The sequence below is a fragment of the Henckelia pumila genome, chromosome 1 (genome assembly GCF_033568475.1).
Source record: "Henckelia pumila isolate YLH828 chromosome 1, ASM3356847v2, whole genome shotgun sequence".
In the NCBI taxonomy this organism is placed as follows: domain Eukaryota; kingdom Viridiplantae; phylum Streptophyta; class Magnoliopsida; order Lamiales; family Gesneriaceae; genus Henckelia; species Henckelia pumila.
The window spans coordinates 133,533,719-133,605,807 of record NC_133120.1 but is presented as its reverse complement, the minus strand read 5'-3'; the positions used below and the strand labels follow the sequence as shown (position 1 = coordinate 133,605,807).

Here is a 72,089-nt window from a genome sequence, read left to right as displayed (position 1 = left end):
GGAAAAGTAATTCATAAAGGCTGCTGATTAAGATCAGGTGTGCCAAGTTTTCTCAGATTAAGATTCATGTTTTCAGCGTTCGTCCTCTTCTAGTCTCCTACAAGCTTCTCTCCTTCGCCTATGTAATGTTCTTTCTATCTCCGAATCATATGGAAATTCTTCGTCTGAAGATTCACCTGAAAGAATGAACAACTGGAGAAGTACTAGAAACAAAGAAAAGAAAAGAAAATGAGATTAAATAAAATAACTAGAACACAATAAATTAAACACCATCCCCAGCAACGGCGCCAAAATTTGGTAACTCTTAGTCGTGTCGCGCCCAAATTAACTCAACTCAACTCATATAAATAAAATATGTATTAGTGAGAGTAGGGATCATTCCCACGAGGAAATTGAAATTTATTTGTGTTCTAAACAAAACTAAAAATAAATAAAAGGGTTTTTTGGATTTTAAAATTAACTTCTAAAAATTTAAAACAATTAAAATGAAATTTTATTAACTAGCATGCAGAAATTAAAATTATGGAGGAACAATTAATTAATAAATCTTGATACCGGTCGACTACAACCTTGAAATTATTCATTTGATCATCGACTCTCTAAAAATAATTAATTCTCATCGAATATTCATCATTGGAAACTTAATTCCTATTTCACCTTAATTTTAGTTAACTAGACACAAGCGTTCCAAATTATCCCTTACCAATGAATTAACCCAATACAAGAGATTATGTTTTAAATTCAAGGCAACATGCAAACTAGTAAAACTGATGAACCTAGACAACACATATACAAGCGGATGTATTTAATCTAGTCAATTGTTGTTCTTACAAAATAATAAATTCACAAGCGTAAAATTATTAATTTTAGTTGCTTCACAAATTAGAGAAATCAAAAAATTACGGATTCGATATCTAATTCAGCTATAGATTGTATGGTAGAATCACAGGGTGATCAAGCCAATAATCTCACATACAAGCATAAATTAATCCCAAACAAATATTGATACGCAATTGGAATTAAACAATGAAAAACTGAGTCTCACAAATTAAATAAATTCAAGGGTTTGTCTTCCTTAACCAAGAACTAAAACTTGGCCACAAATATTCATGGAATTCTTAAGAAAAATAAAAAGAAAATAAAAATTCTAAGAAAATTTAGAATAAAATCTATCCGTCAAAGAATTCTTCCCGTCCAAACCCTTCAAGTCTGATAACAAGTAAATAAAATTCGGAAATAAAAGCCTTACAAAGACTAGAATCCTTCAAAAACAAATTTCCTAATTTAACAGACTTTTTTCGGAATTGCGTCGCGATCGATCGGTAAAAATATACCGATCGATCGAACAAACTTCTGCCTCAATTCTTCCGTTTTTGCTCCTCTTTCTCGCTCGATCGGTAAAAACCAATGGATCGAGCGGACAAAACTCTGCCTCACATTCAATACTCCTCTAGCTCAATCGGTAGAAATTGGCAGATCGAGCGAGAAAACTTCTGATTCAATTTTCCAGCCAAAATGCTACATCCTACACAATAAACCCGGGAGCATGTTATGAAGACAAGATGCATTAAATATGAATAGAATAATTAATTAAAACATATAAATGCATGCAAAACAACACCAAAATGATATTAAAATATGCAACAAAAACATAGCCATCACGCGACCTTATGTCGGTGTTTGTTCTGGGAGCATTTTTGTGTTCTAGATAGTCTTACAGGGAAGCTGCCTCAGTCTTGATGTTTTTACACAGTCGCGGAAGGGGGTATAACCACCAGGAGTATTTTCAGTGATATCTGAATTCTTATGATCAGATTTAGTTGGTGCTGGGTTTAGTACCAATGGCGTCTATTGTATTTATCATCTGACTTCAACAGAGATACAAATTGGGTTTTTTCTGTTGACATGATTGTCTAGGGAAAAATGAGTATTCCTCGACAAGTGAAAGTTCGATCTAGTGTTCAATACAGGTTGTATTAGGATTATACTAGGTAAGTTCTGATGAATATAATTTTCCTGGTATTGGGTTAGTGCCAGTGGTTATTTCCAGTTATCGTCTGACTTCGTGAGAGATAAAAAAAAAAAAAAAAAAAAAAAGGTAAATCTTTGGTGTAAGATTTCTGAGATTCCAGCATTCTTGGGAAAAGAAATTTTTTGATTGAACCGAGATTCCTTGAATTGATCAAAGGGAACTCTAACTTCATAGTCTGTTAATCCATAGCGTTAGATTCCAGTAGGAATCAGGACCAAAAATGGTAGGCATAACTTGATCGATATTTTGAGGTTAAGTATAAGCCGCATTAAATTGCCATCAGTAGATAATATAGTTATGCTGGTAAACAAGGACTTGTAGTTCTGTCTTAGTGGAACGCGAACCCTAGTGGCGATGGTAAGAGTTCTGGGAGCCGGTTGTGCTTTAGGACTTAGAAAGGGAAGATTACCCTTCAGAGACCATTAACGCAAATCATTAGAGTGTTTACAATCAGGAGATTTTAAGTTGCTCGTAAAGGTTGGCAGAATGTGAATATCTTTATCATGAATAGATGACTAGATAATTTATCATTGGGATCTAAGTACGATTAGATAAGAGATCTAAGTTCCTTTCTGTTTGGAGTAAGATTTTGTGAGTTGCAGTGGAGTCAGTTGTTTTGACAGTGATTCAGATCAATACACTGATGAGTGAACTGAGTCTTTTCAAGACTAGTTATGTGAGATCTATTGGTTCACTCAAGAAATGATTAACCCTGCAGTTTCAAGAGGTTCTTGCAGTCTCTTCGTGTGATTCGGAGCTACGGTATTTTAAGAACAAGTGTAATTGTTTTCAATGGGCTCTAGCAAGATGGAAACAATGATCGGAGATGGGAGAGGACAGTAGCTGAGACTCGTAGTTTTTCGGATCTAGTGGGATTAATGTCACTGACCTCCCGGATGTCTTTTGATATGCTAGACCATTGACATGACTGTTTTTAAAGAGTCGGTTCGGGAGTAACTGTTGCGTAATTTTCACTCGCAAGCGCACAGTTGTTAAGTTTTAGTAAAAAGTGAGTAGAGTATCATTCCCACGAGGAGTATATTTGAAAATTATATCAATAATTGTAATTAAAATAGTACAAACTTTATTTAGAAAATTAAATGTAAAATTTTGCTTTCAAACTTAAAATAAATTAATAGAAAATAGCAAGTCAACCACACAATTTAGAGGATTATCAATGAGAAAAAAATGTCTAGAGGATTTGATTTCACTTGGTTTCAACAACAAATACTTCTAATTAATTAATGCTCATGAAATCCTTTCATTTAATAGCCAAGAACATTTAATTGTTTTTATTTACCTCTCCCGAGCTACAAATAAAATGTATCAATTTAGATTCGATTCCAATATTCAATCAATTCTAGAAAACACAATTAAATTAAGGGAATTCAATCACATAAAAACAAAAAGTTGTAGAAGTCATCTACACCAAGCTACATCATTCTCTAGACTAGAAAAGTTTAGTTCATGATCAAAATAATGCAAAAACCAATCATGTTTTTTAATCTAAACATAACTCAGAATTTAAAAAGAAGCGAGTGTGCTTCTTTCAAATCATGCTCTAGTCATGGGTGTCTTTCAGTGGTCTTCTATCTTTAGAATAGAAGAAGTTGTGGTAGTAGAAGTTCCATAATTCGAGAAGCATAGCGGAACCACTTTGATCAGAGTCTACTTCCGAAAAGGAAAAACAATACCACTTTCGAATAATCACTTCCCCCTTCGACAAGAATGTGAGAAAAAATTGAGTGAATGAATGAGAAACAAATCCGAAGTAGCTTCCGCGCCCTTCGTCTTTGATCGCTTTCGAGTTCTTTTTCACGTTGCTGTGCAGATTTTTCCCCCTTGAATCTCTTCTTCCTAGTGCATGTGTTTTTCTCTCTGAGTATGCATGTGCGGCTCTCTCTACCCTTCATGTGCTCTTGAAATCCCTAATATATTCACTTGAAGCCCGAGAAACAAAATCCCAAAAATATAGTGTTTTAATTTTCCAAAACTCAGACATTTCCAAAACTTGAACAAGCGCTTCTGCTCTTCTATTATAGCGCTATAGCGCTCCAACTCATTCCAACTTAGCGCCACTTCTCTCATAATATAGCACCACTGTGCATGAACTTCGCATTCCAACAACTCATCAAGGGCTGCAGCTCTAAAATATAGCGTTGCTGCTCTACTTTCAATTCCTCAAATTCTTCCAAGCGCTATTGCTTAGCTTTCAGCGCTATTTCTCTATAACTTTTCTTCTTCTGTTCTTTTCCTTCTGTTATTTTTCCTTTCTTTATTCTCTTTTCTCCTCTTTTTCAATAACTTATGAATATTCCTACAATCACACAAACAACAATAAAAACACATAATTCTTCTCAATACATCACAACATTCTCATTAAATCAAATGAAATATAAGTGTATAAAATACACTTGTCAAATTCTTCCAAACTTAGTATTTGCTAGTTCCGAGCAAAAATAAATCAACACAATGACAAAACCATAAACTCACCATCCATACAAATCAACCACCAACAATACAAAATCATGAAATACTATGGAGCAACTGGCCTTAGAGGTGATTTGAAAAATATTTAAATCCAATCTCATCCAACCCATCCAACACTAAAAATTTAATCATGTAACTTAACCGCATAAACTCACAATTCTTGCAACTCACGTTTCAAAACACTTTCATCCAAATTCAATTCATGCATGAATAGAACATGAGGTCTTTTCTGGTAACAAGAGGTTCAAAAGTATGTTAGAACTCAATCAAAAACACTCCACAAATGGCTCAATGAAAATAAATGTGTGTGCATGTTTTGATTAAAATTTCATACTCACTGAAAGTGTTTCTCGATCATCTATAGGCTTAATTCTCGCACCCTTTCTCCACTAGTATATTGGGCAACTGTGACCTGGTCAATAGGACTTAATAAGCTTATAATGTCAGTCCTGGCTCATGGCTACAAACGAAGGATAACAATTCAAAGAAGGGAGTAAGTTAAGATAAATCTTTATTTCCATCCTCTTTGTCAATTCCTCAATCCAATTCCCGCTTCGTCTACTCAGTGATCTACAAAACTCTTTTCTTGTTTTTATTTTCACTTTATTTACTTTTCTTTTCTTTTCTGCCTTTTTATTTTAACTTTTTCTCATATTTTCACTTTTTTTTCTTTTTTTCTCATCATTCTACCCTTCAATTTTCAAATGAGGAGCATTTATAAAATTTTCACACTTCAATACTTGCTCCCTTTAGGGTAGGAAATAGTGTTTAAGTTATTCATTTGGCAGTTAATGTAGGAAATTGAAAAGATGCCGAATAGGGTTCAACCCATACGCTTTCACGTATGTCATTCGTTTTCAATAAGGCTCAAACAAGGTAACTAGGGATAAAATATATCAATAGGTAGCTTGAAAGGCTCAAATGATACAAATAAAAATTGCCTAAATCATTCCAAAATCATAGTGTACCCGTATCTCCCCTCGAAGGGTGTCCAAACAAGTTCTAGACAAATTTCAATTCACAATCAACTCGTATGAATTTAATCAGTACAAGAACAATCTAACAAATTTGAGAGAATGTATCAACTTCAAAAATTTTCTTCATCGTGCAAGCTCAAAGGACAACTAGAGATAGAGTTAAATCAAAGAAAATCGGCCTAAAATATCAAACAATGCTTCAATCATATTCATGTTCGCATGTCTCTAAGTCAGTATCAAGTGAAAATCACATAGTATATAAGAAATTATTTATTCATTTAGCTTCACCAGTCCAAAATTGGTTAGATAGGCAGATAATCATGAACATCATGCAAAAAAAAAAATTCATGAAATTTTTTCATCATTGGCCACTCTTCCATTTCTTTTTTGACTTTTGTACAACTCAAAACAACCAGCTTAACACACAACTTAATAACTCAAGAATAAAATAAACAAAAAACATGCAGACAACTAACAACACACTTTAACAAAATTTTCACAAAATGACTCCCCCAAAATTAGATACAATCATTGTCTCTAATGATTGAAAACAATAAAAAGTATGAGGGACACGTACCTAAGGCACCGAACATCAGGACTCGGCACCATCACCATCATTATCAGAGTCTTCATTTTCTACATATAAGGAGCTCACATCAGCATCCGCATCATCATGTGACCATGATGTGGGAAGTGGATATGGCACACTCATAGTAGGATAGTTTTGAGCGAGAGCTGCATTAAAATCATGCACATACGCCATGTGCTCATGCATCATCTTCCAATGCTTCATCAGTCGCCTTTTCCAAGCATCAAACTTTTCAGGATGGCTGCTTCCTCAAGAAGCACGTGAATGAGGTGAGGGAGGGATGTGGATCATGGGAGGAGCGGGTTCAGCAGGCTGCGACGGTTCTGAGGGCTGTTCATTAGCACTTTTATGACTCTTCTGCTTGTCTCGTCGCAGTGTAGCAACAAGGGCTATAGGACCTCGTGTAGCAAGAAGTTGCTTCTCATTCGCATTCCAAACAACACCGGCTAAATGGAAAAGATCCGTAATTAGGATGAGTGGGGCATACTGATGTTCGATGATCCCCTGACAGAACCAATGATAGAATCTTGAATCACCCGACCAACATCGACGGACTTCCCCGTCACAATGCAGTACACAAGGCTGGCCCTAGCCTTTGTCATATCAGATGTATGCCCAGATGGTAACATCCTGACAGCCACAAACTCATGCCAATTGTTCGGTTCCCTTCGAAGAAATCTAGATAAAAATGTCACAGGAGATCCTTTCACATTCAGCTTCCACTCCCCGCCATCATAACATAAAGTCTGAAGCATTAAATCAGCGGGAAAGGGGCCACTCTTTAATGTCTGATATTCGTCATCTTCAATGTTTGGCATTTCAAAAAGAACATTAATTGTGCGTCTCTCGAAGGCCACCAATTGTCCTCGAACCCGGACTTGAAAGTTCTCATCTTTATCCATTAAATTTGCGTAAAACTCACGAACTAAAGACATGACCACATCTTGCGGTGGCTTGACAAATTCCTCCCACCCTTGTCGACGAGCTTCAACTAAAGTGAATGCATCAGACACACTCATATCCATACCCATTTCTTTTTTCATTCCTTTCTCTAACAATTTGGTGTAATACTCCGCTGTCGTGGCATTCCAAAAACGTCTTCTATCATACGGCACAGACGATGAAGAAATTTCCCCTTAGCCTTTAGTCTTTGGAGGCATTTTTAATCAACAATTAACTCCAATCAATCACCTCAAGAAATTTATCACAATCCCAAAATAACAGAACCCACACAATGCAAGAAATATTAAGCCCAGACAATTCACCAAACACTTGGTATGCGCTATTTCAACTTTTGTCTAAGTTCACCATTCATCAACAATCTCAACACCACCAAGCAAAGAAACCGATTACCTCATTCCAAAATTTGAACACGCCTCAGATTTTTGAAGAAAAATTACAGCTTCTGGCGTCACAATGAAAAAGACCCCTCAAGAACCCTAAATCCCCTGTTGCATGTTGATGAAGGTAAAGATATATCAAATATTCTCGTGCCTGATGAGGATGAATTTGTGAACATCTCACAAATTTGCTATTGGCAATTAAAAAATTTAGAGAATAGCAAGCCTCCTTTGTCGACATAGAAGTGAACGAGAGAGTAAGAGAGTTGTTTTGAAGAGCCCTTGTATTAATTCCCAATATAGCGCTATTGCTCTAGAATATAGCGCAGTTGATCTAGATATAGCTCTATTGCGCTAAAGCTTCGCTCAAGTGACGTGTAGCTGCTCATAGGATGAGTGCGGCTATGCTTGTTCATCGAATTAGCTCTTGGATTGGAATCAAAGTATTGCGGGGCCACTAGTTGAGGGGCGCGGGTGTGCAAGATTAGGAGCACGGGTGCGCATCTCTCACGTATTTCCGAACGAGATATGTGCTCACAATAGCGTGGGTGCACAGAATGAGAAGCGCGGGGAAACGTGAATAAAGGCGCGGGAGCGCTGTAGGTTCGCGTTTGGCTTGGAAAATTCCATGACGAATGGCGCGGGGGCGCTGGACTAAGGGCGTGGGTGCGCTTGTCTCATGCATTTGAGCTCTCCAAAGCCTGAAAAATTCAAAAATTTTGTAAAATTATACCTCAAAAATTCACAAGAGTGCACCTGGAAATAATTAATTGACAAAAATTAAATAAAAAATAAAAGCAACAAAAAATAAATAAAATAAAAAAAACAAAAAACAAAACTTTGGGTTGCCTCCCAAAAAACGCTTGGTTTAGAGTCGTCAGCCTGACTGTCACCGGTCCTAGATAGTTGTCGCTTTGCTGAGAGTCTTTCCTTTCTCTTTCACCCTCCAAATATACTCCACAAACCGCTTTTGGAATTTCTCCTTCTTTTTCTTTTTTATTGCCACCGATGGATCTTCCTTCCTTTGTCATTCTACTGTATTAGTAGTTATGCCACAACATTTCATCTTCTTTGTTTATTCAATCATGAACACTTTCTCTGTGGATGCCCCTTCTCCATCAATGGATTTCAAGCCTCATTGAACACATTGAAAATCACCTTCTCATCGTCTACACCCATTGCCAACTCATCTTTCTTGACATCTATCTTGGCGTCAGCAGTAGCCAAGAATGGTCTACCCAAAATCAATGGCATATTTCCATCCTCCAGATCTAGCACAACAAAATCTGCAGGAAAAATAAATTTATCTATTTTTACCAGAACATCCTCAATGATTCCAAGCGGATATGTGATAGATCTATCAGCTAGCTACAACATGATTGTTGTTGGCTTCACCTCACCAAGTCCTAAGCTCTTGAAAACATACAAAGACATTAAGTTAATACTAGCTCCTAGATCACATAATGATTTATTAAAATAAGAAGAACCAATAGTGCAAGGAATAGTAAAACTCCCTGGATCCTTTAGTATTTTTGGTATCTTCTTTTGAAGCAACACACTGCACTCCTCAGTCAGGTTCACCGTATCAAATTCCTCCAACTTCCGCTTCTTAGACATCACCTCCTTCAAGAATTTAGCATAATTCGGCATTTTTAGCAGAGCATCGGCGAACGGAATATTGATGTGAAGTTTGTTGAAGATCTCCAATAACTTATTAAACTGCTCATCCAAAGACTTTTTCTTGAACCTCTGCGGATATGAAAGTTTTGGCTTAAACATTGGCTTTTCCTTCACTACGCTCTTTTTTACCTCAACAATTTCTCATCAATTACACAATTTTCAACACCCTTTGGATTCTCATCACGCTCAACTTTTCTTCCTTCAATCCCTATTTCTTTTCCACTCCGCAACTCTATTACCTCCAGCAGTAGAGTCCACTGACATCCGTGTAGGCACATTCAACCCATTATAGAACAGCTCAATTTACTCCCAATCTGCAAAATTGTGATTAGGACACCGCCTCAGCAACTCTTTGTATCTCTCCCATGCTTCATATAACTGCTCAAAATCATTCTGCCTGAAAGTTCTAATCTCAATCTTCAACTGGGTAGACTTTGTTGGTGGAAAATATTTCGCCATAAATTTCACTGACATGTCTTCCCAAGTAGTAATGCTTCCCAGCGGCAGTGATTGCAACCAACTCCTTACCTGATCCCTGATAGAAAACGAAAGTAAACGCAGTATAATAATATCCTCAGAAACTCCATTCATCTTTACCGTATTTGTAATCTCCAAAAATGTCCTCAGATGCAGATGAGGATCAGCAGTAGCACTCCCATTAAACTGGTTCTCCTGAACCATTGTAGGGACCCAACCCGGATCCACTAACTAATAAGAGTTATAGTAAAAGCGCACGCAATAAAAGCTTAAAGCGTAAAGTGCGGATAATTTAAAATACAACAAATCCAATCGGCAGAATACAACCGACGTTATCACAATTGTATAAATACTGTTATACAACCAAATAGAAGGTTCAGGGTAAATAAATCCCTACCCTCTACAACCTCGCACTCCCCAAGCTCAATCCTGCTGAGAGCCTCCTGGACCGTCCAGCCTCAAACCTGCCCCGCCACAAGGTATACAATACCCAACCACAGGGGCGTGAGCTAGAACGCTCAATACGAAGCAATGATATAAATACAAATATGCGCATACAGATGATTTAAAACTCAAGTGAAAACACTTGCTCATGGCGCCGGGAATATACAACACCGGCTAGATAGCTACTTCGCGGGGTACTCGTATACTCCATATCAGGGCTGAGCCAACCCCATCCTGACCCGAATCCAAAACAGGATACAAGTCCCATATGGAAACTGTCATATCTGACTCGAGTCCAAAATGAGATCATCGTTTCCTATGGAGACTGTCAATGACTCACATCTCTCCGGATGCAGTCACACGTAAAATCATGTATGTGCTAAGGCGGTAAAACATGCTAAAACATGATAAAACATATAGCACATACTCATGCAACATATAAGCAAATATATCATGCCGGCTATCTCGGTCAGTACTTACGTACCTCTAATACTGCTGGTCAAACCTAGCTCTGCTGGTCTAGACTCCAAGCCTACTAGTCCAATCTACTAGCTACTACAATGCAAATATCCATGCATCAACAATTAAGCTCTAAAAGCCTTAATTAAGCTATTGCATACTCCTAAATATTTTTAGGAAGCCAAATTATACCTTCGTCCGTCGTCAGTCCGCTGGTGTAGAATCGCCTCAAAACTTAGGCACACCTCCGCTACGACACCGGGATCGCTAGGCAACTTCCGGATTCCCAATAGGATCCTTGAACTCCGTAGATCTAAGTAAGAAGGTTCGAAAACCAGAGGAAATGAGGGGAAATCGGTGCACAGAATGAGGGCTCGGACCCCTTATTTATAGACGGCGATCGGAACGTTCGATCCCTCATTGGAACGTCCGATCGTGACATCGGAACATCCGATGTCACCTCACGTGCGTAAGCAGTGATGTCATCTTGCTGACGTCGGTGATGACGCCAGCCCTAGCCAGAACGGAACGTCCGATCCTCCAACGGAACGTCCGATTCCGATCGGAGCTTCCGATCTGTGCTTCGGAGCTTCCGATCCACTTCGGATAATTTTAGGCAAAATTTAGAAATTAATTACCTTGATTAATTGCGGGTCACTACATTCTCCCCCACTTAAGAAATTTCGTCCTCGAAATTACATTTTAAGGAAAACATAGAACGCAAAATCAATGCTCTTATTACAACTGAATAATATACATTCGATACAACAGAGTACAAAATCTTAAAACAACTCGGGGTGCTCGGCTAACATCCGACTCTCCAACTCCCAAGTAGCTTCCTCTGTACCTCTGCATTGCCACTGTACCATCACCAACGGTATGCGCTTGTTACGAAGCACCTTGTCCTTCCTGTCGAGAATCCTGAGAGGTTTCTCCACATATGACAAATCGTGGTCTAGTTGCACCTCAGTCGGACGCAAGATGTGGGACTGATCCGCCACGTACTGTCTTAACAAAGACACGTGAAACACATCATGAATCTTCGAAAGATTCGGTGGCAAGGCTAGACAATAAGCCACGTCTCCAACTTTCTCGAGAATCTCGAAAGGACCAATAAATCTTGGTGACAACTTACCCTTGCGACCAAACCTCATCACCTTCCGGAAAGGTGACACACGCAAGAAAACATACTCTCCTACCTCAAAATGAAGTGGCCTGTGGTGAGTGTTCGCATTGCTAGCCTGTCGATCCTGGGCTGCCTTAACCCTGCGTCGGATCAATTCTACTGCATCAGTCATCTTTTGAATCATCTGAGGACCCTCCACCTGCCGCTCACCAACCTCGTCCCAAAACAAAGGTGTACAACAACGGCATCCATAAAGAGCCTCAAATGGTGCCATGCCAATGCTGCGATGAAAACTATTGTTGTAGGTGAACTCCACCAAGGGTAAATGATCATGCCACGCTGGACCAAAATCCATTACCACCGCGCGAAGCATATCCTCTAGAGTGCGAATAGTACGCTCCGACTGTCCGTCCGTCTCTGGATGATAAGCCGTACTCAAGCTCAAAGTAGTACCAAGGGCTCGCTGGAAACTACCCCAAAATCTTGAGGTGAATCTCGGATCTCTATCGCTGACAATGCTCAACGGAATCCCATGCAATCGAAAAATCTCCCGCACATACAATTGTGCCATCCTATCAAAAGTGTAATCGCGGTTATAGGGAAGAAAATGCGCTGACTTCGACAACCGATCCACGACAACCCAAATAGCATCACAATTCCTGGAAGACATAGGCAAGTGGGTGACAAAGTCCATTGTCACATGCTCCCACTTCCATTCAGGAATCTCTAAGCTGTGAAGTAACCCTCCGGGTCATCTAAACTCTGCCTTGACTTGTTGACACACAAGGCATCGGGATACGAACTGATAAACGCTGCGCTTCATCCCTTTCCACCAAAATCGAGTGCGAAGATCCTTATACATCTTCATGCTGCCTGGATGTACAGAAAATCGACTGCGGTGAGCTTGCGATAAGATCTCATCCCTCAAAGTAGAATCCTCGGGTACCACAACTCGACCAGAAAGACACAACAGACCGTCTCCTTGCAAATGAAAACCAGAAGTATTATCACCTTCAGCCAGCCGGGCCAACTTCTGAGTCTTCAGATCAGAATTCTGAGCTTCCCGGATTCGTCTGTATAGCGCTGGCTCTGCAAGCACAGAAGAGACACGAATCCCTTGTTGTTCTTTCTTATGACGGAATGTAAATCCCAAAGAACAACACTCCTCCACTGCCTTCGAAACCGAACTGGTACGAATGGAACTCACATAAACTTTGCGACTAAGCGCATCAGCAACGGGATTTGAAGAACCTGGATGGTACTTGATCTCACAGTCGTAATCCTTCAACAGATCCATCCAACGACGCTGCCGCATGTTCAACTCAGCCTGAGTGAACAGATACTTCAAACTCTTATGATCGGTGAAGATCTCAAATTGTTCTCCGTACAAATAGTGACGCCATATCTTAAGATCAAAGACAATAGCTGCAAGCTCTAAATCATGTACGGGATAATTCTCCTCGTGAGTCTTCAGCTGTCTGGAAGCATAGGCAATCACGTGGCCATTCTGAGTCAACACACACTCCAAACCCTGGAGAGAAGCATCAGTGAAGACTACAAAACCACCTGATCCAGACGGTAAAGCAAGAACTAGAGCTGTCGTCAGACGACGTCTCAACTCACAAAAACTATCTTCACAAGCATCAGACCAAACGAAAGAAACGTCTTTCTTCGTCAACTGAGTCAATGGCTTAGCTATCTGAGAGAAATTCTCCACAAAACGACGATAGTATCCTGCTAAACCAAGGAAACTACGAATCTCAGAAGCTGTAGTCGGACGTGACCAATTCAAAATAGCCTCTGTCTTGCTAGGATCCACAGATACGCCATCTTGAGAGATGACATGACCAAGGAACACAACTCGGTCAATCCAGAAGTCACACTTACTCAGCTTCGCGTACAACTGTCTCTCCCTCAAGACCTGAAGTACAGTATAGAGATGGTAGGCATGCTCATCCATGCTGCGAGAATACACCAAAATGTCATCGATGAACACCACTACGAACTTATCCAGAAAGTCGCGGAAAACTCTATTCATCAGATCCATAAAAACAGCTGGAGCATTCGTCAAACCAAACGGCATCACTAGAAACTCATAGTGTTCATACCGCGTACAAAATGCTGTCTTAGGAACGTCCTCTTGTCGAACTCGCAACTGATGATACCCAGACCAAAGATCAATCTTCGAATAGACAGAAGTACCCTGCAACTGATCAAAGAGATCATCTATCCGCGGAAGAGGATACTTATTCTTCACTGTCACTTGATTCAACTGACGGTAGTCAATACACAATCACATCGAACCATCCTTCTTCTTGACAAACAGTACTGGGGCTCCCCATGGCGAAACACTAGGTCGAATATAACCCTTATCAAGAAGATCTTGCAATTGCTTCTGCAGCTCTTTCATTTCTGACGGTGCCAATCGGTAAGGAGTTCTGGAAATCGGTGCAGTCCCTGGCACTAACTCAATGCCAAACTCAATCTCCCTTACTGGTGGCAAGCCTGGAATCTCCTCCGGAAATACATCTGTAAAGTCACGAACCACTGGTATCTCTTGGATATCTGGCTCTCCTAAGGATGCGTCAATGGCGTAGATAAGGTAGCCTTCCCCGCCAGACTCTAACGCACACCGGGCTTTCAAAGCTGAAACCACTGGCATCGGGGTTCGCGCTCCCTCACCATAGAAATACCATGACTCGTCATCCTCTGGACGAAACTGAACAAACCTCTGATAGCAATCCACTATCGCTCGGTAGGTAGTCAATAGATCTATCCCAATGATGCAATCGAAATCCTCCATCGCTAGAATCATTAGGTTAGCACTAAGTTGATGTCCCTCAAAATCCAAAACACAACCCACAACTAGACGCTTGGCTAAAACCTCACTACCCATAGGAGTAGAAACCACTAGTAACACGTCTAGAGGAATATATGGCAACTTATACTTCTTAGCAAAACGTGCTGAGACAAAAGAATGCGATGCACCGGTATCAATTAAAACATATGCAGGAAAACCACATAAACTACAGATACCTGCAATCATCCGATCGCTGTCAGCCTCTGCCTGCTCCTGGTTAAGCGCAAAGACCTGACCCTGGGTACGTGGCCTCAAAGAAGAATGACCCCGAGAAGGAGTCTGAGTAGGCTGTCTCTGAGACTGCTGCGGATGCTGGCACTGCTGCAAAAACTGCTGTTGGAAAGGTGGCTGCTGGTACTGAGGTGGCTGAACAGATGCCTGAGAACCTCCAGAACCACTCGCTGCCCCAATCAGCATAGGACAATCTCTCTTCATGTGACACTCCTGGCCACACTGGAAACATGCAGTGGCTGACCGTCCACACTGTCCTGGCGGATGTCTGCGTCGGCACTGAGTACACCGGTTCGGTCTCTGTCCACCAAAACGATGCACCCCACCAGATCCAGAGAAAGAAGAAGAAGTACCTCCTGGCTTCTTGAAGGGCTGTCCTCTTGGACCCAAAGGACTAGAGCTCGCTGGCCTGGAAGAAGAAGAATAAAGTCCCCTGTTCCTCCGAATACTGTCCTCGGCCTGGCAACAACGGTCCACCAAATCCTCGTAAGTCCCACCGCCGCCCACAGCAACCATACGATGAATGTCAGGATTCAAAACCTGAAGAAAATGATCAAACTTCGCCATAGAACTATCAGCAATATGAGGACAAAAGGGTAGCAGATCAAAGAACTTCTGCTGGTACTCCTCGATCGTCATCGTCCCCTGTCGCAAACTCAAAAACTCACTAGCTTTTGCCTGACAAAGAGCTGGAGGAAAATAAAATCTCTGATAAGCAGTACGAAACTCAACCCAAGTAGCTGCACCTCTAGCTGCTATGAATGGTGCGGAAGTAGATCTCCACCACTTTCTCGCTCTGCCCTCAAGAATAAAGGCAAGAATCTCCATCCTATCCTCAGCCGTGCAACGGAACTCCTGGAAGCACTGCTCCATCCTCTCCATCCAATCCTCCGCCTCCTCATCTGTCTCACCACACATCAAAGGCTTCGGGCTAACTTCTTTGAATCTACGCATGCTTACTCGCCTGCGCTCCTCGGGCTGTCCCCGACGTCTACAATCATCTGGATCGCCCCAACGACCACCGTCTATGCTACCGTGACTTTCGTCGTAATATGCCATCTGTTACATAAGAACAGATAATTACTTAATCCGCTTTACGATATTCCCAGTGCAATGCGTCGCTCTGATACCAAAAATGTAGGGACCCAACCCGGATCCACTAACTAATCAGAGTTATAGTAAAAGCGCACGAAATAAAATCTTAAAGCGTAAAGTGCGGATAATTTAAAATACAACAAATCCAATCGGCAGAATACAACCGATGTTATCACAATTGTATAAATACTGTTATACAACCAAATCGAAGGTTCAGGGTAAATAAATCCCTACCCTCTACAACCTCGCACTCCCCAAGCTCAATCCTGCTAAGAGCCGCCTGGACCGTCTAGCCTCAAACCTACCCCGCCACAAGGTACACAATACCCAACCACAGGGGCGTGAGCTAGAACGCTCAATACGAAGCAATGATATAAATACAAATATGCGCACATAGATGATTTAAAACTCAAGTGAAAACACTTGCTCATGGCACCGGGAATATACAGCACCGGCTAGAGAGCTACTCCGCGGGGTACTCGTATACTCCATATCAGGGCTGAGCCAACCCCATCCTGACCCGAATCCAAAACAGGATACAAGTCCCATATGGAAACTGTCATACCTGACTCGAGTCCAGAATGAGATCATCGTTCCCTATGGAGACTATCAATGACTCACATCTCTCCGGATGCAGTCAAACGTAAAATCATGTATGTGCTAAGGCGGTAAAACATGCTAAAACATGATAAAACATATAGCACATACTCATGCAACATATAAGCAAATATATCATGTCGGCTATCTCGGTCAGTACTTACGTACCTCTAACACTGCTGATCAAACCTAACTCTGCTGGTCTAGACTCCAAGCCTACTAGTCCAGTCTACTAGCTACTACAATGCAAATATCCATGCATCAACAATTAAGCTCTAAAAGCCTTAACTAAGCTATTGCATACTCCTAAATATTTTTAGGAAGCCAAATTATACTTTCGTCCGTCGTTAGCCCGCTGGTGTAGAATCGCCTCAAAACTTAGGCACACCTCCGCTACGACGCCGGGATCGCTAGGCAACTTCCGGATTCCCAATAGGATGCCTAGAACTTCGTAGATCTAAGTAAGAAGGTTCGAAAACCAGAGTAAAGGAGGGGAAATCGGTGCACAGAATGAGGGCTCGGACCCCTTATTTATATACGGTGGTCGGAACGTCCGATCGCGAACGGAGCGTCCGATCGTGACATCGGAACATCCGATGTCACCTCACGTGCGTAAGCAGTGATGTCATCTTGCTGACGTCGGTGATGACGCCAGCCCTAGCCAGAACGGAACGTCCGATCCCGATCGGAGCTTCCGATCTGTGCTTCGGAGCTTCCGATCCACTTCGGATAATTTTAGGCAAAATTTAGAAATTAATTTCCTTAATTACCTTGATTAATTGCGGGTCACTACAACCATGTTAATCAATGTGGGCTTAAGCTCGAAGTTGTTGGCATTAATAGTTCTCTGAGCAATTCCAGAGTAATGAGCTTGAACAGCCGGAAGTGGTCTCTAATTGGCACCAAAGGAGGTGGATTGTCCTCAGCCATATTCATTAATTCTTCTTTCCTTAACATTCTCAAAGCTCGTGCAGTTCGTTCGATCTCCGAATCAAACAGTAGAGAATCAACGCTTTGAGATCTTTACATAAACTGCACTCAAGAAGAACAAAACGAATTAAAAAAATAAAAATATAATAAAGAGAATTCCAAATTAAACTCTAGACTAATTGGTAACAAGACTAATATAAATTCAATAAAAATACTCCCCGGCAACGGCGCCAAAAACTTGTTGCGTAATTTTCGCTCGCAAGCGCACGGTTGTTAAGTTTTAGCAAAAAGTGAGTAGAGTATCCTTCTCACGAGGAGTATATTTGAAAATTATATCAATATTTGTAATTAAAATTGTCTAAAATTTATTTAGAAAATTAAATGTAAAATTTTGCTTTCAAACTTAAAATAAATTAATAGAAAATAGCAAGTCAACTACACAATTTAGAGGATTATCAATGAGAGAAAAACTTATAGAGGATTTGATTTTACATGGTTTTAACAACAATTACTTCTAATTAATTAATTCTCATGAATTCCTTTCATTTAATAGCCAAGAACACTTAATTATTTTTATTTCCCTCTCCCGAGCAACAAATAAAATGTATCAATTAAGATTTGATTCCAATATCTCTATTAAAAATCTAGTCTCAATTATATGTGATAAACTATGTGCTTCCAAAAGCTCTGTTAAAGTTATACACTCTCCAGAGCTATATAATAATTAACAGTGTATTTTCTAATGATTCTATTCAAAATCCCCTCTCACAAGCATTGATTTCAAATAAATATTACAATTCAATTATTGATCAAGTAATTGAAAGTCAATCAATTCTAGAAAACACAATTAAATTAAGGGAATTCAATCACATAAAATCAAAAAGTCATAGAAGTCATCTACAACAAGCTACATCATTCTCTAGACTAGAAAAGTTTAGTTCATGATCAAAATAATGCAAAACCAATCATGTTTTTCAATCTAAACATAATTCAGAATTTAAAAATAAGAAGGAATGAGAAACAAATCCGAAGTAGCTTTCGCGTCCTTCGTCTTTGATCGCTTCTGAGTTCTTTTCACGTTGTTTTGCAAAATTTTCCCCCTTGAATCTCTTCTTCCTAGTGCGTGTGTTTTTCTCTCCGAGTATGAGTGTGCGGCTCTCTCTACCCTTTATTTGCTCTTGAAATCCCTTATATATTCACTTGAAGCCCGAGAAACAAAAGCCCAAAAATAGAGTGTTCTAATTTTCCAAAACTCATACGTTTCCAAAACATGAACAAGCGCTTCTACTCTTCTATTATAGCGCTCCAACTCATTTCAACTTAGCGCCACTTCTCTCGGAATATAGTGCCATTGTGCATGAACTTCGCATTCCAACAACTCACCAAGGGTGGTCGCTCTAAAATATAGCGCTGCTGATCTACTTTCAATTCCTCAAATTCTTCTAAGAGATATTGCTCTGCTTTCAGCATTATTTTGCTCTGTAACTTCTCTGCTTCTACTCTTTTCCTTATGCTATTTTTCCTTTCTTTCGATCCTCTTTTCTTCTCTTTTTCAATAACTTACGAATATTCCTACAATCACACAAACAACAACCAAAACGCATAATATTTCTACAATCACACAAACAACAACAAAAAAGCATAATTATGCTCGATACATCACAACATTCTCATTAAATCAAATGAAATATAAGTGTATAAAATACACTTATCAGTAACCTAGATTACAATAGAGTTTTTGGAGAGTTTCGCATTATCTGATTTCCATGCTTGTGTTCACCAATATGAGTGAGTCAGGATTCGATAAACTTGCTTCTGCTAGTAATTAAATGAACTGTATTCTCGTTTTTGAATACTGGGACTGTTGTATAAAGTCGTGAGACAGATGTAACTATTCAACTCAGTCCACTAGTACCTGGAGTTGTACTAACCAACACGAGCATCCATCCGTTTTTGATATTGTACTATTCAGAGTGATAAGTCTGAATATTTATGTTCTTTAAGACAGGTAAATTGTGGACAACTAAGTTGTCACAACGCAAGTTAATTGGCGGATACTTTTTCATTTTCAAAATAGTAATATACTTTCGGGAAGATTGACTTCACCTGTAGTATCAGGAGTAACTCAGTTCTGTTTTCTCAGAGATGGTTTATTCAGAGGTTTGACTCTGGTTACGAGTATTGGCACAATTAGTCAATAGAAATGATTGTAAGCAGTTATAAGTCGTTGATTGACCCTTGAGATATCAGAACCAGTGACAGATCAGAAAGGTAATACAGTGGAGTTTTGTATCTTATCTTTTTTCTTGATATCGATAGATAACGTCGATGGCTTAAATGATTATCGTGGAAGCTTTGTGTTTTAAGATTGGATTAGTGACTAGTCACAATAAATGATTACGATTTTTCAAAAATGTTCTATTGCTAATTGAGTTGCAGTAAAACTCAAATCCTCGAGCCAGTATTGTTCCTCCAGTGTAAGACATAAGCATGTAAGTAGCTAGAAGGGCTACTTGTACTTTCTGTAGATAGTGCAAATTGATGGTATTGTTATCCATATTGTTGCAAGAACTATTGGGATGATTTTGATACATCCTAGTTAGACAACACCACCGATGAGTTTGAAGGCTTATAAGTTAGATATCAGAAGAATCTTGAATTAGTGTGATACCAGCTATCGTGATCAACTGCCGGAGTGTTGAGATCTGCTAGGATTTCAGAATATCACTTGGGGTTTCGACAAGAATTTTCACGTGATAGTATTGGGATTCCGTAGTGAGACCAGTCTTGTATATCTTCTCAGATATTAGGTTATTAGACTGTCATTGAATTCTACCACGTGACAAGGAAATTTGATGATTGAGTTTTGTTGACTCGACCAGTAGTGTCTTATAACTTAAACCATGAAGGATTCTAGATTTAGCATCATCTTTGGGATGCAATAGTGTAACGCCAGATAGACCATATTCAGTTGTTCGAGACAGGATTAAAGCAGGTTCTACTTATGTAGGTGAGTTTTGTATTTGTTAAGGAACAAGGAATTTGGAATAAACTTGTTCGCTAGCCTCATTTAAGCAGTTAACGGATGACACTGTGAATCTTTAGCATGGAAGCACTTAATAAAGAAATACTTCAAAGCCAGATACAATGCAATTTTAGATATATTTTGTGATTTGATTAGACTAAGTTCAGTATTGGTGGATGTTGTAGTCCAGTAAGGAATCAGATCGTATATGTTTTCGACAGGGCATATTGGTTGTCAGAGGATAAATTTTCTTTTGGTCTAGATAAATGATTAATCAGAGTTTTGAAAATCTCATTGTGAGTACCTTCTCAGGGTTGACCAAAACCTGATTTCGAGGACAAAATTTCTTAAGATGGGGAGAATATAGTAGCCCGATTTTTTAAATTAGCGATTACTTGTCTACGCATGTTTAGAATGGTTAAAACATGATTAAGAAATTCTCAAATGAGATTTATAAGTAGAAAATTGGATTCAAGACGTTCGTAAATGGTCCAGAAGAGTCCTAGTATTGGAGCAGTTCGGCAGGTCCAAACTTGAGCTATATTTAGTTCGGTGGTGTCGAACCCTTCGGAAGCTAGAATAAATTGTTTTTTTTTTTTTTTTAACGAAACCAATACTTTTAACTGAATGGCATATGCAATTTTTTATGGTGCAGCTTTACAGTCCGATCCCATCTGCCAAGGAGTTGAATCATGTGATTGTCAAGCATATCTTCTCTATCAACAATAACATGTTATCAATGAATGTTGTCTTGGCTACTCAAAAGACATCGGGGAGATCAGATGTAATCTTCAATATAATAGCAAGGATTTGGGTCAAAATGTGTTTAATCTCCTGTGTTGGATACTCAAATTAAGTAAAAATGATCTAATCTTGTAGCGAAAAAAGTTAATCGGTTACTGTTGACATGACTCCATATATGTTATAATGATTCTATTGGTTCTGCTACAGTGCTCGAAGCAACATGAATTTTATTTTATTAGTATTTACACTTACAAATATTGCATATACACTATTCAGTATTCTGAGTAAATGATTAATAAGGATTAATATATGTATTTTTTTGTTCAGAAATTTTAAAAATCTCATCAAGCAAGACCGTAAAGATCCTCTCCTCTAAATTAGGGTAAAAATAATAGTTGGATAAGCAAGCATTAATTGCAGGTCACGAGAAGCCCCAGCTGGCATCATCATATTCTTCTTCCGTACAGGTGGTCTTTTATTCAAATTGGTACACTTAAACGGTGCTAGATTCCAAATGATCCACGACTCACGAGTGTTGTGAATTGCAGTTTATCCCTTCATAGAAATCACTACTTATCGCTTCAAAAAAAAAAAAAAAAAAAATGGAAATCACTAGTTATCCTAAATTTTTTTAAAAAAAATCACTAGTTGCCCAACAAATTTTTTTTAAAGAATAAATTTTCAATATATTTTAAAAACTTGTCAAATAACTATTGAAACGTCACACAATTTATTAAAAAATTAAGACTTTAATATTTTAAAAACTTACTTATATACAGATTGGACCAATATGATGAAAACTAAATGAGAGTCAACTCGCTTTAGATGATGAGGGAGATGTAATCGAGTTGAGCCAACACGAATCGAATTTAATTTTTGAATGTTTAAGTTTGACTTATTTATAATCGAAACGAGCTCGAACTTTATTTAACAAATCTAATATTGACTTACAAACTTATTCGAATTTTTATTGAGACTAAACGAATTTAATAAATATAAATTATAAATTTAAAAACTAAAATTTATATTCAGAGAAAAACACTTTTTCTTTTCTAACAAATAAATTTAATCAATTTTTAAATATTTCTCATTAATAAAAATATAAATCTATAAATTAAATATTAAAAATATTATTTTTTTTCATTTAAGAACTGATACATGAGTTTGTTCACGAGTTAACGAACCGAATATTGTAGAGTTTGAGTTTGGTTCGATTATTTTAACAAGCCTTGTTAAACGAACTCAAACGAGTTTTTCGAATCGAGCTTCAATAAGTAACGAACGACTTGGTTCATTCATATCCCTAATTATGCTTGTATTCGGTTTGACAATACCCGTTCTTGTTCGATCCACCCAGTTAAACATCTCTAGATTTACTGATTTACATGACAAGAATGTTGAAAGTTGAAAATTGTTGACGACAGCCCACCAACCATTTTAATGTGTTCACATGCATTGTCTAAACGTGGTAAAAGAAATCAAAATTGATTTCTTTTCTGAAGGCTTTCACATTGAAGGATGATGCCTATAAATAGGGTCATTCGTTCTTCTGTTTAGATATCCCAAAATCAGAGAGCATAGGAAATAAAAAACAAAAGAAAAAAGTTTCTAGGTATTTTCTTGAGGGTTCTCTTGTGTGAGTTAGAGAAATATTTTCTCGGTAATACTCGGGGTTTGGGGTTGGTGAGAGATATAGTGTTTTGTATACACTTGTAATATTTCTCCGGTAATAAATATTTGCAGCAGCTCCGTGGACGTAGCCTATATTGGGTGAACCACGTAAATCTTGGTGTTCTTATTGATTATTTTTATTCCGCAATTATTATCGTTATGATCGTTTCGGCATAATCCTTAACAACTGGTATCAGAGCTGTTACGGTGTTCGGGAGCCTTGGTGAAAAATTTCTTAAAATTCTGAGTATGCTCTGTGGTTGCAGCTTTGTCTGATCTTCCACATCAGAAAAGATTTTTTGAAATTTTATTAAGGCAGGTGAAGCGATGGCCGGAAATGACGGATCGGGACCGGGAATCAATAAGTTCGACGGTACAGATTTCACGTTCTGGCGCTTACAGATTAAAGATTATCTGTATAGCAAGAAGCTACATCAACCTCTATCCAGGGTGAAGCCAGAAAAGATGGAGGATGATGAGTGGGAGCTTCTTGACCGACAAGTGTTAGGGGTAATACGATTAACCCTAACAAAGAACGTGGCACACAACGTGGCGGAGGCAAAAACCACGGAGGAAATGATGTCCATTTTGTCGGACATGTACGAGAAGCCATCAGCAAATAATAAAGTGTTCCTCATGAAAAAGTTATTCAACTTAAAGATGGAGGAAGGTGCTTCGGTGGCAGCACACATCAATGAATTCAACACGATTGTTTCCCAACTAACATCGGTTGAAATTAAATTTGATGATGAAATTCGAGCACTTATTCTATTGGCGTCTTTGCCAAATGCTTGGGAGCCGATGCGGGCAGCGGTTAGCAATTCTGTTGGAAAGGAAAAGTTACAATTCAATGATGTCAGAGATCGAATCCTTGGTGAAGAAGTTCGCAGGAGGGATTCGGGAGAAGCAACATCATCGAGATCTGCCCTAAATCTTGAAAACAGAAGTAGGGGCAGGAGTTGCGAAAAAGGTTCTAACCGATGGCGTGGCAGATCCAAATCAAGAACTGGAAAAGAAAAAAATACCTTTGAAAAGAAATTGAAGTGTTGGAGCTGTGGTGAAACTGGTCACATGAAAAAGGACTGCAGATCACCCAAGAATAATGCAAATGCTGTTACTGAGGAGTACATGATGCCTTAGTACTATCCATGGAAAGCCCGGTTGATTCTTGGGTTATGGATTCGGGAGCTTCATTTCATACCACCGGTGATCGTGAGGTATTCAGTAATTATATTGCTGGTAATTACGGAAAAGTTTTCCTGGCTGATGGAAAACCGTTGGAAATAGCTGGTATGGGTGATATCAGTTTGAAAATGTCAAACGGATCCATCTGGAAGCTCAACAAAGTGAGGCATGTACCAAAGTTGACCCGAAATCTGATCTCAGTGGGACAGCTCGATGACGAAGGCCATAAAGTGACCTTTGGTGATGGCTCTTGGAAAGTGAGCAAAGGATCCATGATAGTTGCTCGAGGAACGAAAACTGGAACTCTCTACATGACTTCCAGTTGCAGAGATATGTTAGCAGCTGTGGATACTGGAGCTAACTCAAGTCTATGACATTGTAGACTTGAACATATGAGTGAGAAGGGAATGAAGATGCTGATATCAAAAGGAAAGCTACCGGAGTTAAAAACTGTCGAACACAAACTGTGTGAAAGTTGTGTTCTTGGAAAGCAGAAAAGGGTGAGTTTTTCAAAAGACGGTAGAGAACCAAAAGCAGCAAAGTTGGAGCTGGTTCATACTGACGTGTGGGGGCCATCTCCTGTGACATCTCTCGGAGGCTCACGATACTATGTTACATTCATCGACGATTCGAGCAGGAAAGTTTGGGTTTATTTTTTGAAAAATAAATCTGATGTTTACGAAACATTCAAGAGATGAAAAGTCATGGTGGAAAATGAGACCAACTTGAAAGTGAAGTGTTTACGGTCTGATAATGGTGGAGAATATGAAGATTTTGAGTTCAAAAAGTATTGGGCACAGAACGGGATCAAGATGGAGAAAACCATTCCTGGTACACCTCAACAGAATGGTGTAGCTGAAAGAATGAACAGGAACCTGAATGAGCGAGCCAGGAGCATGAGATTGCACGCTGGACTGCCGAAATCATTCTGGGCTGATGCAGTTAACACTGCAGCGTATCTGATCAACAGAAGACCTTCGGTACCACTTGATTGTAGAATACCAGAGGAGGTCTGGAGCGGCAAAGGAGTAAACCTTTCGTTCTTGAAAGTGTTTGGTTGTCTCTCATATGTTCACATCGATTCAGCCAACAGAACGAAACTTGATCCGAAATCAAATAAATGTTTCTTTATTGGTTATGGAGATAATGAGTTTGGTTATCGGTTCTGGGATGACCAAAATCGAAAGATTATTCGGAGCAGAGATGTCATTTTCAATGAGCAAGTTTTGTACAAGGACAAGTCAGACATTGCAGCAGGAGATAAATGTCCCGAAGTCCTGAAGTCAAATGAGGTGTCATTGATAGATATTCCTATGAATGAGTCGGAGGATAGTAACCAGGAAGAAGAAACTGCACAAGAAGTTGATCCACAAACTCCGGTGATTGAACTCAGGAGATCGTCGAGAACCATCAGACCACCTCAGAAATACTCCCCTGCACTTTACTATATTTTGCTGATTGATAAAGGTGAATCGGAGACCTTTGAAGAAGCGATGCAAAATGATGATTCAATCAAGTGGGAGTTAGCCATGAAAGACGAGATGGATTCACTGTCATCCAATCAGACTTGGGAGCTGACAGAACTTCCGGAAGACAAAAAGGCATTACACAACAAGTGGGTGTATCGGATCAAAGAAGAAGTTGACGGTAGCAAGCGGTACAAGGCGAGACTTGTTGTGAAAGATTTTCAACAGCGGGAAGGCGTTGATTACACCGAGATTTTCTCTCCAGTGGTGAAACTGACTACTATCAGAACTGTACTTGGATTAGTGGAGAATGAAAACTTACATCTGGAGCAGTTGGATGTAAAGACGGCATTTCTTCATGGTGACCTAGATGAAGAAATTTATATGAAGTAGCCACAGGGATTTGAAGTACGAAGGAAGGAGAAAATGGTATGCAAACTTCAGAAGAGCTTGTACGGTCTCAAACAAGCTCCAAGACAGTGGTACAAGAAGTTTGACGGATTCATGAATAACAACGGCTTCCTGAGGTGTCAAGCGGATCACTGTTGTTATGTGAAAAAGATTGATGGTTCTTATATCATTCTACTGCTATATTTGGATGACATGTTGATAGCAGGATCTTGTCTGGAAGAGATTAATAAACTCAAGAGAGAGTTATCAAAGGAATTTGCAATGAAGGATTTGGGAGCTGCAAAACAAATTCTTGGTATAAGGATCTTGAGAGATAGGGTGAACGGAGTCTTGAAGTTATCTCAGACAAAGTACGTGAAAAAGGTGCTTAGCAAATTCAACATGGATGAAGGTAAACCGGTTAGTACTCCTTTGGCTAGTCATTTCAAACTAACCAAAGATCAATCACCATTGACGGAGCAGGAGCATGCTTATATGAATAAGGTTCCTTATGCATCTGCTGTCGGAAGCCTCATGTATGCAATGGTGTGCACCAGACCACACATAGCACATGCAGTGGGAGTTGTGAGCAGGTTTATGAGCAATCCAGGAAAACAACACTGGGAAGCAGTCAAGTGGATTCTCAGATATTTGAAAGGTACTATTAGTTCATCTCTGTGCTTCAGAAATTCAGATTCAGGCTTACAAGGTTTTGTAGATGCCGACATGGGTGGTGACCTAGACGGCAGAAAGAGTACTACTGGATATGTGTTCACATTAGGTGGTACGGCAGTAAGCTGGGTGTCCAAGTTGCAAAAGATTGTTGCACTTTCGACTACTGAAGCTGAGTATGTTGCAGTGACAGAAGCTAGCAAGGAGATGATATGGTTGAGATCATTCCTTGAGGAGTTGGGTCAGAAGCTTGAAGATAGCACGTTACACTGTGACAGTCAAAGTGCTATTCATTTGGCAAAGAATCCTGTTTATCATGCAAGGACGAAGCATATACAAGTTCGGTACCATTTCATCAGATCAGTTTTGGAGGATGGAATCTTGATGCTTGAGAAGATTCCTGAAAGCAGAAATCCAGCTGATATGTTCACAAAGGCGGTGACCACTGACAAACTGAAGTTATGTTCGACTTCAGTTAGACTGCAAGTATAAGAAAGGAAGCATGAGCTGCTGTATTGACTGTGTGAAGCCATGATTGGAATCAAGTCTTCAAGTGGGAGATTGTTGAAAGTTGGAAATTGTTGACGACAGCCCACCAACCATTTTAATGTGTTCACATGCATTGTCTAAACGTGGCAAAAGAAATCAAAATTGATTTCTTTTCTGAAGGCTTTCACATTGAAGGATGATGCCTATAAATAGGGTCATTCGTTCTTCTGTTTAGATATCCCAAAATCAGAGAGCATAGGAAATAAAAAACAAAAGAAAAAGGTTTCTAGGTATTTTCTTGAGGGTTCTCTTGTGTGAGTTTGAGAAATATTTTCTCGGTAATACTCGGGGTTTGGGGTTGGTGAGAGATATAATGTTTTGTATACACTTGTAATATTTCTCCGGTAATAAATATTTGCAGCAGCTCCGTGAACGTAGCCTATATTGGGTGAACCACGTAAATCTTGGTGTTCTTATTGATTATTTTTATTCCGCAATTATTATCGTTATGATCGTTCCGGCATAATCCATAACAAAGAAAGCCATAGATAAGGTCACACTCCTTGGAAGTCTGGCAAAAAAGCCCAGATACCCATATGGTAACCCATAAGGAGAAAAGGAATAAGCTAGCTCTCAACATCAAGAAAGTACAACATTCAATCAAAAACTTCAGAAAACAAAAGCCGAAACATCATCATTTTATACCAAATAATCATGGTTGCACCAGCGACATGGCTTAAACTGGGAACAAAGGCTAGTGGTCGAACGATGCTTAACCTGGAAGGAAAAGGGTTCTACCACGCGCTGCGGGTAGTGGTGAGGCAGTCGCCCCACCAAAAAAACATAGAACACTCCCCTAAGTGCATCGAAACACCTCACCTCACTTCAAACCCATGGGAAAGGGGTAGTAAATGTTGACAACCAAGCGCAAGTTGCACAAACAGGCGACAGCTAGCTACACCTGCTGACAAAATCATAACTCTATAATTTCAAATTGCATGCTTATATAAGCAACATGTTTGATAGTAATACCAGTAGTGCTCCTCCTTAACAAAATCTAAGGTCCAGGGCAAGATAAGAAGACTCGACTGATTAAAAAAAAATAGTTAAGATAACTAAATCCCGAATCAAGAAATGAATCTATGATTAAATTGTAACCCACTGATTGATCAACTCTATAACAAATGCTTTGTAAATTACTGCTGTCATGAAATACAACCTGAAGAAAAGAGATCCATGATACACCCAATTAACAAGATCACCGAAACAACTGTTAACCACACGCCCAGCTAAATACTGGTGGAATGAAGGCTTAACAAGAAGATCGAACAGGGAAAGATCAGACACACACGGGAGTGAATTTAAAATACTCGTATCACATACATGTTTAATTCATGACACACGAATCTAGACCAACGTAAAGGGGCACATACACAATTAAAAAGAATCTACAGAGGGTGGTATTCGGCACGCCCTAAAGATATTTCGGAAATATTACTCAGCAATATATCTTTAACTTGGAGTAAAGGAGATCCCAGAAGAAACTAAGTCCAAAAAACACAAGCCTCAGGCCAATAGACCAGAGCTCAATCAATTACTTAACAATAATCACAGCACTTCATGCCAATTGAAAGAAAAAAGTGCGCCAAAATATAATGCTAAAGGACTACTTGTCTTTTTGCATATTCTACTACCGTTCTCTCTTGAGTTAGCTCATCACATAACCTACCTTCCTTCAAACTTATGGGTCCACCTAATCCAGTCACCCCAACAATGAATTACAAGAGAATGATACAAGTTCCGTTAGACTAATTCGAAATCGATTTCAAACATTTCCATTTCTCTATAAAACAGCAATGCATGGGTTTGTGGACATATAGGTGATGGATAAGCAATCGAGCAAATGCAAATCTGAACATATGAACTCGGTAATATCAGCAACAGATTTACTAATTGTCTAATTCATCACTCTCATAGAGTTAAAAATTCAAAGAATTGTCGTATAAACAAAAAATAAAGTAAATGCAAATCCTCAAGATACACACACCGCGACAGATTTACAAATTCATCACTACCGCAACATTAGAAAGTTAAAGAGTTTCATATGCAACAGATGATGCGTGCCAAAAATGGAATAATTACAAAACCACCATGCAAAATTATATGCGTATAATTAAGATACGAACACACACACAAATCCATATGATGTATCCCACATTCTTATGATTTTATTGATTGTTAGAGCAAATTCAAGAATCCAGGAACATATAATCTGATACACTTCTGTGGCAAGAAACAAACAAAGATGACCCAGAATTCATATGTTTTCACACGAAGGCATCCTACACTTTCACTAGCAAAAATAGAAATATTCCCCTCCTAGGTCTTAGCTCAATCATAAAAATAGAAACCATAAAGAACAGATCTTGGTTCTTCAATCACCAAATTTGAATAAGAAAACCATTAAAAAAGCTCAAAAACATATACTATAACTGTACACAAACATATATAGTTCTAAGAATTCAAATAAAATCCATCCATTCCAAAACAAAGAATAAAATACAACAGAAACACCCAATTCAAGATTCACAGAATTCTAATTCACCTCAAATCCCTACGCGACAATTTTTCGGTCCACCAATTAACGTCCCGGAGGTTCCATTGCTCGGAAACCCAACCGACAAATCCCCGCAAAACACTTTCAAAAACCTTCTCCTAGTCCTCCACGCCTTTGCCTCGAACTCAACTGTAGAAACCATTCTCAAATTGAACCCTACATTTCCCTTATTCCTCTCAGAATTGATCCCATTGACCGCCGAAGTAGCCACAAAACTACCGGCAGCCGCGAAATTCGCAGTCAGAGGAGTGTCAGTTTTCGTTCCCTGCGAAAACGGAGAGACGTTGGTCTCTGCAAGCAAATTGGATTGGTAGTAAAAGAAGGCATCGATTTCATTATACGAGAGGGTCATCTTCTTGTTAGGGTTTCTCGCAGTCAGGCGGAACTCGGAAGTGAAGGAAACGAGCGAGTTATTGGAGAAAGTGAGATTGGAGACGGAGGAGGAGTCGACCCGGAACTCGGGGAGCTCGGGGCGGAGGACGAGCCAGACGATGAAGGTGATGGTTCCGAAAATGACGACGAGGGCGATGACGAAGGCGAAGACGCGGCGGAGGAAAGTGGCGCGGCGGGCGGAGTAATCGGCAGGCTGATAGTATGGGTTGTTGGAGTAATAATAAGGGTCGGAAGGCGGAGGTGGGGCGACGTAAGGGTAGGAGGTGCCGGAAGGGGGCGGATTGGCCGCGTAACCGTTGGCGTTGGGGTTTGGGGCCGGATAGCCTGTGACGGGTCTACTGGGGTCAGCCATCTGTTGGTGCAGCCGGCGGAGGAACCGAACGAACTGGTAAAGGAAGCTTGTAGTTGTGGAAGGAGCGGAGTGGGGTTGACGTATTTTTATTTATTTATTTTTTTACTATATAAAGAAACTTAATACACACAATCTCTTAATACACACAATCTCCATTGCACATTGCGAGGGAGAATATTCACGTTATGAACTATGAAGGTGTCGTTTGCTGGCTATGTTTAGTCACCAAACAAAATTCTCTTTTTTAATTAGAGACGGTCATTCATACTTTAAAATGTTTTTAATCATACTCAATTTTTTTTTTATTTGACTAAAATATCATCGCATATTATTTCTTTATATACATAATGATTGATCTTCCAAATTTATACTTTTCGTAAGTATCGTCTTTGCACACGTATATTATTTGTATTTTAAAATATTATATTTTGTGGGATAAAAATTGATTGGAAAAACTTGATTTTTATTTTAAAAATAGAAAATAAATCGACCAAGTTATTAGAAAATTAATTGATAATATATAAAATTAATTGTATTTATTAAGTGTAGATTTGGAGTAATGGTAATTAATAAGGGTAAATATGAAAGTTCACATAAATATACCAAAAGTAGTTATTATAGTACTCTATTGCTTAATTATATAGTAATAGATAAGAAAAATAATTGTTACAATTTTTATATTTATAATCATACTGATAAGTGCATTTTATATGCTCGATCGAGCGAAAAATACGTGATCAGAAATCCTAGGGGCAGAGAGTTGCTCGCTCGAGCGCACTTTGTGTAAGGCCCGGGATTATTTGATTTAATCCAAAAATATTTAATTTTAATTTGAGAATATTTAATTTGGAAATATTTAGAGTTTAGATTTAAATTCTAATATTCTTAAATTATTTAGGATTGAAATTAAATTAAAACACTTGTCCGGAGACTGAATTGCAAATATGCCAAAATACAGAGACTAAACTGTAAATATGTTATATATATCTTAATTCTCACTTGTAATAGATCACTTCAACGTGTAAACCATCAGAAGAGAAGGAAAGAATCTCATAAGCTCAAAAACACCATTTTCAAGATTTTGGAACTTCGATTTCTTGCGATTCGGCCGTCCGAATTTCGAGTTGAATATATATCTGCGATCAGCGTTCCGAGAGCTACGTTCTGGTATATATTTTATTGCGTTTTCTCATATTTGATTTTTATGTTGAAGATGAAATTTTATTATTATTGGTGATATATGTGTATGAGCTAGCATCGATTATATATTCAAAGACGGATCGATAAAAGACTGTTGTTCGGATTTGATATGAATTTATGAAGCAAATTCGAAACCCTTCCATTTCTGAATTTATTGTTTGGGCGTGTATATGTTGAAGAGATAATGAAAATATATTGTTGAGGATTGGTTTATTGATATTGATATTGTTTCGGTTGCCGGATTTTAGTAATTACGTCGTCGATTCAAGAATTGTTAAGAATTATGTATTGTTCCTTGAGTTGAGATTTGTTTGAGATTTAAATTTGATATGAGAGTTTGTGACTAATTCATTTTCAGATTTGTTTTGAATTGATCAACTTGAGATGTCCGCATTCGAAACCGGAATAGAAGTGAAGAAGGTTTGAAGCCACTTTTTTTTGATGTTTGGATTAAGAAGTTGAATAGATTTTGATATGAGGTTTTGTTGTAGATTTTCAGAATTGAAGTGTCTACAATTCACAAAAACGAAAGGTATAAGATGACATCGAGAGTCAGGGATTTGATACTCGAGAATGATGATTCTGGAATTATCCCGTTAAATCACATACTTGTTGCTTATTGTTCTTGATTTAGAATTGTTATTGTCGATCCATTTCAGGTAGTGGATCTTTGATTTTTATATGATATGATAAATGAGTTGATTCTATTGTCAAGGTCTGATACGATCTTATTTTCGAGTCGGATACGACTATGATAGATGGATATCCATGTCAAGATCGGATACGAATCTTGACGACAAAGATTTGATACGAATCAATTCCTGATATTTATATATATACGTTATATTACTCTATTCTTGAGTTGATATGTTTAGAGTTGAGATGATGTTACTTTAACGCATGTATATGTTGATTATACTGAGAATTATATTCTCACCAGAATGTTTCCAGTTGTTGTCTTGTTTTGCATGTGTGCATGGCAACAGATGAGGCAGGAGCTGGCCAAAGTCGACATAGGTAGCTTGAGAGAGAGATTAGTCGTGGAGACGGTCGGGTTATGAATAGAGTTGTTGTCATGACTTTGTATCAAACTTAGTTGGTTGGAAAACATGTTAGTTAAACATGTGTATGTATCAACTTTTGAAGCACTAAGGTATAGATGTCGGTCTAGGCCATCCAATCACTGCTTCGATCTTGCTTGGATCAACAGATATCCCATCTCCAGATATTACATGCCCAAGAAATATCACTTTTCTCAACCAAAATTCACACTTTGATAGTTTGGCATACAACTTTTCTGCTCTCAATGTTTTCAAAATAGTTCTCAAATGTTCAGCATGATCACATAGATTCTTAGAATGGATCAAAATATCGTCAATAAAGAAAATCACGAAGTCATCAAGATATTTCTGAAATACTCTATTCATGAGACCCATAAACACGCTGGAGCATTGGTTAGACCAAACGGCATAACAATGAACTCAAAATGGCCATACCTCGTTCGGAAAGCAATCTTGGGTATAACTTCGTCCCTAAATCTCAGCTGATGATATCCAGACCTCAGATCGATCTTGGAAGACACAGTGGAACCCTGCAACTGATCAAATAAATCATCTATTCTAGGCAAAGGATAACGATTCTTTACCGTTGCCTAGTTCAGTTGCATGTAATCTATACAAAGTCTCATTGACCCATCTTTCTTTCGTACAAATACTACCGGAGCGCCCCAAGGAGAAACACTCGGTCTTATGTATCCTTTAGCCAAAAGATCCTCCAATTGATCCTTCAATTCCTTCAATTCCACTGGTGTCATTCGATAAAGTGCTTTTGAAATAGGTTGCGTACCTGACATCAGTTCAATACTGAAGTCTACCTCTTGAGTCGGAGGCAATCCTGGAATCTTATCAGGAAAGACATCAGCAAATTCACTAACCACTGTCAAATCAGCCAATTTTGGGCTAGTTTTCATCACATATACTGTATACACAAGAAATCCCTCTGCTTCTCTCTGCAATAAACGAGTCATCGATAGAACAGATATCAAAGGAATTCGAATTCTCGAACCTTTCCCATAGAACTTCCATTCTTCAGCCATCTCAGGTCTGAATCTCACAATCTTCTGAAAACAATCTACTGTAGTCATGTACTTGGTTAACATGTCTATGCCAATAATACAATCAAAATCAGACAATCCAAGCACAATACAGTCTATCTCAATCACATTACCCTCAAACTTTAGTATACAATTTCTGACAGAGTTCACAGATACAATACCTTTCCCCAAAGGTGAAGAAATAGATACTACCGCAGATAAGGGATCAATAGGTAATGCATGAGATATAGCAAATTGCTCAAAAATAAAAGTATGTGATGCACCTAATCTAACAAGACATAAGCAGAATAGCCGCAAAGAGAAAAATTACCTGCTATCATATGATCAGGTGCTGCTTGCGCTTGCTCCTCAGTCAAAGCAAAAACTCGAGCTTGCTGTCTCGGAGGTTGACTCACTGTCTGGCTTCTTCTTTGTCTACCATGTTGTTGAGCTTGTGGTTGGAATGACTGAACAAAAGATGCTTGCCTCTCTGGCTGTGTCACTGATCGAGATGATTCGGCACCTTGTGAACTTCCAGAATCACGTTGTGGGCAAACTCTAGCAAAATGTCCTACCTGATTACAAATATGACAGCTTCCAAATACGCCTCGACACTGGTCGCTGGCATGAAGACCTCCATATTTGTCGCGATAGACTCCTGAAGAACTAGATTTTTGTCTGGATCTAAACTGTTTGGATTCACTAGAACTTGAAGAGCTACTACCAAACGCTTGAATTGCTTCACTTTACCCTTAAAGAAACTTCTCTTACCACTACTGTTGCTTCCTCCTTCGAATCTGGGTGGTGGTGGTAGAATTTGTGGCTGCTCCTGGGGTTGTTTAAATAGCGGTGGCACAAACGATGCTCCTCGTTGTCTCATCAAACCAGCTTCGGCACCTTTTGCTCTATTGAGTGCGTCTGCAAAGTTATTAGGTCTGCTTGCATTTACCAGTGTAAAAATATCTGGATTCAACCTATTAATAAATTGATTCGCTTGAGCCTCATCATTTTCAGCAGTGTGCGGAGAAAATTTCAGCAGACTTGTGAATTTAGCCACATATTCTTCAATATTCAATTGTCCTTGCTGCAAATTAGCAAATTCTGCTCCCTTGTCCTTTCTATAAGAAACTGGAAAGAATCGTTGATAGAAAGCAATTTTAAACACAGACCAGGTAACAATCGTACCTCGATTCTCCAATGCCTTCTTTGTTGCAATCCACCAAATCTTTGCCACTTCATGCAGTTGATGAATAACAAGTCGAATTCTGCAGTCATCAGAATAATCTAAAGAATCAAATAGCTGATCAATATCCTCTAGCCAGCTTTCACATACCACAGAATTTTCAGTCCCCTTCAAAGTTGGCGGTTTAAATGATTGAAATCTTTTCAACAGCGTTTCCATAGTATTGGCAGTCACATCTATCGGATCTCTGGAAGTACTACCCTGAGCATTTTGAGGTTCTACCACTATATGGGGTACTGGGGCTGGTTCTGGTGGAGGAACAACTAACGTCTGTCTAGTTATCGGTGCTTTACAAGGAGGCATATCTGATATTCAAATAGATTAGTACACAAATACATCAATATCTCATAAGAAACAATCCTGTTTCAGTCCTCCTCTGATCAGCATAATCACGCATTCTCAAGAGATTGAGTTCTGATTCAAAAACCAATTCTGATTCATTCTCAGTCAATACATACTTCCAATCAACTCAGATATTCAGGTAAGCATGTAATTCTCAAAGCTGTAAAGCTTCTTCTCATAAAAGATAATCATATAATCAAGTAGAGAAATCAATTACATGCAAGATAAATAAATCAAATAGACTCGATCTACCCCTCTTGTTTCATTTTTATTTCAGTTTAAGAACTAACTTCACTTTGATACCACCTATTTTGGGGACCTCGGGAGCTAATCTTTCTTCTCAATGGGCAATCGATATTAATTACAAACCAAGAAATAAATAAGTAAGAAAACAAATTTTTTTAAAAAAATATGGGTGCGGGTGCGCCCTGGACCGGCGCCCCCGCGCTCAACCTGGCAGAACTTTTGTTCTGCCAGGGCGCGGGTGCGCTCGGGCCAGCGCAGGTGCGCTCAAACGGGCAGAAAAATTCCCAACATGATTTCTTTTGCTGTCAAGGAAGGTTTCATGATGTATAACCCTTACATCCAACTCAAAATACATACAAACAAAGTTTATATCAATAAAACTCAATCTACACATGTAATGCTACCTTAGTGCTTCAAAAGTTGATACATACACATGTTTAACTTTAGCAGGATATTATCGCATGTTTATCAAAGATTTTTAAAGTATTGCGAAGCCTATTACTCAGCTTACTCAAAAGAATTCACCGTATATCTGGACTGAAGCTTGTGAAGTAGGTTTTCTTGAGTTGAAGAAGAGGCTTACGAGTGCACTAGTCTTGATGATTCCTTCAGGTACTGGTGATTTTGTTGTATATTGTGATGATTCTCATAGGGGATTAGGCTGTGTGCTTATGCAGAAAAATCATGTTGTTGCTCTCGAGACAGTTGAAGCCACATGAGACAAGATATCCAATTCATGATCTTGAATTGGCAGTCATTGTATTTGCATTGAAGATTTGGCGATATTATCTTTACGGTGAGAAGTTTGAGATTTATTCTGATCATAAAAGTCTGAAATATCTGTTTTCTCAGTCTGAATTAAACATGAGGCAACGAAGATGGCTAGATTTAATGAATGATTTCGATTGCAAAATCAAATATTATCTAGGAAAGTCGAATGTTGCTGCAGATGCCCTAAGTTGGAAGGTATGTGCTTTATCCTTATCTACTACAGGTGTATCTAGCATGATAGAAGATTTTTGTATTTTTGGATTAACATTTGAAACAGATATGAAGCCTATTTGAGTTTGTACTATTAGATCTGAGCCTGAGTTGTTGATAATCAATGAAGCGCATAAATCAGACTTGAGTATTCAGAAATCCATTAAATGGTCAAAGCTGGACATCAATCCGAATATAAGGTTAGAGATGATGATATTTTTTTATGTGAATAACCGAATTGTGGTTCCAGATGTTGCAGATTTAAGATAAAATGTTTTGAAAGAAGCGCATTGCAGTAGATTTAGTATTCATCCTGGTGGCAGGAAAATGTATAATGATTTGAAGAATCATTATTGGTGGAAACAGATGAAAGCTGATGTCACTGAATATGTATCTCATTGTCTGAATTTCCAACAGGTGAAGGCTGAGAGAAAGAAGCCCGGTGGGCTATTACAGAGTTATCTATTTCTGAATGGAAATGAGATCACATTTCCATGGATTTTGTAACAAAGTTGTCACGTTCATCTCGAGGTTGTGATTTTGGGTGATTATCGATAGGTTGACGAAATCAGCCTGTTTCATTCCATACAGGATGACATATCGACATGATCAGATGGAAAAAATTTATGTTAGAGAAGTGGTAAGATTGCACAGTGTACCTAAATCTATTGTGTCTGATCGAGATGCTAGATTTACCTCTCACTTTTGGCATAGCCTGCAACAAGCTCTTGGTACTCGATTGCATCTGAGTACTGCATATCATCCTCAAACTGACGGACAGTCAGAATGAACGTTACAGACACTTGAGGATATGCTTAGAGCTGTAGTTCTTGATTTTAGAGCTAAGTGGCAAAATTCATTACCACTTGTGGAGTTCTCGTACAACAACAGCTATCAGACTAGTATTGAGATGGCTCCATTTGAAGCACTGTATGGAAAAAAGTGTCGATCACTTTGTAGTGGGATGATATTACAGAGGTACCTGAGATTGGTCCTGATATGATTAGAGAGATGACTGATAAAGTGAAACTCATTCAAAAGTGAATGAAGACGGCTGAAAATGGACAGGCAAAATATGCAAATGTAAGACGTCGACCATTGAGTTTTGAACAGGGAGATAGAGTGTTCTTGAAGATTTCACCTTTCAGGGGCACTTTCAGATTTGGCAAAAGAGAAAAATTGTCTCCGAGATTCATTGGTCCATATGAGATTATTGAGAAGATAGGCAATCTTGATTATCAACTTGCATTGCCTACAGCGTTATCTGGTATTCACGACGTATTTCATGTTTCTATGCTGAGAAAGTATCAACCAGATGCACTCATGTTATCCAGGTAGACGAAGCTGAACTTGACGAGACTCTGAGTTATTTTGAACAGCCTATTCAAATTCTTGATCGTAAAGAAAAGCAACTCAGAAACAAGACTATTTAATTGGTCAAAGTTCAATGAAATCGACATGGAGTTGAAGAAGCAACTTGGGAGACTGAAGAAGACATGAGACAGAGATTCCCTAATCTATTTCACTGATGTGAGTTCTTATTCAGTTTTCTGTTGTTTCTTTATCTTATGTGTATTGATTGATTGTGATTTCGAGGGCGAAATCATATCTTAGAGGGGGAGAAATGTAAGGCCCGGGATTATTTGATTTAATCCAAAAATATTTAATTTTAATCCGAGAATATTTAATTTGGGAATATTTAGAGTTTAGATTTAAATTCTAATATTCTTAAATTATTTAGGATTGAAATTAAATTAAAACGCTTCTCCGGGGACTGAATTGCAAATATGCCAAAGTGCAGGGACTAAACTATAAATATGCTATATATATCTTAATTCCCACTTGTAATAGATCACTTCAACGTGCATACCATCAGAAGAGAAGGAAAGAATCTTAGAAGCTCAAAAACACCATTTTCAAGATTTTGGAACTTCGATTTCTTGCGATCCGGCCGTCCAAATTCCGAGTTGAATATATATCTGCGATCACCGCTCCGAGAGCTACGTTCTGGTATATATTTTATTGAGTTTTCTCATATTTGATTTTTATGTTTAAGATGAAATTTTATTATTATTGGTGATATATGTGTATGAGCTAGCATCGATTATATATTCAAAGACGGATCGGTAAGAGACTGTTGTTCGAATTTGATATGAATTTATGAAGCAAATTCAAAACCCTTCCATTTATGAATTTATATTTTGGACGTGTATATGTTTAAGGGATAATGAAAATATATTGTTGAGGATTGGTTTATTGATATTGATATTGTTTCGGTCGCCGAATTTTAGCCGTTACGCCGTCGGTTCAAGAATTGTCAAGAATTATGTATTTTTCATTGAGTTGAGATTTGTTTGAGATTGAAATTTGATATGAGAGCTTGTGACTACTTCATTTTCAGATTTGTTTTGAAGTGATCAACTTGAGACGTCCGCATTCGAAACGGGAATAGAAGTGAAGAAGGTTTGAAGCCACTTTCTTTTGATGTTTGGGTTAAGAAGTTTAGTAGATTTTTATATGAGGTTTTGTTGTATATTTTCAGAATTGAAGTGTCTACAATTCACGAAAACAAAAGGTATAAAATGACATTGAGAGTCAAGGATTTGAATCTCGAGAATGATGATTCTGGAGTTATCCCATTAAATCACATATTTATTGCTTATTGTTCTTGGTTTAGAATTGTTATTGTCGATCCATTTCAGGTAGTGGATCTTTGATTTTTATATGATACGATAAATGAGTTGATTCTATTGACAAATTCTGATACGATCTTATTTTCGAGTCGGATACGACTACGATAGATGGATATCCATGTCAAGATTGGATACGAATCTTAATGGCAAAGATTTGATACGAATCAATTCCTGATATTAATATATATATTCGTTATATTACTCTATTCTTGAGTTGATATGTTTAGAGTTGAGATGATGTTACTTTAACGCATATATATGTTGATTATACTGAGAATATATTCTCACCGGAATGTTTTCGGCTGTTTTCTTGTTTTGTATGTGTGCATGACAACAGATGGGGCAGGAGCTAGCAAGAGTCGACGTGGGTAGCTTGAGAGAGAGATTAGCTGTGGAGACGTCGGGTTATGAATAGATTCGCTGGTAGCGCTTAGTCGTGTCGCGCCCAAATTAACCCAACTCAGATTAACTAAATAAACATGTAGTAGCGAGAGTAGGGATCGTTCCCATGAGAAAAGTAAAATTTATTTGTGTTCTTAAAAATACTAAAAATAATTAAAAGGTTGGTTTTTCGATTTTACTAACTACTATGTAAAAATTAAAATAAGGAAGATCAATAAATTAACGAGACTTGGTATCGGTCGACTACACCCTTGAAATCATTCACTCAATCATCAATTTTCTAAAAATAATTAATTCTCATTGAATATTCACCATTGAAAATCTAATTCCTATTCCGCCTTAATCTTAGTTAATTAGACACCAACGTTCTAGATTAACCCTTACCAATAAATCAACCCAAATACCAGCGATCTAGATTTAAATCTAAGGTGACATTCATATGAGTGAAACTGATGAATCTAGGCAACACATGTACCAGCGGATGTATTTAGCCTAGTCAATTATTGTTCCTACGATTTAACAAATTCAACAGCAGAAAATATTAAACGCAATTGCTTCACAAATTAGATAATTCAAATAATTACGGATTTGAGTTCTAATTTAGCAGTAGATTGTACGAAAGAATTATCAGGTGATCAATCTAATAATCAAACACAGAAGCATGAAATAAACCAGAACAACCCTTGATACTCGATAAAAATCAAACGTTGAAAATGAAAATCTCACAAAGTAAATAAAATCAAGGGTTTCGTCTTCCTCAACCAAGTACAAAAACTAGAAAGATTAAAATCTAAGAACAGAGAAGATAGAACCTAGCCGCCAGATGTTTTCTTGCGTGTTCAGTCGTCCAGAAGATTGATAATCCTCTCAAAAAACGAGATCAAAACCCTTATATATTACTAGAGTCCTAAAGAAATAATTTTCCTAACTTAAAAGGATTTCTCGAAAAAGTCGGTGCGCTCGATCTTGTGAGTTGGTAGGATCGAGCACGACTTTTTTTCAGCGAGCAGCGATTTTGAAAAATTCATATCCGGAGATCTAGCCGTCAGATTGAGCTGAAATTTGGACAGCTGCTTCAAAACATCTTGAACTTTATTTTGAACATTAAAGATCAGATTTGGACTTCTCTAAAATTAAATATGTTTTTTGATCATTGTTGCTTCGTAATTCTTCTCTTATCTCGGCTCTTTCTTCCATCTTTAGTTCCATTTCTTCTCTTTTACTATATCAAATCACATACAATGATTAGGAACTATAACATATATTTAGTCAATCAAAATACACCTAATCATCAAAAATTAACTCAATCAAACATAGGAAATTATCACCACATCAAACTCCCCCCTACTTAATCCTTGCTCGCCCTCGAGCAACACAAAACCAAAAATAAGCTCGAACTCATAATCCATTACAAAAATAACCATGATCCTCACATTTGCGCCTCAGGAATAAACTCAATGCATGATCAAGAAAGGCGTTAAAATGCTAACAATGGATCAAGTTCAATATCAAGAAATTTCAACTCGCGATATAGCCCCGAACGTGTGTGTCTGTGTGTTTTGTCATTAGCCAGTGTCATGCACACTTCACAGATCCATTCAATGTATAACCCCACAATAGCTCAAGTTGCACACCAACAAATCAAATTAAACCATTGAGAAGTTTTATAGTTTTTTCACTTGTCCGAGTAATTGCACCCGGTTATCCTCAACTCCCTACATTCTCCATATTTAGCTCTTGGAATTTATAGGACTAGAATTTCAATCCTCATTCCAATGCCTCCACTCACCTTACTAACTCCATTTTTTACTTTTTTTTCTTTTTTTTTTCTACTAAGCTCAAAAGGGAGGTTGATAGGCTAGCGAATTCCTAAGACTATCACAAGGCTCACACGACCTTTACTATGTCATATACAATTCACAAACCATGACTCATGCGTGCTAAAGAATATTCAAGAACCATATCAAAGTCTAATTTGCATTGGAGATCAAAGTGTTCCAAAGTTAGCAAATCATCTATTTTCAAAAGAATGCATGTCATCAATTAGATATCATCATGGGCTAGTGATTTTCAACAGTCAAATTCATCACAAACTATGAGCTCTTAACAAAAAATTTTATTTTCAAAAATCGGCTAAATTCTCTCAATGACTGGCTAAGTCCTCTCCCCCATACTTTAAATCTTACATTGTACCCAACATAAGTAAAAATGCAAAATAAAAACAAAAACTAAAGAAAAAACAAATAAAAGATATGGAAGAAAATACTCCCTTGGGTTGCCTCCCAAGCAGCGCTTGATTTTCAGTCTTCAGCTTGACCCTCAAAAGCACTCCTCAAAGAGCGGCTGACGCCCAAAATAAGTGTCATATGACACCACAAATGGGTCTTTGTTCCATGTGCCCTCAAGATTGACTATATGTATACAGTTTAAGCTCGTCACCTCAACAACACTTCAAAGTAGCTGATAAACATGGGAAGAGAACATCTCTGCGGGCTCTTGGACGCCAACATCTTTTGAAACTGGTATTGATGGAAGGCCAGGTTCTTGTGGATGTGTGTATGATAATACTATCGATGAGCTCCTATCGATAGACTCTTGAACTTCGTCATCCTCAAACTCAAGTGGTAACAAATTTCCATCATACGCTATTTCTTCCAGAACATCTTCCGACCGAGGTCCAATAAGAAGAGAAGACTCAAGCAACTCTAAATCTTCAGCATGAATTGATTCACACTCTCAATCCTGGTTCTCTGAGTCATCATCATTAAACCAAATTGGGTTGGTCACTGCTTGAGTATCTTGCTTCACTTCCCGTTCTTTGTGTTCATGGCAGATTGATCTCTTGATATTCTCCATTTTCTCCACAAGGTGACATCTAGAATTTTTAGATCTTCTACAGTTTCCACAGTCGAGTCCACAAGCTTGCTCATGATATCCAGCGGATGTAAGATCAACTCCGAACAACTTCCCTCCTCCTTTTGAAGCTCAAATGTTTGGTCTATAAAATCCGGGTATTGAGATTGCGAATACCGGTAATAGTCAAACTCTGCCATATCATCCAACAGGTGTCTCATGGTATCCTCATCTCGGCAAAATATTGAAATACCGGTTGTGAAAGCTCCATCAACTACCCATCTTCTTGTCACTGCATCCAAACCATCAAGAAAAATTGTAAGGACAGAATAGTTAGAAAACTCATGATACCGGAAGATGGTTTTCAAATCTCTGAATCTCTTCCATGCTGCGCATAATGACTCTCCGTGTTGCTGGGTAAAACTTGTGAATACTTGTCGATTTAACATCTCAAAGTATTACACCGCAAGAATCCCCCTTCGCCTATGAAAAATTCTTTCTATCTCTGGGTCGTATGGAAATTCTTCTTCTTCCGAAGATTCACCTGCACGCACGAACAAACCAGACTAGCACTAGGAGGAATAATAAAAATAAAAAAAACAAAAACATAAATAAATTAAACGCCTTTCCCCGGCAACAACGCCAAAATTTGGTAGCGCTTAGTCGTGTCGTGCCCAAATTAACCCAACTCAGATTAACTAAATAAACATGTAGAAGCGAGAGTATGGATCGTTCCCACGAGGAAAGTAAAATTTATTTGTGTTCTTAAAAATACTGAAAATAATTAAAAGGGGGGTTTTTTGGATTTTACTAACTACTATGAAAAAATTAAAATAAGGAAGATCAATAAATTAACGAGACTTGGTATCGGTCGACTACACACTTGAAATCATTCACTCGATCATCGATTCTCTAAAAATAATTAATTCTCAGTAAATATTCACCATTGAAAATCTAATTCCTATTCCACCTTAATCTTAGTTAATTAGACACAAGAGTTCTAGATTAACCCTTGCCAATAAATCAACTCAAATACCAGCGATCTAGATTTAAATCTAAGGTAGCATTCATATTAGTGAAACTGATGAATCTAGGCAACACATGCACCAGCGGGTGTATTTAACCTAGTCAATTGTTGTTCCTACGATTTAACAAATTCAACAACATAAAATATTAAACGCAGTTGCTTCACAAATTAGATGATTCAAACAATTACGGATTTGAGTTCTAATTTAGCAGTAGATTATACGAAAGAATTATCAGGTGATCAATCTAATAATCAAACACACAAGCATGAAATAAACCAGAACAACTCTTGATACTCGATAAAAATCAAACGTTGAAAATCAAAATCTCACAAAGTGAATAAAATCAAGGGTTTCTTCTTCCTCAACCAAGTACAAAAACTAGAAAGATTAAAATCTAAGAACAGAGAAGATAGAACCTAGCCGCCAGATGTTTTCTTGCGTGTTCAGCCATCCAGAAGATTGATAATCCTCTCAAAAAACGAGATCAAAACCCTTAAATATGACTAGAGTCCTAAAGAAATAAGTTTCCTAACTTAAAAGAATTTCTCGGAAAAGTCGGTGCGCTCGATCCTATGAGTTGGTAGGATCGAGCGCGCAAAAATATACAACTTACTGTTTGCAAATTCTCTCGCGCTCGATCCTGTGGGTTGGGAGGATCGAGCACGACTTTTTTCCAGCAAGCAGCGATTTTAAAAAATTCATATCCGGAGATCTAGCCGTTGGATTGAGCTGAAATTTGGACTGCTGCTTCAAAACATCTTGAAATTTGTTTGGAACAGTAGAGATCGGATTTGGACAAATCTAAAATTAAATATGTTTTTCTGATCATTGCTGTTTTGTAATTATTCTCTTATCTCGGCTCTTTCTTCCATCTTTAGTTCCATTTCTTCTCTTTTCCTATATCAAATCACATACAATGATTATGAATTATAACATGAATTTAGTCAATCAAAATACACCTAATCATCACAAATTAACTCAATTAAACATAGGAAATTATCACCACATCAGTTGCTATCATGAATTTGTATCAAACTTAGTTGGTTGGAAAACATGTTAGTTAAACATGTGTATGTATCAACTTTTGAAGCACAAAGGTAGCATTATATGTGTAGATTGAGTTTTGTTGATATAAACTTTGTTTGTATGTATTTTGAGTTGTATGTAAGGGTTGTACATCATGAAACCTTCTTTGACAGCAAAAGAAATCATGTTGGGAAGTTTTCTGCCCGTTTGAGTGCACCTGCGCTGGCCCGAGCGCACCCGCGCCTTTTGTTCTGCCAGGATGAGTGCGGGGGCGCCGGTCCAGGGCGCACCCGTGCCCTGGCAGAACAAAAGTTCTCCCAGGTTGGGCGCGGGGGCGCTGGCATAGGGCGCACCCGCGCCCATATTTTAAAAAAAATTTGTTTTCTTACTTATTTATTTCTTGGTTTGTAATTAATATTGATTTCCCATTAAGAAGAAAGATTAGCACCCGAGGTCCCCACACTTTGTGCTCGCTCGAGCGAGCCACGCGTATAGAGTTTTTAAATTTGGAAACTCTTGCTCGGAAAGGATATTATCTTTTGGGGATCCTTGGACATTTAAATATCGATTTATTCATCAGATTAGGGGTTCCAGAATGCAGAGAACAGAGGAGGCCGCTACTACAACTTGGGAGAAGATTTCTTGTTTTATTCTTCTTTTCTTATTATTCTTAGTTCATGATTAAAAACTTGTTTTGAATCATAATTTGTTTATTTAGTACTCTTTTTTCGATCAAGGACACGTGATTGGGCCAGACAATTTATGTAGAAAACTTGATTGTTTATTTGAGATTTTCAGACTTGATTTTATTTTATTGATTTTCAAATTTATATTTGTCTTGTGAATGATCTGCCAATTATTTTTTTGCATGTTAATCGATTCCAAGTCGACAGAGGAGGTTTTGATTTTGATCACTTTGATAATCAACATATTGTAAAACCGACTAGAAATAGAATTCGATTTCATTGTGCGGTTTGGGTGTAAACTGAATTTTCACCGTTCGTCATGCATTCAAATTTGATTAGAATTACGAAAGATTAATCCGTCAATATTTGAATAGGTTTGATTGTTCTAGAAATAGACCTTTGAACAAGATAGGAGAATTTCCGTAATATAAGATTAAAATCTGAGTCTTTAATTGACTACGTGTTACATAATTTATCTGGTACCTACGTATGTCCTTGATCGAGTTTTTCCCAAATTGAATTTAATCCAAAATCGCTGCTGCGTTTTTATTGAATTGAATTTTATTTTCAATTTAAGTTCTTAGTTTAAAATCTGAATTATCATCACTCTTTTTGATTAGTATAGATTAAGTAGAAATAATTATATTTTGGTAGTCATATTTATACAGTCCATGTGGGTTCGACATCTGATTCTATTCACTATCTATAACTTGACCTGGTATGCTTGCCAGTTGATTTTAATCACACCGATTTTAGTAGTCAAGTTTTTGGCGCCGTTGCCGGGGACTGTTTTGATATCAAAATTTTTATTTCACTTGAGATTAGACTTAATTTTAATTTATTTTATTAAATTCTGAATTCTCTTCTTGCCTTGGTGATTTTCATGTACTATCTGTTGTGCATGCATATAAAGAGACACACCAAAGATCTTCTACCACTCGATTTAGAGATAGAACGCACACTTAGCAGGATTCGGAGAGCTAGGAGAGATATTAATCTGGAACTCGATTCAGAGTCAGAACAAGAGATGGCCGACAACCGTACTGTAGGATCTGATTAGGCCGCCAGTTGAAGGTTATGGATCTAGCATAGTTCGCCCCGCTGTTGAGGCGAACAATTTTGAGCTGAAACCCTCTACTATTCATATGATCCAACTGCAAGCGAGATTTGAGGGCACATCTTTGGAAGGCCCCTACGCTCATCTGGAGTGTTTTCTGTCGATCTGCGACACGTTCAAGGTTAATGGGGTAACATATGATGCAATGCGACTGCGGTTATTCCCATTCTCTCTACAAGGCGAAGCTATGGAGTGGCTAGATGATCTGCCTGCGGGTTCCATCACTACTTGGACCCAACTTGTTCAAAATTTTTTGAACAAGTATTTCCCTCCAACGAAGATGGAAAAGTTGTTCTCTGATATTATCTCGTTCAAACAGAATGAAGGGGAATCTCTTCTTGCGGCAAGGACCAGATTTAAAAAGATGTTGAGGATGTGTCCTCAACATAATCTTACTCAGAGCCAGACTTTTTACAATGGGGCTGATCAGTCGGTTCGATCTATGCTGGATGCTGCTGCTAATGGATGCTTATTCAGGAAGACGCCAGCAGACGCATGGAAGATAATTGGTAACATGGCGGAAAGCAACATTGGGTGGCCGGATGTAAAGAAGGAGAAGAAGGCTGGAGTTCTAGAGGGCAATGCTTTAATGGCCATGAATGCTAAGATCGACGCTCTGACACACCAGATGGCACTTATGAAACAGCTCCAGTTAATCAAATACAGGGAAATAAGCCAGAAAAACAACAGTTGTTTGAAGTTGAAGCGGAAAATTTTGCAGAAAATCAAGGACGACAGCCATACAACTCATACAACAACACTTACAATCAGAACTTACAGAGTCAACCTAAGAAAGAGGTGTAGAAGCCGAGCTTTGAGGAGATAATGATGAAGTACGTGGCTGGTACAGAAGCTCGGTTACAGAATCAAGAAGCAATGTTGCAGAGGTTGGAAACACAAATGGCTCAGATAGCAACACAACTGTCAACCAGGCCAGAAGGGTCGTTGCCTAGCAACACTGAACCAAATCCCAGAGGCGTGCATGCTATCATGGTCATGACTTAAGCACAATCTGAAAAACCTGAGCAGACGGATGAAGAGAAGATTATGGAAAGACCGAAAAATTCAGATTCCAAGAAGGATGTGTGTGCTGAAAATTCCTCCATGGCAGGTAAGAAAGGTAAAACTTCAAAATTTGATGTTAATGCTGATGTTGATATATCTACTTTACCTTTCCCCCATAGAGCTAAGCAGTTATATTTGATTTTCAATTTAAAAAGTTTCTTGAAATTTTCAAGAAACTACATATTTACATGCCTTTTGCAGACGCTTTAGCTCAGATGCCGAATTATGCCAGATTTCTGAAGGATTTACTAAGGAATAAAAAGAAGTTGAATGACGTGATGCAGGTTACACTGAATGAGGGATGCTCGGCGGTGATGCAAAATAAGCTTCCAACCAAATCTCACGATCCAGAGTTAGTGTTGAGATTGAATGATGAGCAATGAGTAGAGCGTTAGAGGATGTTGAAAAGGGAGAGTTAGTGTTGAGATTGAATGATGAGCAAGTTGTATTCCATATGTTTAAGTCGGCTAGTGATAGCTCAAATTTGCTCTGCTGTCAATTTTATTGATGTGATTCATGATGTTGGGGAATGTCAGCAGGTTCAGCTCTCCGAAGGAATTGGTCCCTTGCAAAATATCTATAGAGGTAAAGAAGGCAGTTGCAGGATTGATCAGAGTTTTTCCAAGATGGTGGATAAACCACCTTAAATGTGGCCACTCAAGAGAGGAATATATTCGGGCTATAGACTATAAATTTATCGCTGACTGGGAGGCAACCCAGTGTTCTTTACCTTGCTTTTTAGTTTCTTTTTGCATAGTTTTATTTTTAATTATATTTTATTTTTGTTATTTCTTATGCTAGTTTGCCATGAATGCCGATTCACCCAGTCTGCTACTATCACCTCAAAAGATGTCACTGCTAGAGTGTGAAGATGAATAGAACGATGGAGATGCCAGCGAATTAACCAGGGGAGTTTCAGTTTTCAATTTCATTCTGTTTTTGTTGTTTGTCTTGCATTTCTTCTTTGTTTGTGCATACTGTTTGTGTTTCTAGAGCATTGAGGGCAATGCTTTGGATAAGTATTGGGGGTGTTATTTAGTTTTGTTTCGTTCATCATTGTGTTTTGCATTCATATGATTTCGTTTATTGCATATAGTTTGTAATCAAGCATATCATATTGTTTTGTGTTTGTGTTGTGTGAATAAGGAGAATGATAAATGTTGGCCGATGATGCTGGAGTTGTGAAAAAAAAAAATTTTTGTGAAAATTTTGCTTTTGATTAAACATGAAAAGTTTTTGGTTAAATCGTGAATCTTTTTAAGCATGCATGTTAGACTGGTGTAATGTAGCAAAATAATTGATGAAGTTCGTGTATGTTTGACCATTGCACGACAATAGGTGTTTGTTGATCATGATAGTGTCTTTGGATTCCTGTTGATTGTCTGACATTGCATGTATGATCTTGGGCGCACCTAGAAATTTTTTGAAAAAATTCTTTGAAAAAAAATAAGTTAACTCCATCCGGGTTACGAGAAAGGGATTGAAATCCTAATCTTCTGTTCGTCGCTAAGTATGCGGATTCCATGGGGTTAAATATTTGAAATTTTTAAAAAATAACAATTCCATCCGGGCTTGAAAAATGATTGAAATTCTAATCATTCTTCTATAGCTAAGTTTGCGGGCTAAATGGGATTGTAGCTCCATCCGGGCTATAGACGAGGGGATTGAAATTCTAATCCTATCATAGTTATCCTAAGTCTGCGGGTAATTATTGGGGTTTAAGAAAACCGGATGCAAAATCCGGCGGTGCGTAATTAATCTCAAGAAAGTGCATGTTTTTGTTTGGGATTGTTGAGATGAAAGAGTGATGGATTGTGACACTTACACTGAATGTTCATAGGTTGCTAAGCATTCTTAGGACAGATTCTTTTGAAGTTGCATAAAACTGGAATGACATGGCACACACACACGTTTACGTTAAACTGACAGTGTATTATGGCGATCAGAAGTATTAGTGGTTTTTAGTTTTTGAAGTTGAAACTTATCGAAGGCTATTTTGTTCATGATTCATTTTTACTTGTGTCATTGTTTGCATATTGTTTTTGCATGTCTTGCTCGAGGGCGAGCAAAATTTAAGTATGGGGGTGTTGATAATTGCATTTTGTATGCATTAGTTCGTGATATTTTTATGTTTATTTTGTGTGTATTCATATTGTTTTAGGTGTTTTTATGTGTTTTATTGCATTCATGTGTATTTCACTCTCCGGATTTTATTTGTAGGAAAAATGGTAATTAAAAGAGTTTTGAAGGCAAGATAAGAGAGAAGAAAAAAAAAAGAAAAAAAAAATAAAGAGATTGAAGCGCTAAAGAGAAAGTTAGCTCTAAAAGTTAGCTCTAAAAGTAGTGCTATCGCTCTATCCTACAGCTCAAGAAAAGAAGCGCTATCGCGTATGGAGGAGATGGGAGCAGCGCATGATGAGCTGCGCTATTGGAGATTGAACAAGAGCGATAGCGCATGGGAATAGCAGGTGCCTCGCGCTGTTAAATATTGGAGGAAGAGCTATCGCGCAAGGTTGGAAAAGAAGGAAGTGCGATTGCGTTTCGTGGTTGAACAATCGCGCAAGGAAGCTGTGCAGCTGAATTAACGAGGCAGTCAATCACTCGCTCGAGCGAGAAATACGTGATCAGAAATCCTCGGGGCAGGGAGTTGCTCGCTCGAGCACACTTTGTGCTCACTCGAGCGAGCCACGCGTACAGAGTTTTTAAATTTGGAAACTCTTGCTCGGATGGGATATTATCTTTTGGGAATCATTGGACATTTAAATATCGGTTTATTCATCAGATTAGGGGTTCCAAAATGCAGAGAACAGAGGAGGCCGCTACTACAACTTGGGAGAGAAGATTTCTCATTTTATTCTTCTTTTCTTATTATTTTTAGTTCATGATTAAAAACTTGTTTTGAATCATGATTTTGTTTATTGAGTAGTCTTTCTTTCGATCAAGGCCACATGATTGTGCCAGACAATTTATGTAGAAAACTTGATTGTTTATTTGAGATTTCAGACTTGATTTTATTTTATTGATTGTCAAATTTATATTTGTCTTGTGAATGATCTGGCCAATTATTTGCTTGCATGTTAATTGATTCCAAGTCGACAGAGGAGGTTTTGATTTTGATCACTTTGATAATCAAAATATAGTAAAACCGACAAGAAATAGAATTCGATTTCATTGTGCGGTTTGGGTGTAAACTAAATTTTCACCGTTCGTACGCATTCAAATTTGATTAGAATTACGAAAGATTAATCCGTAAATATTTGAATAGGTTTGATTGTTCTAGAAATATACCTTTGAACAAGATAGGAGAATTCCCGTAATATAAGATTAAAATCTTAGTCTTGAATCGACTACTTCTTACATAATTTGTCTGGTACCTACGTGTGTCCTTGATCGATTTTTTCCCAAATTGAATTTAATCCAAAATCTCTGCTGCGTTTTTATTGAGTTGAATTTTATTTGCAATTTAATTTTTTAGTTTAAATTTTGAATTTTCATCACTCTTTTTGATTAGTCTAGATTAAGTAGAAATAATTATATTCTGGTAGTCATATTTATACATTCTCTGTGGGCTCGACATCTAATTCTATTCACTATCTATAACTTGACCTGATACGCTTGCTAGTTGATTTTAATCACACCGATTTTAGCAGTCACATACCGATAAGTAAATTAATTAATATTAAATTCATATTCGTTGGAATGACGGACAGGTCAGTCACCCCGCACACTACCCTAATGTTTGGTTGAGGGATAAAATAAATAATACATAGACAAGTAATGTAATATAATAAAAATAAATAAGAAATGATAGTTAATATAATATTGGATTTTATTGATAAATTATAGTTTATTTTATTTGATTGATTAAATTTTAATATAAAAATATTAAATGACTATTTTTTCCTTTTAACATTAAATAGAATATAAATAATATTATTTATAAGGGATAATATAGTAATTTAAATTCAATGATTTGATTGATGTAAGATAAATTATTACTGATTTGATTGATGTAAAATCAATAATTAATAGATGGATAAATAATATGATGAGAAGAACGTGAGATTGGATGAGATAAATTATACATTTATTAATAATAATGTGTACCAAACGGTACCTTAAGTGTACTACTTGGGAAACTGTCAGCAACACGTGGCACTACATGAAATTTTTTGCAACAAACAGATTGAATGTTTAATCTCTCCTTTAAATAGTATTGATATTTGAAGTTTGAAGCTGCTCGAATTCTTGATTACAAATGCATAAACTAACTATGCTGATTACTGAGCTTATCTGCCGAAGTTATTGCAAGAAAATTCTAAAGAATCACACAACTTATTAGTTTTTATCTGATCATTAAGGATCACTGGTGTGCTTTAGAATTCGTTCTGAAATACTTTGTAATTGTGAGAATGAGTCCTTCTGCACAAATTGTTAAGAGAATAGGCCAAGATTGGAATTGAGTGTAAGTCCAAATCGAATCGGGCAGCTATAAATTGCTTGTAATTTTCAAAGTGTTCTTGTGAATATCCTTCTAAAAACTGAAGAAGGTGATATGTATAAAGATTACACCACCTTCGAAATTCAACAAACATCTGCTGAGTATTTTTTTTTCGAATCTATTTACTAACAATTATATGTGTTTGCCTATTCATTGTCCCAACAATTACTTGGTTTAGTTTGACTGCAAGTCTATTGCAACACTTTGATTTATATCAGTTGACTTGTTTCAGCGGCTAAAGTTGAGATAAAGAGATTGAGTTTTGTAAATCCAGACCAATCCATTCGAAAATTTTGCTAGGTGTTTACTCCCCAAACTCTCTCTCTCTCCCCAACTACTTAACTCTAATAAGTGGTATCAGAGCAACTTTATCCCAACCTATGAAACTTGATATTACAATGACTTTATTATGAAAATCCCTATATTATCTAAAGAAGATTTTGATGTCTGGAAAATTAGGATGAAAGCTCATCTTGGTGCTCAAGATGATGATATGTGATATAACATCACAGATGGACCGATCACGATCATGAAAGCCAATATAGCAGTAGTCATCATTGAAGGTGCACCTCAAACAATTGAAAAACAAAGAAGTGAGTCTGAAGACAAGAGGAAGGAAAACTTGGACCACGTGGCTAAAGATATTTTTTCAAAAATCTTGACAAAAACACATTTAGCGAAATAAAAATGTGCTCATTAGCTAAAGAAATTTGGGAAAAGATCATTCAACTCTGTGAAGGGAAATATCAAACAAAGAGAAAAGGTTTCTTGTTGTCGTGCAGAAATATGAAAATATGAAGATGAAGGTGGAGAGTCTGAGCTACTTTAATGAATGGTTTAACAACGTGGTAATTGAGCTAAGAAGCCTCGACAAAGAATATTACAAGAGGGACGTAGCTGTCAAGGTGATGAGGTCTCTGTCGAGAGAATGAGATGTCAAAACCATAATCATGAGAAATTCAAAATATCTAAATAAAATGGAGTTGCACAAATTGTTTGCCGATTTAAAATCTTATGACTTTTGAGTTGGAAACAATAATTGGTGAAGAGTCTACCTCGAATGTGACTAAGGTTTTAGCTGCAACCTCTGTCGAAACTGTATCAACATCAGAAAGGTCTGCCGATCAATTAAGCAAGATGATATGTCCTTGTTTGTGAATAAATTTGGAAAATTCTTAAGGAATAATCAAGGGAAGTTCAACTCTAGCCGGATGCAACACTACAAGAATAACTCTAAGAAGAATCACAATGTCTGCTTCAATTTTGGAAAAAAAGGACCATGGTGTCACCATGAGAAATTTCCCAGGGGGTCACCCATCCTATAATTGCCACGTCAAGCATGCTTAACTTTGGAGTTCTTATGTGATGAGCCCCCGAAAAGAAGATGCACCTTCGTGATATGAGTGGTACATAACAAAAATTTTTTACCTCTCATTCCGGTGTGGGATCGGTTCATTCATGTCACCTGTCTCCCAGTCATTGGTGGGGTTTTCATCTTTCAGGTATTAACCACCCATATTGCAGACCATATACCACCCTAGGAAATTTGGCTTCGGGTGTCGCATGCCCATCAACTTCCTCTTGGTACGTCTCCAAACCACACCGTACTAGGAGAGGCCAAGCTCCAATACCACTTGTGTTGAGGAACTTAAGTTTTGGTGTTTTCACAAAATTAAGTCAAATGCATATCAAAACTGCATCACTGAACTGAATCAGTTAAGTCAGTTCAGTAAACTGCTCTCGCACCTAAACTTCTATAAATTGAAATAGTTTACTTACCTAGACTGATTAGTCAAGAATTTGGACACACTAAACTTCTCAAGTTGCTAAACTGCTTATAGTACTGAACTACTTTCAAACTTGTAGATTAGTCTACCTATTTTCCATAAAACTGCTCTCGTCAAACAACTGAAGTTCACGCAGACAGTTTACTAACAGTCCATGAATATTCAGTTGTAGATCAGTTTACATATTTGCCACAAAACTACTCTCATCAGTCAACTGAAGTTTGCACAGACAGTTTACCAACATTCCAAGAATATTCACTTGTAATTCAGTCTACCTATTTTCCAGAAAACTGCTCTTGTCAGTCAACTGAAGTTCGCGCAGACAATTTGCCAACATTTCAGGAATATTCGGTTGTAAGTTAGTCTATCTCAGCGGATAAAGCCTTCCGTACACTGACACTGTGCAACAACCTCCACGCACTCTGATTATACTATTGCGGTAGAGAATGATGATGTGGCAATACAAACAATAGAACAAAAAGAATTTGAAGATATCAGATAATATTTAAAATTTTGACCGTTGGCACCCAAGCCTATAAATAGGCCTCAAGATTTGTAGTAGCTCGGTCCCATTTTATAAAATTAATTTGGTTAAAAAGTTTAGAATTAATAAAAACATGATTAAGGGATTTAATTATATAAAACGGAACAAGAAATCGGATCCAGAATATCCAAAAATGGTTAATGGGATTATTTCGACTTGGGTGGTTCGAAAGGTCCGAACCCAATGCTTTGTAGAGTTCGGAGGGTCCAAAGGGTTCAAAAGGGGCAAAGGAGTTCGGAAGCTCTGGGGAGATCGGAACGTCCGAAGTATGATCTGAGCTTCCGATCGTAGTTAGGTCATGCACATTTGTGACGTGTCATTGAAGTTTGAACACGAAGTTGCATGCATGGGATCGGAACTTCCGAAGTAGGGATCGGAGCTTTGATCGTGGCAGTTTAGAATGTGGCATGCATGCGGAGATCGGAACGTCCGATCGAGAGTTCGGAGCTTCTGATATCTGTCGATAAATAGGGGGTATGAACTTTAAATTTTTGCACCAATCCCACTTCCTCTCTCTCGTGTTCTGAGTAGTATTGAGGGTTTTCAGCCTACTTTATCAAGGGGCGGACCTTGGTAAAGCGTCTCTGGGGTCATAGCGGAGTTGTGCCCAAGTTTTGGGACTATCGACATCAGCAGGCTGACGACGGACGCAGGTATAGTCCGAGATCCCTATTAAAATTAAGAAGTATCTATTGGCTTAGCTAAGGCTATTAGAGCATTATGAGTAACACGTGATTATCTTGAACTGTAGTGATGGAATATAGATGCTGAGACATCTAGGATATTTATTAGGGTACGAAAGTACTGTTCGAGATACCCTTACTGAGTATGCATATATTATGTGTTGCATTTTTTATATGGCATAATTTTATCAGCATATATTATGTCACGCTATTATGTTTCATGCACGATCATCTTGAGCTTGTACCCTTGTAATATCCTGTAATAGGGTTCTTACCCTATATTTTTAGTGGATGGTTGGACACGTAGATTCGTGATCAAGTCACCTATATCCATTGTTGTGTATGTGAGCCACCTCCTGGTACGACAAAACATAATGATACATACCTAGGGTCCGAGTCTATTCTTGACCTTGAGTTTTTGTACCCGTACATTTGCATTCATGTTCATATAGTATTTGTATACTCATACTCTCGTACTGAGTATAGTTTACTCGCGTCCATGTTTTTGTGTTTCTTGGACACCCCATTCAACTGGGCAGTTGTAGGTAGTTCTTCCGGGGATTTGGAGATTAGGTGGTGATCAAGGCAGGATTGCAGAGTTAGCCATTAGGTTTTACTTTACTTTTATTAAGTTAATTCGATTGGGTTGTATTTATTTGGGTTTATTTATCGGTTTTATTATGTCGGTTCAGTATTTGGAATTAATTCCAAAGTTGCACTGATTATGTTTATTTTAGAAGTTTAATTGCATGCTTAAGTTTCTGATTAGTAGGTTATCACGGTGTGGGTCACTACATTTATGGTATCAGAGCATGCAATAGGATTCTTGGGACATAGTGTTGACATGTTGGTTATCCTTTGTAGATTACGTATTGGATTCGATGACAATAGAAGTAACAGGAATTGGAATAGCAAGACTCTTAGGCTTTTCCAAGATCGCCATCACCAAGATTTGCGTCAGAAACTCGCCTTATGTGGATCTAAACAAGATTGAGCTGAAAGGAAAGATCTAGTTTTGAACTTCAGGCACTTTTTGGGTTGGTTGGAATGCATGGGACACTGTAGTTTATTCATCTTTGACCAAGGAAGACACCCTGAATATTCTTCACTAGTAGTTGGAGAAATTATCAGAATACCCTGCGAAGAGAATGCCTCATGTGATCCGGGCAAATATGGTAGGTTAATAAAATCTTTTAGATCTTGTGAGGAAAGAGGGTTCGACAGCATTCGATGAAGACCTTTGACTGAAGAAGGACGGAAACCTCGCGTTTAAGATTAGTAGATGGAATGAAAGATTTTCGCATTTAGTCAGATTGTAATATTTGATGTATTGGTAAATAATATCTTTGCACATCCTTCAGTGTGATTCAATTTGAATTTGTAACAAGAATTGTACAACACTTGGATTTATCTGATGGTACTTGGTTGTTCTATTTTGGTACTGTAACAAGTTGTATTGAATTTGGTTTTGGGATTAAAAGGAATTCAGAGTTGGATTATTCTAATTGATTGGTTCAGTGAAATTCAACAATTGTGACTCATAAGTTTATTGAGTAATTTGATTATAGGTATCCGACATGATTAGTTCTAGGTGTTTTCCTAGAATTTTCGGTAAATTGATTGACCTCAAAGTTTGAGCCAGGGATGATGTGTTTCATCAGGGGTATGATTCATACTAGTTTATTGTATGATTTTGTTATAGGCAGTTATCAATAGACCAGTTGAGTGGATTCAACTTCGTTAGGTTGTTGACAAGTGATGATGAGTTTCATCGAGGCATTATACCAAGTACTATGGAATGTAAGAATTAATTAACTAGACGGAGAGGAAACGCGAACCTATGCCAGCATTACTCTGAAAACCTTTCGTGTTTCAAGGGAGGATGTGTTTGGGGGAGGCTACCTTAGTCTAGTGGTTTTGCAATAGTCACAGAAATAGTATAGTTATTAGTCATTTGGATTCTCTCGTAAGAAATATATTTTGATACCAGATTTAGTATAAAAAATTAGTTATCATCTGAATTAATTGTCAGAGATACATACTAAGAATTTATGTTGTCAAAATAGTCTTTGAATGGATATTCCTCGACGAGTGATCGTTGTGAACAGATAGGTTATGCATTTGTTATTGGGATTTAAGTAGATGGATAAATCTAGTATGTGGACATATTAATACCAATAATCATTTTAGATTATCGTCTGACTTCGTCAGAGATATAGAATGAGGTATTCTTGTGATAAATTATCCAAGGTAGTTGATGATTATTTAATTGGAATTAGTCCAAGGCTACGTATGAAATGTAATGCTCATTTCTGATTGGACAGCAACAAATTTGGTAATAGATCCAGATTGGTACATGATCAGTGTCAGTGATTTCTATTGGTTATTGTCTGACTATGTTAGAGATAGGTAAAATGAACTCAGTATTGGGAATCTTGCGATTTCAAGTGTATGGGATTAGACGACTTCTTTAATATAACTCAGATATTAGAATTTTATGATCAGCAGTTTATGTTCTAAGTGATCGAGAATTGATTAGTGGTTACTTAACTTGATTGATATTTTTTGGCTAATTTTAAGTCGCAGTGGATAAATATCAGGAGATGATATCATCAAATCCGATGAGTATAGATTTGTAGTCAGGTAATGAGATATTGTGGATCTTGAGGCAAGTATGATAGTTCTGTGAGCCTGTAGTGATTAGGGACTTAGCCATTTGATGTTACCTCAAAAAGATGTTTAGATCCATGACCGCTTAATTCGGTATTTACTAGCAAGTGCACTAGGTCAAGTAATAGTAAAGTGGATAGAGAGTCCAAGTATCGATCCCACAGGGACTGTTGTCAATTCTCAAGATTTAATTATTTTACTTAATCTAGACAAAATAGTAGAATGGATTTTGAATTAAATAAAATAAGAATATAAAATAAAAATTGTTTAAGAAATAAGAATAAAAATAACTGAAGATAAAAATAATTAAAACAAAGACAACCAAGACAAACGTAGGTACCGAACAAATCATATAACAGGTAGTCAATTCAGGACTCAGATTTAATCTTAATTCACCAGAATTCTCCAAATTTGTTCAAAGAACTATTTCTAGAACAATCAAACCTATTCAAATATTGATGAACTAATCTTTCATAATTCTAATCAAATTTGAATGCATTAAATATTTGTGAAAATTCAGTTTACACCCAAACCGCACACTGAAACCGAATTCTATTTCTAGTCGATTTTACAATATGTTGATTATCAAAGTGATCGAAATCAATACCTCCTCTGTTGACTTGAAATCGATTAACATGCAAGCAAACAATTGATCATACTATTCACAAGACAAATATAAATCTGACAATCAATAAAATAAAATCAAGTCTGAAAAATCTCAAACAAACATCCAAGTTTTCTACATGAATTTGTTCGGCTCAATCACGCAGTCTTGGTTGGAAATAAACTACTCAATAATTAAAAAAATAATCAAAAATAAAAATAAGAAGAATAAAAGAAAAGAGAAATCTTCTCTCCCAAGCCTTGTAGCCGCCTCCTCTGTGTTGTCTGCCTTCTGGAACTTCAGAACCCTCAAAAATATGTAATATCTTCTATATAAATGGTCCGAAACGCCTACCAATTAATTTCCTTTCAAAACAAGGAATTTTTGGAACAAATATGATGCCAGAACACGCGCGCGCGCGCCTGGAGAAGCCTCGCGTGCGCGCAACATTAAAAAACAGAGTCTGAACCAGCAACTCGCGCGCGCGTGAGCTCCATTCTCGCGCGTGCGCAGTACAAAATATCTGCAGCGAGCGACGATTTTGAAAAAATTTATATCTCAAGATCTAGCCATCGGATCGAGCTGAAATTTGGACAGAAGCTTCAAAACATCTTGAAATTTATTCTGAACAAGGGAGATCAGATTTGGATGTTTCAAAAATGAAATTTGATTTTTTGAACAAAGCTGCTCCGTAATTCACTCTTCAACAATTCATTTTCCTACAAAATTAACCCGAGGAGTGAAATACACACACATGTACTAAAACACATAAAAATAAATAAAAACAATATGAATGCACACAAAATAGATAAAAATCCATCACGAAATAATGTACACAAAATGCACTTATCAATCCACATGGATTGTTGATATTTAGAATTCCTTAGATCTTGGGATATATATTGGGAATGCTTATGCTAGAAATTTCATAATTGTCTTCTACCTAAGGAGAATAGTTGAAGATTCAACCCTAGTTTACATATGTAATGTTGACCCTGATTTGCTATGGTGATGACACTTGTCAGCAATAAGATGAACAGATCAGTATGGACAGAGATTTTGTGGTCGAATAATTTGATTTTACTCAGCCATGAATGTGACTCAGTCATAATGTGTTTCTAAGAAAATCTGTTGCAAGACATAGATATTGGAAACCAGTATCAGACAAGGTAAGTATTTTTTTTAATCAGAAAAGGTTGACTCGATTTTGTACCTATCTTGATACCAGAGGTTGTCAACTGTAAAACCCCGAAAATATTTAATTTTAATCTGAGAATATTTAATTTGAGAATTTTTGAGTTTAGATTTAAATTCTAATATTCTTAAATTATTTAGGATTGAAATTGAATTAAAAGGTTGACCTAAGACTGAATTTCAAATAGTGAAGAATCCAGGGGCTAGAATGCAATTTCCTTACCTTGGTGGATTACACATGGCTTGAGAATATGTATTCACGTGTATATACATGTAGAACATCATAATTATCATCTTCTTCAGCAGCAAGGTCGAGAGCTTCAATATTTTCAAACAAGTTGATCTTTTAATCTTTAATCTCTCAAGATCCGGCCGTTCGATTAATCCGAGCATAGTTCCACGATCCTTGCAAGAAGAGCTTCGATTTGATGTAAGTATGATGTTATTAGCTATTTTTGCTGTGTTTTCAGACTTGAAAATAGGGGATATCGAGCTCGAGCCTCCGTCTTCGAACCGGGATTGAATTGGCTAAGGTTTGTGAAGTTGTAGCTTTGAAGATTGAATAACTTAAGCAGATTTTGATTGATACGTGTTCTTGTTGTAGTTTTCAGATTTGAAGCACTCAAGAATCAAGAAAAGAGAAGGTATAAGATGACATCGATAGAAAGGGATTTGATACTCGAGATAGAGGATTCTCGAGTTGTCCCGTGAAATCACATACTTGTTTACTTATTAATTGCCCTAAGAATAATATTAACAACCCGAGGCGCCACAATAGGTGGTATCAGAGCGAATTTTGCTCTTGGACCAAGATAAAAGTGAGTGAGCGGGATAGATCGAGTCTTTTCGATTGATTTACTTACTCTTAAAGCATGTTTATAATTTGAACTGATTTACAGCTTTTAGAACTACATGCTTACCTGGTTATCTGAAGTGATTGGAAGCCTGTATTGACTGACAATGAATCAGAACATCACTTTTATGTATGCTAATCAGAGTAGGATTAAGACAGAATTGTGCCTATGATATATTGATGAATTGTGCACTAATCTGTTTGATTATCAGATATGCCTCGATGACCGATTACGAGACAGACAGGCACAGTTCCTCTGTCGAACAGGCAAATGTAGCACCGACAGTGCCACAAGCAACAGAAATTCCTAGAACTTAACAGGGTAGTACTTCCAAAGATATGATGGATGTGACTGCCACTCCGATGGAAACTCTTTTAAAAATATTTCAGTCCTTTAAACCGCCAACATTGAAGAGAACTGATAATTCTGTTGACTGCTCAGTTGTTTGAATCCCTTGATTATTCAGACAATCACCGTTTCAAACTTGTTGTAAACCAAATACATGACTTCGCAAAAGGTTGGTGGATAGCAGCAAAGAAATCATTGGAGAATCGAGGTACGATCGTTATCTGGTCTGTATTTAAAACTGCTTTTTATCAACGATTCTTCCCAGTTTCCTATATAAAAGAAAAATGAGCAAAGTTTGCTAGTCTGCAACAAGGGCAGTTGAACATCAAAGAATATGTTGCCAAGTTCACGAATCTGCTGAAATTCGCTCCCCATATAGCAGACAATGATGAAGCTCAAGCTGATCAGTTTATAAATGGCTTGAATTCGGATGTCTTCACTTTAGTGAATGTTGGACGACCAAATAACTTTGTCGATGCCCTTAATCGTGCAAAGGGAATAAAAGCTGGTATATTGAGACAGAGAGGAGCACAGTTTGTACCACCGCCAGCTAGATCATCTCTGGATCAGCCACAGATTCCACCACCACCACCTAGATTCGAGGGAGGAAGTGGTAGTAGCAGAAGAGATTTCTTCAGAGCTAAAGGGAAGCAGTTTAAGAAAGTATGTAGCAGTTCTTCTAGCTCTAGTGGACAAAGAAAGTTCAAGTCTGGATAGAGTTCAGGTTCCTATGGAGTATACTGCAACAAATGTGGAGGTCATCATGTCAGCGAACAATGTAGAGGTGTATTTGGCAGTTGTCATATTTGTAATCAGACGGGACATTTTGTGAGAATCTGCCCACAACGTGGTTCTGGAAGTTCACAAGGTGTTGGATCATCTAGATCAGTGACTTAGTCAGAGAGGCAATCATCTTCAGTTCATTCTTTCCAGCCCCAGCCACCATCATAGAGTCAAGTAGGAGGAATCTAGAAAATGATTCTACCTCCTAGGAAACAAGCTCGAGTCTTTGATTTGACTGAGGAGCAGGCTCAAGCAGCACTTGATGACATAATAGCAGGTACTTATTCTCTTTGTAGTTATAATGCTTATGTGCTAGTCGATAGAGGTGCATCACACACGTTTATTTCTGAACAATTTGCTATATCACATGATTTGCCTATTGAGCCATTAGCTACTGTAGTCTCTATCTCTTTACCTTTGGGGAAAGTTATAGTATCTGTGAAATCTGTCAAAAATTGTATACTACAGTATGAAGGCAATGTGATTGAGATAGACTGTATTGTGCTTGGTTTGTCAGACTTTGGTTGTATTATCGACATAGACATGTTAACCAAGTACAGTGCTATAGTTGATTGCTTTCAGAAGGTTGTGAGATTCAGATTAGGGATGGCTGATGAATGGAAGTTTTATGGTAAAGGTTCACGAGCTAGAATCTCTTTGATATCTGTATTGTCTATGACTCACTTATTGCAGAAAGGAGCAGAAGGATTCCTTATCTATGCTATAGATGTACTGAAAACTAGCCCGAAATTGGCAGATTTGCCAGTAGTTAGTGAATTTGTTGATGTCTTTCCTGATGAGATCACAGGATTTCCTCCAATTCGAAAGGTAGACTTTAGTATAGAACTGATGTCAGGTACGCAACCGATATCGAAAGCTCCTTACCGAATGACACCAGTTGAATTGAAAGAACTGAAAGAACAGCTGGAAGATATTCTGGCTAAAGGGTACATTAGACCAAGCGTTTCTCCTTGGGGAGCTCCAGTGCTATTTGTACGAAAGAAGGACGGATCGATGAAACTTTGCATCGACTATCGGCAACTGAATAAATCAACAGTAAAGAATCGATATCCTTTGCCTAGAATAGATGATTTGTTTGATCAGTTGCAGGGTTCTTCAGTATATTCCAAAATCGATATGAGGTTTGGTTATCATCAGTTGCGATTGCGAGATGAGGATATCTCAAAGACTTCTTTCAGAACAAGGTATGGTAATTATGAGTTCATTGTTATGCCTTTTGAATTGACCAATGCTCCCGCAGTTTTTATGGGACTGATGAATAGAATATTTCAGAGATATCTTGACGACTTTGTTATTATTTTCATTGACGATATTCTGATTTATTCGAAGAATATGTGTGATCATGCTGAACATCTAATAATTGTATTAAAAACTTTGAGAACAGAGAAATTGTTGATTAGAATCAAAGAAGCGCAGAAATCAGTTTTGAGTATTCAGAAATCGATTGAGATGGTCAGATCAGGGCATCAATCTAAACATCAGGTCATTGCTGATGATGTTTTATATGCGAATAACAGACTTATTGTTCCAGATGTTTCTGATTTGAGACATCAAATATTGAAATAAGCTCATTGTAGTAGATTCTGTATTCATCCCGGTGGCAGAAAAATGTACAATGATTTGAAAAATCAGTATTGGTGGAAACAAATGAAGTCTGATGTTGTATCTCGATGTTTGAATTTCCAACAGGTGAAGGCTGAAGAAAAAAACCAGGTGGTTTATTGCACAACTTGTTTATTCCAGAATGGAAGTGGGATCACATTTTTATGGGTTTCGTTACGAAGTTACCGCGTTCATCCAGAGGTTGTGATGCCATTTGGGTGATTATTGATAGATTGACAAAATTAGTGTTCTTCATTCCGTACAAAATGACGTATAAACATGATCAGATGGCAGATATGTACGTCAGAGAAGTGGTAAGATTGCACGGTGTGCCTAAATCTATCGTTTCTGACAGAGACCCTAGATTTACAACACATTTTTGGCACAGCCTGCAACAAACTTTAGGTACTCGATTACATCTGAGTACTGCATATCATCCTTAAACTGACAGATAATCAGAATGAACTATTCAAACACCTGAGGATATGCTTAGAGCTATAGTGCTAGACTTTGGCACTAATTGGCAAGATTCGTTACCACTTGCTGAATTTTCATATAACATGTACAACAGCTATCAAACGAGCATTGACATGGCTCCATTTGAAGCGCTGTAGGAAAGAAGTGTAGATCACCTCTCTAGTGGGATGATATCTCATAGGCACCTGATATTGGGCCTGATATGATTCAAGAGATGACAGAGAAAGTGAGGCTGATCTAGAAAAGAATGAAAACAGCTCATGATCGACAAGCCAAATATGTGAATATCAGACGTAGACCGTTGTTTTGATCAGGGAGACAGAGTATTCTTAAAGATTTCTCCTTTCAGAGGTACAGTCAGATTTGGCAAGCGAGGAAAGTTGTCTCCACGATTCATAGGTCCTTATGAGATTCTCGCAAAGATAGGCGATCTTGCCTATAGACTTGCGTTACCTCCATCTTTATCTGGAATACATGATGTCTTTCATGTATCTATGTTGCGGAAGTATCAGCCTGATATTTCTCATATTCATCAACCTGATGAAGCTGAACTTGACAAGACTCTGAGCTATTTTGAGAAGCCGATTCAGATACTTGATCAGAAAGAAAAGCAACTCCGAAACAAGACTATTCAGTTTGTCAAAGTTCAGTATAGTCGACATGGCATTAAAGAAGCTACTTGGGAGACTGAATCAGACATGAGACAGAGATTTCCAGAGTTATTTCACTGATGTGAGTCTTATTCAGTTTTTCTATTATTTCTTTATCTTATGTGCATACAGATTACATGAGATTTCGAGGACGAAATCAGTTCCTAGAGGGGGAGAATTGTAAAGCCCCGAAAATATTTAATTTGAGAATTTTGGAGTTTAGATTTAAATTCTAATATTCTTAAATTATTTAGGATTGAAATTGAATTAAAAAGTTTGACCGAGGACTGAATTGCAAATAGTGAAGAATCCAGGGGCTAGAATGAAATTTCCTTACGTTGGTGGATTACACATGGCTTGAGAATATGTATTCACGTGTATATACATGTAGAACATCATAATTATCATCTTCTTCAGCAGCAAGGTCGAGAGCTTCAATATTTTCAAACAAGTTGATCTTTTAATCTTTTATCTCTCAAGATCCGGCCGTCCAATTAATCCGAGTATAGTTCCACGATCCTTGCAAGAAGAGCTTCGATTTGACGTAAGTATTTTGATGTTCCAGCATGTGTTGAAAGTTGAGAATTTTGGAAAAATCAGATATGATTGTATGTTGTTTTTCTTGAGATTATACTTATTGTTTTCTCAAAGTCAGATCGAAGAACGGACAACTTTATTTGTTATGAAATTACAGAATGTATTTAGAAATTTATAGCTGCTGATATGGTGGTATATGATGATATTGTGCTGGTTTAAGATGTATATGAAGTTGTTATGAATGATAGATTGGTTAGATTTTTGTTTCGGTTACCGATTTCGTACCGTTACGCCGCCGGTTCAAGAATTTGATAGAGTTTGAATTCTTGTGATTGAGCTGTGAATGAAGTGAGTTCTTGCTAATGTTATTAGCTATTTTTGCTGTGTTTTCAGACTTCAAAACAGGGGATATCAAACTCGAGCCTCCGTCTTCGAACCGGGATTGAATTGGCTAAGGTTTGTGAATTTTTAGCTTTAAAGATTGAAGAACTTGAGCAGATTTTGATTGATATGTGTTCTTGTTATAGTTTTCATATTAGAAGCACTCAAGAATCAAGAAAAGAGAAGCTATAAGATGACATCGATAGAAAGGGATTTGATACTCGAGATAGAGGATTCTCGAGTTGTCCCGTGAAATCACATACTTGTTTACATATTAATTTCCTTAAGAATAAGATTAACAACCCAAGGCCCCACAAACCCAGTAATCTAAGACTAGACTAGATAAATGATATGAGCTTATCATAGAATGTCATTCTTGAATAATGGTATTAGAGTATGATACTCAGGAATCTCTGCAATTTTTTTGAGTTTATCATCGACAGGTTTTGATCTAGCAGGATAGCATCAAATGATTAGTAATGAGAAAAGGATAGTAGCTGTGTGGGGACCTCGGGTTGCTAATCTCGTCTTAAGGACAATTAACGATTAATCACAATTAATCATATCATTAAAGAGTAAACTAAAACAAAAGAGCAAAACAAAAATTGTTTTTTTAAAACTTCAACCCCTCGCTCGATCGGTCAAATCCTACCGATCGAGCGAGCACAAAAGTTCAAGTCTCGGGTTCCAGCCAAAACAGGCCTCGCTCGATCGGTCAAATCTTACCGATCGAGCGGGCATGCTCTGTTCGAAAAATCAGCAGAATTGCTCTTGTTTTGTTGCTGTCAAAATTTGATTCCAAGCATTCTTAACTGCAACTCATCAATCCAATACATGTTATTTCAAGTCTAAAACATGTATACATATGTAAATCAAGTCTAATAACCATGTCATATATTTATACATTAACAAGTGATGCAAAAGCTATAAAAAGAACTAGCTATACAACAAGTTATACAAGTATATAAACATGCTATACTTGATTACAACTCAATCTATGACAGCAATTTCAACATCTTAAACCCGAGTCCACACATGCTAAATCTCTCTCCCGAGCTACCCTTGTCGTCTCAAACTAGCTCCTGCCCCACCTGTTGTCATGCACACATACAAAACAAGACAACAGCCGGATAAACTCCGGTGAGAATATAATTCCCAGTATAAAAGACATATACATGCGTTAAAATATAAACATGTCAACTCTAACCATTTCATTTCAAAGATAGAGTAATATAACGAATATCTAAATCAAGACTTCACATCATGCTTCAAATCAAAAGATTTATATAGGGCGCTAACAAGAATTGATTCATCTCAAATCAGTGCCATCAAGATTCGTATCCGATCTTGACATGGATATCCATCTATCATCGTCTCATCAGACTCGAAAATAAGGTCCATCTGACCTTGGCATTAGAATCAATTCAATATCACATCATATCATATCAAAAGCAATAAAGATCCACTACCTGTTATGTATCGACAATAATAAAAGTTCTACCTCAAGAACAAGTACATAAACAAGTATGTGATTTGTTCGGGATAACTCAAGAAGCATCATTCTCGAGTATCAAATCCCTGAATCTCGATGTCATCTTATACCTTTCATTTTGTTGAGTCGTCATTGCTTCAAATCTGAACAACCTACATCAAATAATAGCAATCAAACTTGCTCAAGTTCATCATCTCATCTTCAAGGTAGCATAACTTCAACCTTGAGTTTTTCGACCTCGTTTTTCAAATGATAAAGTCTCGAGCCCGAATCTCTTCTTTACAAATCTGAAATATAGCATATCAAGCTATTTATATCAGCTACCAACTCACATAAAAATCTGCTCAATCACATCTCAAACTTCAAGGCAAAACAAGTTACAAACTTTGCTCAATTCTTGGCCGATTCGAAATATAGCTTTCCGAACTCGAAACATTCATATCAATCTGATATGAAGTGTAAATGTGCTGCATATATCAGCAAACAACTCATATCTAACTCAGCTCAAGCACTATAAACTAAAGCATGATCAAAGTCTTGAACCCACGGCATAACGGTATAAAATTCGGCAACCGTAACTCATTTCTATCAACTCTATCCATCATATCTAACTCATAAGCATGTTATAACAAAAATATAACATCAAAACCATCTACATCAGTAGACAAAGAATTGAATACAATTCTGAAACTTCATAACAAGTTCATACAACATCCGTTCTTTGATTCGGTTGCGATATAACAATCAATATAATCTCTTAAGCACATATTCAAGATCCGTTCTGATTTCTCTCAATATTCAGAATTTCGAAATCATATAAATCAAGATAATACTTATATTAAATCGAAGCTCTCGTCGCAAGGATCGCAACGCTCTTTTCGGAATTGAAATCGGATAACCGGATCACAAGATATCGGCGTTTGAAAGATAAAAAATGGATTCAACACCTTTATTTCTCTCTATCTCGTTTCTTTCTGATAAGGTGAAGAATTCTGATGATTTCCATGCTTCTTACACGTTTTTAAGCCCACTTGAAAAGAAATTGCACTTTGGTCCCTCAACTTTGGCCTGTTTGCAAACTAGTCCCCGGACAAGCGATTTAATTCAATTGCAATCCTAAATAATTTAAGAATATAAGAATTTAGTTCAAAACTCTAAATATTCTCAAATTAAATAATCTCGGATCAAAATTAAATAATTTAGGACTTATCGCATTTTAGTCCTTGAACTTGTCACTATTTGCAAATTGATCCCTGCTCGGATTGTTGGAAAACGATGTTCAGATCAATTAGAATTGATACCCGGTGCAGCGGAAGTTTAAAAATTTATTTTATTAATATGGAACGATTCCATATCTGGGTATCAAAACTTTTATGATTAAATTGTGTAAGTAAAATAAATAATCACAATTAAATATTTTACCTTAAAATCTCGAAGCGAGATTATGGACACCAACAAAATTTAATCTGCTCTTGTTGTATATCCCCGGAACTGATGAACGAACGTTTCTTCAATCAGGTCCACGAATAGAAAACAAAACCCTCTGATTGACTGCACTAGAAATCAATCAGAAGTTTGCGTAGAGAATAAACAGATATGATATGTTAATTCAGATTGTAATTTTTCATAAAAATCACAAGCCGAATTTTCTCCGAAAGGGACAGAGGATTTCGAAAATCCCCTTCAAATATTTGTAGTGATACGGTGAACTTTTGAATATAGGCTTGGAACCTAGGATCTATTATACTTGAACTAGCCTAGAGGTACGTACACATTGACTGAGATTGCCAGCGAGTATACATGTTTATATGTTGCATTTATTTGGCATTATTATATGGCATGATGTATGATTTACCGTTTTCTATACTCATATGTCATGCGCATATACACGTTGAGCCTATTTCTTGTTATACCTGACTATAGAGCCGCTCAGCTCTATACTCGATAGTCTGTCACTGAGAGTACCGCGACGGTGGGGGCATTTATGTCTGTCTACTCTGGTGTACTAGACGAGTGTGGTTGCACCCAGAGGTTGATCCGTGCGGTGGCAGCACTCATATGGCGCCGATTCTGAGCATGACTTTTCAGATGACCCTGTACCAGTCATCATGTTGCATGCATTATATACATATGTTTACTCATGTCTATGTACTGGGCGTAGCGCTCACGTCCTAGTTGTTATCTTGGACACCCTATTCTATGGGGCAGGTCGCAGGATGGACGGAGCTGGTAGTTCAAGGCAGGACTAGAGAGCAGGAGCTTTGAAAGTTTTTATACAGCACGATTTACTAGCTGTATAATGTTTACTTTTAACAATTTCGATATGGTTGTATCACTACAGGTTTAAGCCTGGATTATATTACTAAGCTGATATGTAAATTATGGATTATGTTTCCGCACGTTTTACTCTGTTAAGTATTTTGCTGTATTAAGTTTAATGCATGCTATTAGTTGCCAGTTAGTAGGTGATTCCATGCAGGGTCACTACATTTTTGGTATCAGAGCACGCATAGATTTTGGGATTAGTACTTTGGATTTAGTTGTATCTACTCCGTTGGAGCAGGAGGTAGTAACTAAGCGTCTAGTGATGGGTTGCCTTCTGGAGTTTGAGGGTAATGTGTTATCGGCTAATTTGATGATATTAGCGATGATGGATTTTGATTGTATTTTGGGAATAGATATGCTGACTTTGTATCACGCTACTGTGGATTGTTATCAGCGTCTGGTACAGTTTCATCCTGTTGAGGGTGATAGCTGGTATTTTTATGGTGAGGGTGCGCGACCTCCGATGCCACTTGTTTCGGCTCTGAAGGCATGTCATGTCTTGGAGTCAGGTGGGGAGGGCTACCTCATCTATGCAGTTGATATGTCCATGAGTAGTACGGGTATTGATCAGCTACCGGTTGTCAGCGAGTTTTCTGACGTATTCCCTGATGAGATTCCTGGTTTTCCTCCGGTTCGAGAGGTTGAATTTGGTATTGATCTAGTACCAGGAACTACGCCTATATCCCGAGCACCTTATCGTCTGGCACCGTCAGAGATGAGGGAATTGAAACAGCAGTTGCAAGATCTTCTTGATAAGGGATATATTCGGCCGAGTGTTTCTTCGTGGGGAGCACCTGTTTTGTTTGTCAAGAAAAAAGATGGATCGATGCGATTATGTATTGATTACAGGCAGTTGAATCGTGTCACCATCAAGAATAAGTATCCTTTGCCGCGGATTGATGATCTGTTTGATCAACTACAGGGTACTTCTGTTTATTCAAAGATAGATCTGAGATCTAGATACCATCAGATGCGGGTACGAGACTCAGATATATCTACGACTGCTTTCAGGACCAGATACGGGCATTATGAGTTTCTGGTGATGCCATTCGGTTTGACGAATGCACCGGCAGTCTTTATGAATCTAATGAATCAGGTATTTCGAGATTATCTGGATAGATTTGTCATCGTTTTCATAGATGATATTCTTGTCTATTCTCATAACAAGGATGAGCATGCACAACATTTGAGAATTGTTCTACAGACGTTACGAGATAAGCAGCTATATGCGAAATTAAGCAAGTGTGAATTCTGGCTTGATCGGGTAGTATTTCTCGGTCATGTGATTTCTAATGAAGGGATATCTGTTGATCCTAGTAAGATAGAGGCAGTGCTGAACTGGTCTCGTCCGACGACGGTTGCTGAGATTCGTAGTTTCTTGGGTCTAGCTGGATATTACCGTCAGTTCATTGAGAATTTTGCACAGTTGGCAAGGCCTTTGACTCAGCTTACACGGAAAGATGTTGCCTTCATTTGGTCCTCGGATTGTGAGGAGTCATTTCACGAGCTGCGTAGACGTCTTACTACTGCACCTGTGCTAGCTCTACCTTCTGGATCAGGAGGTTATGTTGTCTATACTGATGCCTCTGGGCAGGGGTTAGGATGTGTTTTGACACAGCATGGACATGTTATTGCCTATGCTACTCGACAGTTGAAGACGCATGAGAATAACTATCCATTGCATGATCTCAAGTTAGCCGCCATTGTATTTGCGCTCAAGATTTGGAGACATTATCTTTATGGCGAGAAATTTGAGATATTTACGGATCACAAGAGTTTGAAGTATTTATTCACTCAGGCAGAGTTGAATATGCGACAGAGACGCTGGATGGATCTCCTGAAGGATTATGATTGTGAAATCAAATATCATCCAGGTTCTGCTAATCTTACTGCTGATGCCTTGAGTCGGCAGGTGAGACTGTCTGCACTTCAGACTAATGAAATATCTCATATGATTCAAGAGTGCTGTTCATTGAGTTTTACGCTCAAGCACAAGAAAGGGAGGAATGGGATTCGTTTGTATACTATTCTATCTGAGCCAGCACTGTATTCTCGGATCAGAGATGCTCAGATATCTGATGTTAAGACTCAGCGATTGGCACGTCTAGCCAATGGAGTTAATACATCTGGATTCCATTTTCAAGCAGATGGTTTATTGTGCCTATCCAATAGAGTGGTTGTACCTAATGTTGTGGAGCTCAGGAATGATATTCTATCTCAAGCTCACAGGAGTCGATTATCAGTTCATCCTGGAAGTATGAAAATGTATAAGGACTTGCGAACTAGATTCTGGTGGAAGGGGATGAAGCGAAGTGTGTATCAATTTGTTTCGAGATGTTTGGTTTGTCAACAGGTCAAGGCTGAACATCGACGACCAGGTGGATTACTGCAGAATCTTGAGATTCCCGAATGGAAGTGGGAGCACGTAACTATGGATTTTGTCACCCACTTACCTATGACATCACGTCAGTGTGATGCTATCTGGGTTATCGTTGACCGTTTGACAAAATCAGCACACTTTATTCCTTATAACCGGGAGTATTCTTATGATCACATGGCACGCTTATATATCCAGGAGATTGTGCGATTACATGGGATTCCAGTAAGTATCGTCAGTGATAGAGATCCGCGATTTACTTCACGTTTTTGGGGTAGTTTTCAGCAGGCGTTGGGTACCACTCTAAGTTTGAGCACTGCGTATCATCCGGAGACTGATGGGCAGTCAGAGCGCACTATTCGTACGCTGGAGGATATGCTACGTTCTTCTGTCATGGATTTTGGCTTATCTTGGCAGGATCAGTTACCTTTGATTGAATTTGCCTACAATAACAGTTATCATCGTAGTATTGATATGGCACCTTTCGAGGCATTGTATGGTCGACGGTGTCGTACTCCGTTATTCTGGGATGAAGTCGGGGAACGGCAAATCGAGGGTCCTGAATTGGTGCAGCAGATTGTAGACAAGGTAGATTTGATCAAGCATAGGATCAAAGTTGCTCAAGATAGACAAGCCAGTTATGCGAATATTCACCGCAGGCCACTTCAGTTTGAGCCTGGTGAATATGTTTTTCTGCGAGTATCACCTTTCAGGAAGGTGATGAGATTTGGTGTGAAAGGCAAGTTGTCTCCTCGTTACATTGGGCCTTTCCAGATACTGGAGAAGATCGGAGATGTTGCTTATCGTTTGGCTTTACCGCCATCTCTTTCCAGTATACACAATGTTTTTCATGTGTCGTTGCTTCGACAGTACATAGCTGATGAATCTCATGTGATTCAGTCTACTGATATTCAGCTAGAGCCAGATCTGTCTTTTGTTGAACGACCAATCTGT

The 72,089-nt window shown here is 37.8% G+C and overlaps 3 protein-coding genes and 1 pseudogene across 3 annotated transcripts; 2 read left to right on the top strand and 2 right to left on the bottom strand.

The window, feature by feature from the left end:
• The first annotated feature begins 9,427 nt into the window (after positions 1 to 9,427).
• On the top strand, positions 9,428 to 9,527 carry LOC140876967 (small nucleolar RNA R71; annotated as a pseudogene).
• A 19,869-nt stretch (positions 9,528 to 29,396) lies between these two features.
• LOC140875618 (NDR1/HIN1-like protein 10) lies at positions 29,397 to 30,511 on the bottom strand. Its single transcript, XM_073279345.1, has one exon. It carries the CDS (start codon positions 30,329 to 30,331, stop codon positions 29,576 to 29,578), a length of 756 nt encoding a protein of 251 aa, XP_073135446.1. The 5' UTR covers positions 30,332 to 30,511; the 3' UTR covers positions 29,397 to 29,575.
• A 2,168-nt stretch (positions 30,512 to 32,679) lies between these two features.
• Positions 32,680 to 35,169, bottom strand: LOC140874038 (uncharacterized). The gene is made up of 7 exons (XM_073277318.1): positions 34,809 to 35,169; positions 34,258 to 34,751; positions 33,955 to 34,198; positions 33,786 to 33,907; positions 33,465 to 33,539; positions 33,028 to 33,128; positions 32,680 to 32,974 (listed from the first exon to the last, which is right to left on the bottom strand). The coding sequence occupies exons 1-7, from the start codon at positions 35,167 to 35,169 to the stop codon at positions 32,680 to 32,682; spliced, it is 1,692 nt and encodes a 563-aa protein (XP_073133419.1).
• A 26,296-nt stretch (positions 35,170 to 61,465) lies between these two features.
• On the top strand, positions 61,466 to 65,133 carry LOC140874037 (uncharacterized). Its single transcript, XM_073277317.1, has 2 exons — positions 61,466 to 62,101; positions 64,954 to 65,133. The coding sequence occupies exons 1-2, from the start codon at positions 61,466 to 61,468 to the stop codon at positions 65,131 to 65,133; spliced, it is 816 nt and encodes a 271-aa protein (XP_073133418.1).
• Positions 65,134 to 72,089: the final 6,956 nt, after the last annotated feature.

Bases quoted from the DNA above. Each gene is read 5' to 3' on its own strand.
- LOC140875618 (XM_073279345.1), bottom strand. From the start codon at position 30,331: ATGGCTGACCCCAGTAGACCCGTCACAGGCTATCCGGCCCCAAACCCC.
- LOC140874038 (XM_073277318.1), bottom strand. From the start codon at position 35,169: ATGCCTCCTTGTAAAGCACCGATAACTAGACAGACGTTAGTTGTTCCT. The intron at 34,199-34,257 runs GTCTTCATGCCA...ATTTGTAATCAG, and splicing joins CTATCGCGACAAATATGGAG to GTAGGACATTTTGCTAGAGT. The intron at 33,908-33,954 runs GTAATTTTTCTC...TTGTTAGATTAG, and splicing joins ACCTGATCATATGATAGCAG to GTGCATCACATACTTTTATT.
- LOC140874037 (XM_073277317.1), top strand. From the start codon at position 61,466: ATGATTCTACCTCCTAGGAAACAAGCTCGAGTCTTTGATTTGACTGAG. The intron at 62,102-64,953 runs GTAGACTTTAGT...CTGTGTTTTCAG, and splicing joins GATTTCCTCCAATTCGAAAG to ACTTCAAAACAGGGGATATC.